Here is a 72,089-nt window from a genome sequence, read left to right on the forward strand (position 1 = left end):
AGTCTCATCAACCTCGTGCTGAGGGAGGCAAGTTGGACAGAAAACAAAACACTTGGGATGATTTCAGCCAAGATGAACCTATGATGAAAAAACCAGAACATTGGTTGCCTCGGGGGAAAGATAAAATTGCCTGGGAAGGAACAGGAAGGCGTTTTCTGGGGGTGATGGAACTATTTTATTCTTAAAGGGGTGAAGGTTATATGGACATGTTTATTTGCCAAAACTGTACAGTTGAGAGTTGTGCCTTTCAGTGTGCGTACATCTTACCCCCCCCCCCACACACACACAAAGGACTAAAAGAATAATAAAGTGAGGTGGGACTGGGATGGAATGTGGATGAAACAAAATTGGCAGACAATTAGTAGTTGTTGAAGCTGGGTGAGGGGCCTACTATGCTATTTTGTTTATTTTGTATATTGTTTAAATTGTTCTGTAATAAAACACTTATATAAGAAGACAAACTCGATATACAGTGTTTGCTGGTAAGATATCAGTTACCTTTTGGGAGGAAGGAGGGAGAAACGGATTGTTGGCGCCTGAGTGAAGCTGGTGCTAGTTCTTGGTCACACAAGTGTGTTCACTTTGTAATAATTCTTTGAGGTTTACATGGATGACTTCTGCATATATTTCTGTACTCATGTTATACATCAATAAACATTTTAAATCCTGCATATTTGCGCAAAGATCCTAACTCAATATCTCAGAACAACAGCAGTGTTTTGTTTTAAAGTGGAACACGTTCACTCATGACATCATCAGATGGATTTTAATACTTTCAAGTATCTATTAATGCCCTCATCCTTGCGTGTCCCCCTGGGTCTTTCCATTTTTGCCTCAATTTGGCAAGTGTCATGGCTTTGAGTTTTTATGATGGGTATGGGCCCTTAGGGTGTGCGAGGTCAAAGGGAAGGATCTCTGCAGCGACCTTGACCACGGGAACCAGAGGGAGGACCATGGCAACCTGGAGGGATGGAGGGGATGGTAGGACAGGTGGCCTTAAAAAGGCAAATTCCAGAATCCCAGGCACTCAGTATTTCCATTTTAGATATAGAATTTACGCTTCAAATACTGGCCAGGAAATTTCCACGAGGGCTGCAAGCATCTTCAGCAATAGCCAGGCTGGTGAGCCCCACCCCTACCTGAGTGCCGGCCTCAAGGGATGCAGCCCAACCACACTGCGCATACTCTGGGGGGTGGGCAGGGCATGGAGAGTGGTCATGGTATAGAGAAGAGGAGGGGTAGAGAGTGGGGTGGAGAAGCAGAGGGATGGAGACCAGGGGCGAGGGGACAAGGTGGGAGTTGGGGCCCCTAGCTGTGTATGCTGGGAGCTTTTGTCTCTTAACCGCTACCGGCTGGGAGCTTGCAGGACGGCCAGACTACAAATCCCAGAAGGCTGTGGGCATGGGGCGGTGCCTAACCCTGGGGGGAGGAGCAGGGTGGTGTGCGCTTGGCCGAGGGCCAAACTGCCCTTGACTCAGGACTCTGGTCCTGCACCCGCTGCATGTGGACTGAATCCCGGAGGGATGCCACGGGATGAGCGGGACCAGGGAGTTAGGAGGATGTGGCGGCTGCATGGGCAGCCGAGGTTCTGCAGCGTGCAACTGGTTTTGTCCAAAATAGAAGTTGGACTCGTGCCTCTTCCACACCGCCTCCCTCCGTTGCTTGATTCCTCCTCCCACCTGCATGTCTGTGGGTCTTTCCACAGCCTCCTACCAAGTCCAGGGCCAGGTGCTTCTCTAAAATGCTTATGGGAACTGGTTTGACATCCCAGAAACTTTCCACTTTGCCTGCTGCCCTCTGCCTTCTCTAGCCAAAGTGCCATCCTTTCATCAGCTTTTGAGAGAGATTCCCCCTTGTGGCCCCTCTTGCAAGTACAACTTAAGAGCTTGGCTGGGTGGTAACATTGGCTGTTGCTTGTCTTTTTCGCAGGTGTGGAAGTTAAGGTATCTGTGAGGTTAATCACTGGTTTCCCCAGGATCCGCTAAGAGCAGAGGAGAACAACCCAATTCCCAGGTAAGTATCTATTAGGCTATTTTCACCAACACATTCCAGTGCAGTGGCCTCCAAAACAGCAACCTTAAGATGAGAAAAGCTTAAGCATTTTGCCCTTTAGATTGATCACCTAATCTCAGCTCAGGCCTGAGTGGCCAGTCTCTCAGGGACAGGGGTGGTGACTCTGATCCCTCAGGAAGAGACCGGTGGTCCAGCTTTGGGAGAGGGATGTTCATGGTAGACAGCACCTGGGCAGCATTTGAAACCCGTCAGCTTTAACATCTCTGCTTTGGATTCAGGCAAGGTTCCCAGATAAACACGCCTAGGGATAGTCAGATGTACCGTATTCTTTAAAAATTGATTACAGCAGTGAAAGGAACAGAGCATAAAATATCCTGCTTATTTGCAAAAGATAAAATGCAAGCAAGACCTGCCTGTTAATTTTTTTCTGCTCATTCTCTTGCCTGTACTGTACGTTTGAATGCAGAAAAATAACCTTGAATTGCCAAATTCTCTTTTCCTGAGATTGGTAAATTAACTTAAAAGTCTTATTGAAACCTGTGGAGGAATGGTTAGCAGCTTTCATGATTTATGTCGTCCCTAAAAATCTGGGCGTTGATCTACACGAAAAAAAGTCCCAGTTATATTACACATCCCAATAGGTTACATTTCCGATGCCTGAATGTGGGATATTATCAAAACAACTGAAAAACCTGGTCATGGAAACTGGACCCTGTCACTTTGTCAAGAATTTGCCTCTGTATGAATTAATGACACATGAATTCTTTAACATTTTTGTAAAGAAAGAATGAGAAAGTGTGTAGTGTCTCTGAATGTGGCAAGATAGAGAAGTCTCGTTAGACCACATCCTCGGGTGCTTCTCTCGTGTTCAATAGGCCCAGGTGATAGTCCGTGTAGTCAGGTGCAGTGCCGCTCCCCCAGGCCCCAGTGTTCCATCCTACTCTGGCCTGTGCCCTCTTCAGGGGGTTCTGATGACACTGGTCCACAAGTGTTGGAAGGAGACATTGTAACATGAGGATATTCATCATCTTAAAACAAAGATTAATGGAGAGGAAAGTCTCAGGGTGTGTGTGCTCTGATGCACTGCTGTTGGGGTGTGGCCGCAGTGACAACTGTGCTCCCAGCAGTCCCCACAATGGCTGTCTCAGACGTTTGATCTCCTGGCACAACCACAGCAGCTGTTGACAGAGCTGGGCTTTCGTCGTGGTTCAATGTCTTCCATCAGATTTTGTCACTCTGACCCTCCTCTGCTTGCCCCATTCCCACTCTTATCTGCTGCATTGATTGCTTTGTAGTTGTTCCCTAGGAGCCACTGTGTGTAACTCTGTTTCACAGTGTCTTTAGGGATCCACCCTCACTACACGAGTCACTGTACAACAGCCCCTTATCCTGGTGTAGCCCGTGTTCATCGTCTCCAGTGGAGCTGTGAAGAGCCCTGCTTAGTCGGAGCTCCTCTCATTCTCATGCTGCTGGGGCTGCTTACGAAGCTGGGCATCTCGTCTTTGGTCATTAACATTATTCTTTTCATCGATTTTCTGAAGTCGGAGATGACTTTGTTAATAATGTGACACTGACTGTCACAGACACTTTTATGTATCTTCCCCAACAGCTCTGTGAAGTAGGCTTGTGATCCCCATTTTACAGGGGGGGACACTGAGGCTCAGAGAGGTTGAGTAGCTTCCTTCACTTCACACAATTTCTTGGTACATTTTGAGTCTCCACCTGGAACTCGGCCTCTCAGGTGTGTGCACTTAGCTGGTGTTCCACTTTGCGCCTCTCTGCCAGCCTCTCCAAAGGCACACGCCCCATCCTGAGTCCATTGTCTGCTTGATGGCAGTCACCCTGCACAAATCGGCCCCATGCGGGGAGTGGACTAGTCGGGCATGGTCCTCCAGCTTACCCTGGGCAGGTTCTAGGTTTATTGCGAGAGCTGGAGCAGTGGAAGATACTGACCATCACTCACCTGAAAGGTTTGTTATGGAGAAATACTCCACTGACTTTTTGCAGGTGTCATGTCTTCTTTGTCTTCATTGCTCCTCTGGGCTTTCTCCTACAGTCCGTGCTGTGCAGTAACATACAGTACAGAGACTGGTGAACATAATAGTATTGCCCTGCACCAAACGGTCACGTTACTCATTTTTCTAATTATGAAAGAAATACATACTGTAAAAAAAAGTCAAATTACCCAGATGTATGTAGAGTAAAGTGAAACCTACCCCATCCATCCCTTTCCCTGCTAACTCACTCCCCTACTCAGAAGGAACTATTGTTAAGAGGTTGCAGCTTATTCTTCTGGACATTTCCTATGAATTTATAAATACACATAAAGTTTTTTTTTAACATAAATGACATAACTACATCATTTTGCAATTTGCTGTTTCCCAAATCGTATATCATAGACGTCTCTCCTTATCAGTGCTCGCCACTCTAACTTAGCGTTTTAGAAGTTTTAGAGGTACTCCAAAGAACAGGAATACCATGATCTGTTTATTTCTTCTTTGATAGAGATGGGATTTACGTCCAGTTTCACTAATGAAATGATGCAGTAAGATCCTTGTATGGAGTTTATTACACTGCTATTCAACTTCTCAATTTGCCTTGTTTCCACTTGGTCAGAGACTATGATATATTTTTAACAATTTTATGGGAATTATTATTGTTATTATTATTATTTTTGTGTGTGTGTGAGGAAGATCAGCCCTGAGGTAACATCCATGCCAATCCTCCTCTTTTTGCCTAGGCAGACAGGCTCTGAGTTAACATCTGTTGCCAATCCTGCTCCTTTTTTTCCCCCAAGCCCCAGTAAATAGTTGTACGTCATAATTGCACATCCTTCTAGTTGCTGTATGTGGGATGTGGCCTCACCATGGCCGGAGAAGCGGGGTGTTAGTGCCAGATATGAACCCGGGCCACCAGTAGTGGAGCACTTAACCACTAAGCCACAGAGAATTATTTTATAGGGAATTTAATTTTATCACTGAATATAGACATTTATGGGGAAACTGGACTTTAAGGACATCCATCTCAGTATTCTGGAGAAAAATCATGAAACTTCGAAGGTATGAGGCTTGCTCCATCACAATCTAACAAGTCATGTTAACAATTTAAAGTTGAATGTTTGAATAGCCTCTACTCTCTTTGTTCAGAAGAAGAATGACTTTTGCTTGTCTAGAAAACTTCTTACTCCAGGGGCTCTCAGTTGTGCTTCAGAGAGGGTAAGATTTTGGTGTTGTATCTGTTTCTCTTCAGCTGTAGGCTGCATCTTCTAAAGATCATAGACTTGAACATGGTCCAATAAATGTATATGATTTGGGTCAAAAATTCAAAGTAATGAACCCAAGATAGGAATCCATAACTTTGGTTCTTAATAAAGAATTTCCTTTGATATTCTCAAGTCTCTGTGATTACTAGTAAAAACTCACCTATGGGTGAAGAGATGTGGTTCTCCTGGCAATGTCTGGCTTGAACATCCATAGTTAAGGCTGCCACATCCGTAGATAGATTAGACTTGACCTCTTGACGACCTCTTCCCTTGGTCTTTGACCTTGGAAAAATAAGAATTTAAAAAAGCTGCTGTGGGCCGGCCCTGTGGCCTAGCGATTAAGTGCGCGCGCTCCGCTGCTGGCGGCCCGGGTTCGCATCCCGGGCGCGCACCGACGCACCGCTTCTCCGGCCATGCTGAGGCTGCGTGCCACATACAGCAACTGGAAGGATGTGCAGCTATGACATACAACTACCTACTGGGGCTTTAAGGAGAAAAAAATAAATAAATAAAATCTAAAAAAAAAATAAAATAAAATAAAAAAGCTGCTGTTATTAACACTCAATGCTAGAAATGCCCATTAAAGAGTGAGTTTGATTTGGTAAACCAAAGGGAGTATAAGCAGAACAAAGTCTGTAATATCTGTAAAATTTCAAAAGATTCTAATTTTTTTAAATATAACTCTATTTTTGCCACAGTGCAAACTGTGTATATATGAATGAAATATCCCTCTGTCCATTTCTTAAGTTGTTCCATTGACTTGATGGATTTATCCTCTAATCCGGATTCTAAGTGTGAAAGAACATCTTGGTCCTTCAAAGAAAAGAAGCCATTGAAATTTCATTTTCTTTTAGCTCGCCATCCTACAGGTTTGAGGAATAAATTATCATTTAATGGTACAATGATTCCGAAATCTAATTGTTAATTAGAGGGGTGTAAGGGATGATTGAATGGTGGTTCATCCCCATGGTCAAGGGTATTGTACACGTGGACGTGTAAACACGATTCAGGAAGCTGCTTCAGCCCTGTGACATCCCTGAGAACCACAGTGCTGGAGGATCTAGGCACACAGCCATCTGCCTCGATCTCCTGGGTTACATGTAGATCCAGGGGTCTTGAGAGTGGTGTCAGAGCAGCTAGCTTTTATCTATTTCTCCCTTTCCTTCTCTCCAGCTTATCTCAAACAGTCCTATCATATTTTAAAGGCCAATTGTAGTTATTTACATGAGCTGCTTGTTCATTATTGCAGAGTAATAATCAGGCATACCATTAAATATCATTTAATCTACCTAATTAAATTTGTTGTACCTTTTGATTGATTAGAACACTAAAGTTAGTTCAGAGTTTGATATTCACCAAATGCGTTAATCTTCTTACAACTTCCATGTGCCCCAGTCCTCTGAGAAGTGTATCTTTGGCCCATCACAAGATTTTAATGATTCAAATCATCATAAATTAAGATAATGTATTGTCTTTTGGATGATCGGGAGGCATATGGGTCCATTTTGGAAATATGCCCATCTGTCTTTGCTCCCCATGGGAAGTTTCTGGTCACTAGGTCTCCAGGTGGCTTGCACAAGCCCTAGGTCTATAAAGCTTGGTGCCTCTCCTTCTAATTGAGGTAGAAATAAAAGAGGTCAGAGACACTTATTAAAGTTTTGGTTGCATGAAGTCTTCTATGAGGACCATCCATGCATATTGTTCTGGATAGCTCTCTGTTCCTAAGACTACTAGTTACTTTAAGGGCTTGTCAGGAACTGTGAATGGTCTGATATTTTACCTTACCTGCAAACGAATAAGTTAGCTACCATGGTCTTACAGATGCTGGCAAAAGACACGAGACCCATGGGTCAGAGACACAAGACTTAATGACACAGCAATGGCAGTGGCCAGAGTATCAACATTTGCACTGGTTCACTAAATCCCACTTCCTACAGGATGATACACAGTGGGCCAGGAAACATGCAGAGGGTTGCAAGAACTCAGAGCTTAAGGAACTCAAATCTTCAATAACAGGCAGGAAGTCTGCTGACCTTTGGCCTGGGGAGGGGTGTTATTTTTATTATACTGGGGAGTAAGCAAGCCTGCCCTTTGCTCCAGAGGAGGCCACTATTTCTATCTTCCAAGGTTGTCAGCTCTACACACATTCTTGAAAAGATAACCTGGTTTTACTGGCTTTCAAAGATAAGCTTGAATGAGACTTCATCATCATTCTGTTCTTCTGTTACCTTTATTGAGATTGTGCAAATATGCTCTTTTCTCTGTAAAGTTCACTAACTTTATTCATACATAAGGGATGCTTTTGGTTTTATTTATTAAGTTAAAATTTTCTTATTAGAGCAAATGAGGAAACTATTATGGGTTGGATCTGAAGGTATGCTTTTCCAGGAAAAATGTGAAAGATCGGTTCTCACAGAACTTTGCCACAAGGAGTTGATATCAACTTAAATGATTTTAATTTGAATACTGTTTTGTACAACTTTCTTCCATCTTACTTCATCCTCTCTGCTTCCTGTAACTCCCCTATGGGAATGGGGCAGTTTCAGGGATTCACTGAACTCATTTACAATATTAAAATGGTTTTTTCTGTTGTGTGTGTGTGTTTTTTTTTTTTATTGAGGTAAAGTTAACATACAACATTAAATTAGTTTCAGCGGTATAACATAATGATTCAATGTTTGTATAAATGTTGAAATGATCACCACAATAAGTCCAGTTAACATCTATCCCCATACATAGTTACAAATTTTTTTCTCTTGTGATGAGGACACGGCCTATTTCAAGGTGCAGAAGAATCAACGATGGTGTCATACTTTTCCATATACAGCTTGATGAATTTGGACATAAGTATACACCCTTGAGACTGTCACCATCATCAAGGTCACAAACATATCCATCACCTCCCAAAGTTTTCTCTCACCTCCTTTATTACTATTATTGTGTGGTAAGAACTCTTAATATCTACACTATTAGCAAATGTGATGTATGCAACACAGTCTTGTTAGCTGTAAGCACTATGCCATATCCTAGATCTCCAGAACTTATTTATCTTGATTACTGAAACTCTGTATCCTTTGACCATCAGCTCCCCATTTCTCCATCCCCTCAACCCCTGGCAACCACCATTCTAACCTCTGCTTGTATGAGTGTGACTATTTAAGATTCCACATATAAGTGAGTATTTGCCTTTCTCTGTCTGCCTTATTTCGCTTAGCATAATGTCTTCTAGGTCCATCAATGTTGTCAAAAGTGGTAGGATCTCCTTCTTTTTTCAAGGTTGACTAATATTCCATTTCTTTATCCATTCATCCATCAGTGACACTTAGATTACTTCCATATCTTAGCTATTGTGAATTAGCTACAATGAACATTAGAGTGCAGGTATTTCTTTGAGACCTTGAGTTCAATCCTGTGGGCATATACCAGAAGTGGGATTGCTGGATCATATGTTAGTTTTCATTTTTGGAGGAACCTCCATACTGTTTTCCATAATGGCTGTACTGGTTTACATTCCCACAAGGGTTCCTTTTCTCCACATCCTCACCAACATTTGCCATCTTTAGTTTTTTTGATAGTGGCCATCTTAACAGGTGTGAAGTGATAGCTCATTGTGGTTTTGATTTGCATTCCCTGATAATTAGTGATGCTGAACACCTTTTCATACACCTGTTGGCCACTTGTATGTCTTCATTAGAAAAAGTCTACTCGGGTCCCTTGCCCGTTTTTTAAATTGATTTGTCTTCTTGTTATTGAGCCAACACAAAAAAAGAGAACAAAATTTCCAGGCATTATGGATGTTTCCCAGTTGATGCAGATGGTTTTATATTTACAGTGGTACCAAAAGATCATGTTTCATGCTTTTTATTCAGCTTGTTATAACACCAGCAGTAGCTGCGGCATGGCAGATAATTGGGATCTTCTGGGTTTGGAGGTTTACAACATAAATGAGTGGTAATGAATTTTTTATTATTCCAAGGAAATTATTGAGATCATAGTCCATGGAATCCAAGATTGATAGGTGTAGGAGGAAATTAAGGTGAGGATCGGTGATCTAGCATTACTTCTGATCATGAGGCACAGGTATCTACTGTATGAGTGTTTGAATAAAAATATTAGAGATCAGGAATTTGTGGTGGGTGAATATGTTTTCTGAATTATTTACTTTTGAACGTAACCATTTGGATTATGTGAACATCTGGGATATGGGAGTAAGTCGCTAACAGGGGGTGGTTGATAATGTCACTATTGATTTAACTTCTATGAACACCAAGTGGTCAATGGATTAAGCAAATGAGTAGTCAGAAAACACAGAAATGGTAGGATTTGGGAACTAGTAAAGGACTGGGGACCGATTGTCCTGAGAGGGAGTGCCAGGACTTATGAGGTTGAGAGTGACAAGGACAAGAAGAGAATAGAAACACACTCAAACAGGGAGGGGGTATTAACAGGATGGAGGGGGAGAAATGATCTGGAGTAGCCTTGAGTTTTGACCTTGAGCTTTCTGTTCTTGATGCAAATCTGCCTGATGACATCCCAGGACACAGGTCAGATCTATCCCCAGGGGATCGAGGGAGGGTGGAAGTACAAAACAGCCAGGATAATTGTCCTAAAAAGGCAGGCTTCCTTTATCATTTGACCCAATTTCATGATTTATTTTTGTAGGGTAAGAGGAAAAGAAAGATGATAGCCAAGTCTTCACAGAGGAAGCAGCATAACTGTGGGAACCAGTCCAAACCAAAGCCTGGTTTAAACATCTCCATCCCTTTGAGGATGTCTAGTGACATATTCAAGAGGCCAGTTACTAGAATTCCATCCCATCCTGGCAATGAAGGGTCTCTGGGAGGACACCTTGGATGAGCCCCACCAGGTCTGCTGGCCCAAGAGACCACAAGGACTCAAGGCCTGCAGAAGTGCAGGACAACTAGTAAATCCTTTCAATCTTCCAAAGCGTTGGAAACACTTGCACCTAGTCATACAGGTGAATCCCTGCCAGGTGTGCTCGCAGGTGGTCTACACTCTAGGTCCCATGTCCACTCCTGCCGGTCTTCAGATTTGGCAGAGATGATTCCAGGAGCTGATCTGGGCATTCCACAGTTCCACTGCCAACAATTTCTGGCGACTGAGGAAGGTATCACGAAGGAGGAAAGGGCAGTGAAGAGAACAGGAGAGAGACTGGTGATAGCACTGATGGCGGACAGACTTGCTAGCGAGGGAGAGAAAGTGAGGGGCCAAGAAGGCCGTCTTGACAGCAGACAAAATGGAGCAGGCACCTCAGTGAGGTCTCTTGGCAGCGTCCCTAATGTTTCCTTGCTTTGAGCTCCTGAAACTTTGAAATATACCAATATGTTTCTTTTATTAAACTCTGCTGCGTGACAGAAAATATACACAGTGATTTCTTTCTGAGGTGAGAGGTTGAGTTTCAAGTGAGGAGAGAAAGATCTTCCTTTTTCATGCTGTTCTCTCATTTTCCTTTACTATGTATGTTATTTATTTGTACTTTCAAGTCAGCAGCGAGTTATCAACGTCACGGGATGATTCAGTTTTGCCCCATACAGTCACAGTAAAACCTACTTAAAGTGGATTATTCTTTTTGTGTAATATTCCAATAGATTCCAAAATATTATTTCAAAAGCACTTCGATGTCTATGTTCTCAAATTAGATATTTACTTTTGGTCTCCATTTTTGTGTTCCTTCTTGCATGCTACTTCAGAGTTGCATCTAAGGAAATACCAGATGTCCCTCAGTTTTTTAGATCCATATGTGTTGGAAATTTGATTCATGAAGATGGACATGGCAGTTGGGGGATCATGCTGTTATCAAAAGAGACCATTTCGACATCAGTAATCTGACAAGAACTCACTGCTTGTTGAGATTTAATTGACTAGTTGAGGGATCAAGCTTTCGCTATTGGCACTTCTCTTTCTCTTTGGAGGCGAAGTATTGCCTTCCCAGTCTTTCCATTACCAAACCACTTTCCTGGGTGGCTGTGCCATGTCAGGAAGGGCCTGGGATGCCGGGAACCAGGAGTCATCCTCAGTTTCTAGCTGTCCTAAGAAGGCTTCCCTGGCAGAGTCCAGCCTGTGTGTCTGGGTGACACTTGCAGCCATCAGACAGGAGGCGATAACTCACAAGTGCCAAGTGATTCATCTGGCCCTTGTCTTACATGGTGTTTCCAAGGGATGAGGTTCAAAATGCCACTTGGTAACCCTTTGAAAGCCCTTGTCGTGGGGTGGGTTCTCAGTGTGAGCTCAGAGCAGTATCTATTCACCACCAGATGGGAAGCATTTCAGTATTTTAATTGGTAAGGCTGTGTTCATACATGACCATGGATCATCAGTTCTGTGGCATTTCCTGCTGGACCACCCCACACCCTTGTCATGCCTCATTTTTCAAAGCTCCAAACAGGTTCACATCCCATCGGGTGGTTGTAATGTAACCACAGCACAAGACTGGGGAAAAAAACACAACCACCCAGGAGTGACACACTTTAATGGCTCGGGCCCAATTGCCCCATTTGGACAAGTTGGCAACATCAACACTGAGTGTGTAAACTGGAGGACTGTCCAAGACCGTGGACCTCAGAATGACACGGCCTCAAATCTCACCTTGGACAGCAAGGGACAGTGTGGGGTCACTCACTGGTCAGGATTATGGTCCCTTATCCTGGCATAGTAGAGCTCACCCGGGATCCATCAGGCCAAGCCAGGGAGGAGGCTGGGAGCCTTCTAGGGAATTTCTGCCCTAAAGTGAATTGCATACGGAAGACAGGTGTGCTGGAAATCCTGGTTCACAGAAAGCGGTCGTGTTTATGGAATGAGGCCCAGTGGTAGCCTTAAAGCTGCATCACAAATCTTTCCCATTGGATACAAAACAAGCAGGAAACAGAATTCAGAGTCCTGGACAAGGATCCCAGCAGGATTCAATTCTAGGTCAGTGGTGAACACGGAGGCACTAGAGGGGTCTCAGGAGGGAAAGTCCTGTCTGCCTTTAGTCCATTTGCAAATCACCTTTTCGGGCCTTGTCCTCTCCAAGTGCATGTTTTGATCTTTTTACATTGTTTTCCCAGCTTAGAGCTGATGCAATTCCAGAGATTGAACTAGAAAACTACAAGTTCCTAAAATTTGGTCAAAAGAAACCTCAACAAGAGAAGCAGAAAACATTCCCTCTTCCTCCAGAATGTAGAAAGGCACCCCCTGCCTATGGCACGACCTGGTCCTGGGTAGTGCTGTTTTCAAGACACCCACATTTCAGTGGTTGTTGCTTTGCCTTTGAAAGTACCATCAAACTTTAAATCCCAAGAGAACGGGCGGGGGGCCGTGTCTGCCCCTGGAGCAGCTGAATGATACTGAAATGAACTTGTCCTGGGAGTTAGGGGGAATTGGGAGTGATGTCACTAGCCAAAAAAGGGGCTGGCCCTTCTCCCTTCTCCCACATAAAATAAGCTGATGACCCAGAAGAGTTCTTGATTCAAGGAGAAATGTGAGATTCTGTGTCTCACTCACATGCCTACAGAAAGCGACAGAACCACACCACAACTCCCAAGCTATAAAGGGAACAGGACTTTAATATAATATTCAAATATGTCATTTATTATTTACAACAAATAACCACTGGCCCTCCCAAATGGGTGAGTAGGTGCTGAGGTAGAGATGTCAGGGAGCTGGGATGGGGTCGTCCCTTCTCTCTTGGGCTTCAGGGGACCCCAGGAATCAGCTTACAATGCTCCCCTTCCCATCAAGTGGGAGGAGCTGGCCTGGTGCATCGCAAGCATCCCAACTGTGTCCCTGCTGCTGAGGATGGGGCTGTGATCAGCCACTGGTACGGGGTTCGGGGTTGGGGCCTGGGGGCTGAGTAGAAGAGTCGGGTTATCTTCTGCGGCCTCCCTCTGAATCATGGCCCCCCACCCTGTCCCCACTGCACTGGGTGCTTCAGACCCTGTGCTCAGTGCTGTCAGCCACCAGTACCCCATTCGTCCCTGCCACGTGAGCGATCATTTAGTATCACCTATTTCACAGAGGGGGAAACGGAGTCTCAGGAAGCTGAAGAGAGTCACCCCAGTCGCAGGACTGGTCAATAGTGGAGCTGGGATCCCAGTGCCAGCTATCCAACTCCCCAAGGCCACGCTTAGCCCGAAGCCTTACTGAACCCCCAGGAGTCAGTCACCCCGGCCCAGACACTCACTCACCCCAGACCTTGATGATGGCCGGTTCTTCTTGGCCTTGCGTATTTTGCAGGCCAACTAGGTCTAGGGTTCTGGCTGGCAGGACAGGTTGTAGCTACAGGACAGAGAGGCATCTGTGAGCCTACCAGGAACCACACCTCAGGTGTCGCCCCACTGCCTGCCCAGCAGCTGGAGTCTGGGTGTCCCAGATGTCGCCATGTAATAAGGCCGGGGGATGAGTGGGGGACCATGGAGACAGGCTCTCTGGACTGGCCAACAGGGAGAGTCCACCCCTGCCCTCACCCAACTCCTGCCCAGCCTCACCTCTCATTCTCGTTGAGCAACTCCATGTCTTGGAACCAGGCCGCAAATCGCTCCCTCGGGTTCTAGGTTGTAATTCTTGGCAGCCTCCTGGAGCAGCAGGATCTTCCTCATGACTCGGTATTCCTGGGACCAGAGGGAAGGAGAGGATGCACACAGGGCCTGGGTGGGGGATGCTGCAGGGGCCTTGTTGGAGGTGAGGAGTGGGGCAGGGGACCAGTCCTGGAAACCATCCTTCCCTCCAGTTCCATCCAGGATCTACCAGTTCTCAGAATGGGAATAATCAGCCCCTCCTCCAGGAAGATATCCTTGATGCCATCCTCCCCTCAACCCACCCGCCAATTGGATGGGTCTCCCACTGCTCTGTTATCAAACTCTTCCACACAATGTAAGATACAGGAGGTGAAGCCAGGCACTGTTCTGCCCAGAAGGTCTCTGATTTCCACCTCCTTCTCCTCCCCTGCAGGGAGTGCCACAGCTGCTCCTCAGTCCTCTTCTCAAGGTTGATCTCATTCCCCTGGAAGGTAGACAGCCAGAGTCCATCAGACAAAGCCCCCTAGCCTGACTACCCCCTATGCCCACCCCTTCTCGTGTTGCACTATTGCCAGGTCCCCAGAGGGGGCCAGGCATGCAGAGAAAACAGGACTTGTACCTAGGCCGGGCTCTGGGCTCCAGATTAGGAGGACATGGGAGTGAGACTGAGGTACCTGGCAGCACAACTCTCTCTGATGACAGACTTGGAGGCTGAGGCCTCAGGCAGAGGGGACTGCTCAGCAACTTATGTGCTGCCTGAGTTGGGGGCGCCCGACTTCTCTGTCCCTCCATGGGCAGCATAGGAGTTAGAGGCTGAGTCCAGCTCAGATAAAACCTCACGCAGCTGTGCCATCAGGCAGCTCTGAGCTTCCCCAGCCTGGGGAACTGGAACGGGTGTCTCTGGCAGAGCCTCTTTACACTCATCCCTAAGATGGGCCTGATGCCCCAGCTCCCAGGAGCAGCTGCGAGGCTCTCATGAGAGTAGATGTGCCAAGTGCTGAGAACTCAGAGCTCAGTTTGGGGGCTCCCACATCCCAAGGCTCAGAATCCTGGTCCTTCCTGCCTAGTCCTCAGGTTCACCCACCTCGAGATAGTCACCCATCGTCAGGTGCAGCATCAGCAGGTCACTGAGCAGATTGCCAAGATAGGGGAAGACACCCTGTGACATCGGGGTGCAGGTGGGATGAGCCCTTGCTCTCAAGTAGACCCCATGTAGACCCTCTCCTGAAAAGTCCCCACCCTCAGCCTCCTGGCCCACCACAGGGTTCCCATGAGGAGCAGCCTAGGACCCTCAGCAGCCTCCCGTCAATTCCTACTCCCTTCACACCCCAAGAACACCACAGTCCTCCTCCTCACCTCCCAGGGCCGGCTTCTGGCAAATCACAGGGTGTGCCTTCCCTGGCCCTCCCCAAAACAACCCATCCTGCACAAGCTCTTCCAGGCCCTCCTCTTGGTCACTTCTACTAGGGGATTTGGGCACTGTGGCACCAAGAGAAAGGACCCTCCTCTCTTGATTTGAGGCCTCCAGCTGGGAGCGCAGAGCCCCTCCCCCACAGGCACACTCACCTGCTGCTGCTGCTGCTTCTCCTGCACTCTCTGGGGGTTGCTCTCTGGGGGGGCAAACGTGAAGGGCCCCTCCTGTCAGGGTCGAGGACAGTGTCAGCGAGGCGATACTCCCCTCACCCCATTTCTCTCCAGCACCACTGGCCTCCGACACTAGACATCTGACTTGAGTCAACTGGTACCAATGTCATTCCATCCTCCAAGGTCTTGTGATTCCAGAACAAGCCCAGCTCCAACTTTCATTCTGGGTGTGAGCTTGGGCTCGTGGCCTGGCCTCCTTGAGCCTGTTTCCTCATCTGGAAAGTGTGAGAACTCCAGCTACCACACAGGTTCTCATGAGGACTCAGTGTCACAAGACTGTCATCCTTGTTCTGGCCCTCACCCCTCCAGGTGGAGCAGGCAGAAAGCTCCCACATTTCTTTCCTCCCTCTTATCTCAACACCACCCTGTGAGGCCTGCACCACACAATCACCATCCCTCCATTTCCCTCAATAGGAGACAAAGGCCCAAACATGGGCAGAGAGTTGCTCAGGGGCCCACAGAGGAGAGGCCGCTTGCCCCTCTCAGCCAGAGGCCCTGTTCCAACATCCTCGCCTAACCCCCAGCCCCACCACTGAAAACAGTCCTGTCCCGTGACCTCTCAAAGCTTGGTCCTGGGCCGAGTCATGGATGGAGAGGATGTGGTGTCTTGGGAGTCTGGTAGAGTGGCTCCTGCCTGCCCCAGTCCCGTGGAGTGTCTGGCACCCAGGCTGGGCCAGAGGCCAAGCCAAAGCCTTCTCCTCCCCAAGGAACGCCTCAGGACATTCCCCTGCACTGAATCCTTTTTTTTTTTTTTTGTGAGGAGATCAGCCTTGTGCTAACATCTGCCAATCCTCCTCTTTTTTTGCTGAGGAAGACTGGCCCTGGGCTAACATCCATGCCCATCTTCCTCCACTTTATATGGGACGCTGCCACATCATAGGTCGACAAACGGTGCGTCGGTGCGCGCATGGGACCCGAACCGGTGAACCCTCAGCCGCTGCAGCGGAGTGCGCGCAATTAACCACTTGCGCCACTGGGCAGGCCCCTGAACTCTTTCTTTATCCACTCAGGAACTGGACCCCCAAGGTGCCACCTCTGATCAACAGGGAAGGGGATGACAGGACATTTTGATTCCCTGTTTACATGAGACTCCTAACTTCCTTTCAGCAGGATCCACTAAGAATCCATCAGTTGCCTAGACGCTTCTCATAAGCCACCGGGGGCATATGTCATTGCCAACCAGGCACTCAGGTTAGACTCCTGTGGTTCACTCAAGTGACTGCTCTAGGGGTCCAGGGGGGAGTCCCAGAATGCACACACATCTCTCACCTAAGGATGAGCAGCCTGTTTGTCCACCTGGGCCATGGGAATCCTCTGCCATGCGCATCCCTGGGGCAGGCAGGCTGCAGCCCCTTGGAGATGTGGTGAAGATAGAAGGAGCAGCGGGGTCCTGGCTTCCTGAGGATAGTTTTAGGCTGAGGGCTAAACCCACACCAATCACCCAACAGCATGGAAGAAGCTACATCCTGCAGGATGGACATACATGGAAGCCAGAGACCTGTTGATGGCGCCAGCTCGGCAACTCCTCCTGGAACAGCCCAGCCAACACCATTGTGTCTCATGACCAGGGCCTCCTGCCCACAAACGGCACCCCACCTGCCCATGAGCAGAACAGATCCCTCTGCTTGTTAACCTGGATGAAATAAACGGGAATGTTTCAGAGAAAGTTCAAGTGAGAAACTATCAAAACCACAGCCTGCCTATTGCCCCTCCTCCGCACCCCTCCTCTCTTTCCAGACCCCCAGCCTCCACTCTACCTTGATCATCAGTTCTCTGCTCAAGGACTTGTCTTGACTATTGAGTTCCTGAAGATTTTCAGGGCTCTCTCTCAGGGGAGGGGAAAGAACGAGGGATAAATTTAGGAATAATGTGAGGGGTCTAAATGCAAATCCCTTTTCTTTGCAAACCCGAGATTCAAATGGCCTGGAGAAGTGTTCTCACTGGGCTCCTCTGAGCGCTAAGGTCTCATGGTACTGGGAGGGGGCTCTCCTGTTGGTCACTGGGGTCTCCACTCCCCAGATCTACTGAGCAGCTCTGTTTTGACTGCTTTGAGTTTCAAATGGGCATAGAGTTTTGTTGCTATAAACACCTGAAAATCCCCAATTTGGCTCAACTTAGTACCTGACACTTAGGGAAACCGAGTCCTGAAGCAGAACTGGTGCACTAAGGACCCCGGGAGGTTTAGAGACCCCCTGCCGAGGCCCAGGCCCGGTCCCCAGCATTTGCTACCTCCCAGGAGTTCCCAGCTGACTGAGGGGCCAATGGCAGACATACAGGAGATCCCCCATCCACCCTGGTCCTCCTATGGAGAGAGGCCTACCCACCGGGAAACTTCCCCCGTGTGTTCTTCAGGTGGCTTGTGGAGGTTTTCTGCAGAGCAGAGATGACAGTGCAGGGCGAGGAGAAGTTCTTCAGGTTCTCGCACTCCTGGGGAAGGGAAGAGAATGAGCTGTGAGGTGGGGCACTGTAGCCCCACTTGCTCTAGCTTCAGTCCCCTTCTATTTAAATCTCCCCTCCTGGATGAGACAGATGCTCAGGGAGTCCCAGAAGGGCACATTTAGGACCCAAAGAGTAACACTCACAGGGAACAGGATTTTAGCTCAACCCAGGGAAGGAGCCAGGTAGGAAGTGAGCATCCTCTCACTGGGACCTGGAGTCAAAGTCAGCGGGCCCCTAGCAGGAAGGGCCTAGGGACTGTGCAAGGGCTTAGACCACACACTGCAATCCTGGGAGCTGATAAAGGTGGAGAGGCAGTTCCCAAGGCTTCAGAGAGGGACTCCACTGGGCCTCCCACAGCACACCTGGGCCACCTGGATCCAGCGCTCCACCACCCTCGCCCTGTCCTGGGCTGTCATGCTCGGGTCCCTGAGGCAGGGGGTGATGACGAAGCTGGCCACCCTTCTGACGTGGTCGATGGTGGCCTGGACGGTAGGTGTCTGGTGTTCATTTCGGGCTTGCTCCTCTTGCCCCAGGTGGAGCCCAGGCACGGAGAGGGCACCACCTTCCGGAAGAGGTCCTGGAGAACAGGGGGAGTGTCACCCAGCCCTGCCACACCCCAGGTCTGTGTCCACAGCCCCCAAAGTCCCACACAGGAGTCACAGTTTAGAGCTGGAGCTCAGAAAGCTCAGGATGTGGCCTGAGCCTTGTGACAGTCCCTGGCTTTTCTTCTCTGTCCCCCGAGGACACCCAGCACAGGATGACCCAGGACCCAATACTGGCAGGGAAGGGAGAGGGGCTTTTGACCCAGCCCATCCTGGCTAACTCCAAGCTCCAGACGGTGGCTCAACTCGGCTCATCCCAAGGGGGCATCTTCCAATACCCTGATCCCCTCTCTGGTCCCACTCCACATTCTGATGCACATCCCCCTGTGGCAGCTACAACCACAGGCCTTGTCTGTCTCCCTTGTAGTGAAATACACATCAGATGTCTAATAAGTCCTGAGGCTGTTGAGCCTCCTGAGCAGCCGGTTGGGCCACCAGGGACCGGGCTGTACACAGTGAGCCTCTCCCTGCACAGATGAGCCAGGGCCCACCCAGCTTTCCATCTCTTCTACCTCATGGAGTTGGCACAGTCACTCTGTGCAGCAGGTCCTCTTAATGTCCACCTCCACGGTCTGCAGGTGGACAGCAAAGGCTTGGGTGTTCAGAAAGTTGCCCAGGTCTTATGGTTGGTAAAGTGTGGAGCCTGGATTTGGGCCCAGATCATAGCAGTCTGGATCAGGTCTGGGGCAACGATGGCAGAGGGAAGGCCTGCCCCATCCCGCCCTGAAAGCCCAGCTGCTCACTGGATCCATCACGGTCAACAGCTCCATCACCAGCTTAAGAGGGAAGGCCGTGAGATTAAGCTTCTCACCCTCCTTAAGAGCCACAGGTGGAGATGGACTTCTCACTAGAAATGATGGTCCAGGTGACTCCAGCTCAGCAGCTCCCACTCCTGCTGGAGCCCATGTTGGCCCTTGCTCCAGCTCCAACACTGCTGATGGAGGGGACGCTGACTCCAGCGCTAGAGGAGGAGGTGTCAACGGAGCTGGAGCCAGCTCTACCTCCACCACTGCCCACTGCTCTGCTTCTGCCGCTGGCTGGAGCTCTGCAGCTGACGCTGGAGCGGGATAAAGAGAAAGGTTCACCCACATAGCTGACTTTCCATGTGTCCTTCTAAACACAGGAAAGATCCCCCTCCCTTCCAGGAATACCCAGCCTGCAGTCCCCCTTACCCTCTGGCTCTGCCTCAGTGGCCTCCAGAAGCTCACACTGGACAAGGGTAAGAGGGTCACGGCAGCTCCTCTCCTAACCAGGCAAGGTGACATTCATGTACATCCGCTTTAGCTTGAAAAAGGGACAGCCCCAGTCTGGTTCCGCCCTAGTTCTAGTCCAACCCCGTCATCTCAAGCTTCTGAGTGTGGAGACCCTCTGCTCCTGCTCTCATCTCAGAGCAACACTGGAAAGTGTGGGTGGCCTCATGTACCTGCCCCTTGTCTAGTGAGTAGGTGGAGTTGAAACCACTGGGCAACTACTCGACAACCTCTTTAGTGGAGTTCTGCAAAGACTGCCTGGGAGCTGGGCCAGAAGGAATCAGGGGCTGCATGCACACTGCCACTGGGGCCGACCCCCAAGAGAAAGTCTGCTGCTCAGTTCACGCACAGAGGGGCATCCCTGCAAAGAACTGTGGTCAGGGAGGGAAGGAGATGAATCCTCTAATGCTCGGTATCATGATTAGAGGAGCTCACCTTCTCATGCTGCCAGGCATGGCCTGGGGTATGAACATGACAGACTCACCAGGTTTCCGACACCTAACAACCAGCTCCTGCTCAGGAATGACCCGACCCTTATGTCCTGACTTCTCCCCTCCTCACAGACACATGCAGACACACACACACACACAAAGAGGGGCAAGGGGTGTGGGGCTGATCAGGTGGGATCACAGCTGTGTCCTGGCCTGCACTAGCCTTTCCTGGGCTGTCGCGTGTTACCTTTCACTGCCTCCTGCCAGACACCCAGAGGCGTCAAGAATGAGGGCTGAGCCAACATTGCCAACTACCAAAAAGATTCTCTTTCTGGGATTTTTTGAGCCCAGATCCTCCAAAAGTTGGGAAACAACAACAAAACATCTTTGCCTGCTGACTGTCTCCAATCAAGTGAGCTGGATGGGGGGCTGTGGGTGCGTGGTTACCTGAGTTCTAAGATCTGTTGAGGTCTATGACCCCACGTCATCTCCTGAACTGTACACAATGAGCCTACACAGCCCTACCCACAGCTCCCTGGAAACCTAACTAGGGACCTAGCTTTAAGGAGACAGAGATGAATGCAGACCTCCTTTTCCTTACTAGTTCTTCATCCTGGGATAGTCCCTGTGCCTCTCAGGTCCTCCCCAGTCTCTAAACCTGCACCATGGGGATCAGCCTAGAATCTACTTCCTAGGGACATCACCCGGTGTATATGAGATAATATCTATTACCCCTGTGGGCTGGTGTCACATGTACCTAAGGCACAAACTTAGAGATGGAAGAATAACAAGGAGGGGTGGGATGTAGTACAGAACACCACTCAAAACAGGCCTGGGCTCCAAGAATGTGATATTGGGACAGTCATTTCCAACTTGGCCTCATTTTCAGGTCAGCACCATGAGGGGGTTGCAACTAATGGAAATTCAGATATTGCCATCGTGTGACATAAAACCATTCGATTGTTTCCTGTTTTATGGAGAATGAGACCCAAGTGTCTCATCTTGGTCTATGAGGTGGGCAGCCTCCACAGTGGTACTCAGTAAGCCCCACCCATATTATACACATCCCCGTGGAACCACAAAGTGGTTAGTAACTGGCTTCTGAACATAATAAGAGCCAAAGTGATGGGATGTCTTGTCTAAATTTTAACTAAAAATGTCTCTCACTTCCTCTTGCTCCCTCTCTCATGTGCCATCTCTCTCTCTCTCATTCTGTCAAATCCCTGGAAGTGAGGAATCAAATACCGGTGTATTGGGGCTGCCCAATGTGTGAGGCACATTGAGGAGAGAAGCAAGGGAGTGCCTGGGCCAACAGACAGAAAGGAACTCAGGCTCTCAATCCAAAATGAATCCTGAAGGCTGAGAGTGACCTTGTGGGCCAGTCCTCCCCCAGTCGAGCCTCAGTTGAGGCCACAGCCCCAATCTGTTCAACTCACTGAGACAGAGGCACCCAGCTAAAACATGCCTGATTGCTGATCCACAAAAATTGTGAGATTGTCAACATTTGATGTTTTGAAATGCAAGGTTAGGGGCAATGAAGTCAGAGAGGGAAAAGTAACGAACACAGCCTACCAGGCCCTGGCCCTACCTTCCACCCCAGCTCCTGTTCTCTCCTCCCAGCCTCCCTCCAGCTGCACTGGCCACCTTTCTAACCTCCTCTGGCCAAACTCACTTCTGCCTGTGAGCTCAGGTGCCATTTCCCTGACACACTGCTCCCAGACTTGTGCAGGGCAGGCTCCTTCTTTTCATTCTGGTACCAGAAATAGTCACCCTAGTGAGGTCTTTCAGACCCTCCTACCCAGTGATGCCCAGCCCTCCCTCACAGCCCCCTGATGTGTTTCTCTACAGCATTTGCTCTTTTCTTTCTCATGTCTTTGCTTTTGTCCATTTCCCATCTAGACTGTGAGCTCCCAGCAGGCAGGGACCACTTGGTCATTTTCATCCTTCACTTCAGCCCACCAGGGCACCTGGCACAGGATGAGCGCTCAGGGCACAGCTGCTGAATGAGTACATGGGTAGATCTTGCACCTCGCCCCCTGCTTTTGACCAACTTTCATTTTGGAGATGAACACTATTAATAGGAGGTACAAGTTGTTTCTGAGGCAGGGGGACAGCCAGAAAGACCTCTGGTTGACTCTTCGCTGCTCCAGGAGCTCAAGAAAAGTTCAGTGGACACCGAGTAAATTCCAGGTTTACAGCAGAATGACTTGATATATATATATTATGTAATGGTTACCAAAATAAGTTTAGTTAACATCAATCACCAAACAGAAATAAAAGATTGTTTCCTGATGATGAGAAGTTTTAGGATCTATCTCTTAGCAAGTTTCAAATATACCACACAGCAATGTTAACTTAGTGTTGTATATCAAGTATATCTCAATACAACTGAAAAAAAATAAAAACAAAAACTCACTGGCCACCACTGACACAAGAGGCTGCCCGCCCCCTCGTGGCCAGCACTAGCACTGTTGCCCAGGCAGGAACTCCAAACAGAAAGCAACCTTTCTTCAGGTGTCCTCAAGGCAGAGGCTCTCCAGGATCCCAGGGGTAAAGCAGCAGGACCTGTCAGCTTCGAGGGAGTGGGAGGAGTCTTGGGAGCCTACCGTGCCCCCCTCTTGCTGTTCCCCACCAGGTGTCCTCTTCACTCCTAACGCATCCTAACTGCTGCCATGACAATGGTTCCCCTTACCTCCAGAGGAGGACCGCAAGGGTCCAACAAGGATTAGTCTTCTCCCTGGACTCTAGACTTGGTGTCCAGTGCTCTGGCATCTTCTTCCTTATCCTCAGTTCTCATCCACCCAAGCCCCCTAGCCTCTTCAGTTCTAAAGGATCTCCAGGGGCTGGAAATCATTTTCTCAGGGTTTCAGAGCACAGTAGGTCATCAACAGAGAACCTAGTCCAACAGACATGTTGTGAGTGCATGGAACACTTGGAGTCACTCGCTGGATGCACTCCACTTTATACAGGAGGACCCTCACTGAAGTATTCTCTCCTGTTCCCAATGCCTACACAAGGGGAGGATGGGCTCATGACAGTTCTGAGTGCCCACAGAGGTGGACTGCAGGACCCCAGTCCTGTGATCCCCAGGCTGGGCCAGGGATGGATCTGGAATAGGTAGACACCTAGGAACCTTAGGGATTCCTCTTCCCATCTCTGGGCCCCTGCGCACGAATCGAGGAGAATGGATGCTACTGCCCCGTGGGAGAGCTGCCTCCAACCTCTCTCCCTCATGCCTCTTGTCACTTGCCCAGTGTTGGCTCTTTTTTGACTGCACCTCCGAGTTCTCCATATGAGAATTCAAGTGTGAGTGAGTGTGCCTGTGCACATGTGATGATGAGGAGAGGAAAATGACCCCATATGGAAAGGGGTGGGCAGCAATCCTCTAGGATCTTAACGCCTCTCATTACCAAAGGAAACCTGAGGGAAGGGGTGGAGCCTCGGCCAAGTAAGCTGGAGCTCTCTCTAGTCTTCAGGACTCTGACGACCTCCTGTGGTCTGGGACGGTATCTGCTTCTTTCTAGGCCAGTTTCCCAAATGTACAGTGAGGGGTAAGATGTGCAACAGCACAAGCATGTGCTCAGCCAGGACAAGTCATCAGGCCCCATAGATACATTAAGTATGTTTTAAGTGTATTGAAGACATTAATATTGCTGTGCAATCATCACCACGATCCATCTTCACAACACTTCTCATCTTGCAAAACTGAAACTCTATACCCATTCATGAATTACTCCCCATTCCCCCTCCTCCCAGCCACTGGCAAACACCATTCTACTTTCTGTCTCTCTGAATCTGGTGATTTCAGGAACCTCATAGAAGGGAAATCACACAGGGTTGTATTTTTGTGACTAGCTTATTTCATTTAGAGTAATATCTTGAAGGTTCATCCATGGTGTGCCGTATCTTAGACTTTCCTTCATTTTTCAAGGATGAATAATATGCCATTGTATGTATATAGCACATTTTGCTCATCCATACATCCCTGGACAGATACCATAGCAAGGCCCACAACCAAGCCCAAAATAAAATGGGGCTCCAGCCAGATTTTTCTCAACAGTACCTTGCAGACTACTTTCTTAAGCCATATCCCATATGATATTTACTAAGGATCTAATCTTGGGCCGTGAGTTGCTTTTCAGAAACTCCATTTCTCTTCCTTAAGCAAGTTTCAACTACTTTGAGCCAATGAGACAACAAGATGGCTTGCAAGACTCAAACTGCAACTGCATAAGTGACTGGAGGATGAACTGGGGGACCAAGAACTCCCCAGCCAATCATGTTAAGGACACTGCCTTTTGAACGTGGGATGTGTGACAGAACATGAAAATCTGTGCTTGCACAAAATACCTAGGACTGCTCCCAAACTTACTGCACCCACTCCTTTGCCCTTGAAAAGCCCTTTTCAACAGCCCATTGGGGAGAAAGATTTAACCTTTGTCTCCTTGCTGGCCAACCTCATAATAAAGCTTTTTTCCCTTCTACAAGAGTGGGTATCCCGTTTGGCTAAGGGGTGCATTGGGCTGTGAGCCCTTCCTCGATTACAATACTTGGGTGGCTTCCATGTTTTAGCTATTATGAATAATGATGCCATGAACATGGGTGTTGCAATGTGTCTTTGAGAACATGCTTTCAACTCCTTGGTGGGGTATACACCCAGAAGAGGAATTGCTGGGTCCTATATAATTATATTTTTATTTTTTTTTAGGAATTGTTATACTGGTTTCTACAGCAACTATATATTCCCACCACAGTACACAAGGGTTCCAACTTCTCCACATCTTGGCCAACAGTGATTCTATTCTTTTTCTTCTTCTTTTTTTTTTTTTTTTTTGATAGATGCCATCCTAATGAATGTGAGGTGGTCTCTCACTGTGTTTCTGATTTGCATTTCCCTAATGATTACTGATGATGAGCATCTTTTCATATGCTTATTGGTTATTTGCAGATCTTCTTTGAGCAAATGTCTACTCATATACTTTGTTCAATTTTGATTTGAGTTGTTTGTTTTTTGTTGTCGAATTTAGGAGTTCTCTATCTATTCTGGATATTAAGCCTTTGTCAGATACATGGTTTGCAAATATGGTCGCCCATCCTGTGGGCTGTGCTTTTACTCTGTTGATAATGACTTTTGAGGCACAAAACTTTTTAATATCCATGAAGTCCAGCATATGTATTTTCCTATTTTATTGGCTGCTCTTGGGTGTCAGAACCATGAAATCATTACCAAATCCTATCTTGTCAAGTTTTGCCTTATGTTTTCTTCTAAGGGTATTATAGCATTAGCTCTTACACTTAGGTATTTGATTCACTGGGAATCAAGTTTTGCGTACAGTGTTAGGTAAATGTCCAAGTTGATTCTTTTGCATGTAGATATCCACTTTTTCCAGCACAACTTGTTGAAAAGACTTTTCCCCATTGAATAATCTTGGCACCCTTGTCAAACATCATTTGATCACATGGGTGAGGGTTAATTTCTGGGCTCTCAATTCTGTTTCCATTGGTCAATATGTCTGTCTTTATGCCATGACAATGCTGTTTTGATACTGTAGATTTATAGTAAGTTTTCAATCAGGAAGAATCAGTCCTCCAACTTAGTATCTCCTTTCAAGATTATTTTTGGTATCTGGGCTTATTTGAGACTCCATAAGAATCTTAGGTTAGGTTTTTTTCTATTTCAGCACAAAACGCCCTTGGAATTTTGATAAGGACTACACTGCATTTGTTGATCTCTTTGGATAATGTTGACACCGGCACAATAAGGAGTCTTCCTATCCACGGTGATGGGCTGTCTTTCATTTCTACTAGTGCCAGGTGGCTGTTCAGGTTGAGGGGGCGGCACTCCTCGAGGTAGTCTTGCAGAAACCCACAGTTCCTCCTCACTGTGCCTTCACCATTTCCTTAGAACGCATCTACAGTCAACAGAGGGCAAAATGCATGTAAAATGCACGTGGGAAGTTTTCAAAGACTGGGTGTGCATGGAGCACACATTTCTTCCACTCCTCTCCATTAGCAAGAACCACAGACTGAAGCAGCAGACCCTAACACATGGAGACTGCAGACTCAACCAGCAGACCCCAACAAATGGGGACTGTGGACTAATTAAGGGCCAGGGACTCGGGTTCCTGGCAGAACCATCTGGCAGCTCAAGCTGAACCGCTAAGCCTTTGCCTGGCACTGCTGACTAACCAAATGCTAAGACTGATGCTCTCTTAGAGCATCCTGTCAGTCTAGACTGACCCACTCACCCTGGACTGGAAAGCCAGTTAGATCAGGAGCTCACGGCAAACAGAGTGGATCTCATATCCAAGAGGAACTTACCCACAGCCCTCAGAAACAGTGAAAAAGATGGAGAACTCAAAGGTTTTGAGGGTACCAATGACTGTGTTTCTCATCCTCGAAGCCATCAGGTGTCTCCTTTGGATCCCACTGCTGCCACCAAACTGGTACAAAACAAAATAAAATTGAGCAAATTTTAAACATCTTATTGGCTTTATTCAACAGTTCATGAATCAGGCAGCATCCAGTCTAGCAGAGAGAAAGGCACTCCAAGGAGTTCTACAAAATGAAGGATTTTATAGGCAGAAGGGAGCAAGAACAAGGAAGTTACACTAGATAAAAAAGCGGGTTGGTTACTGCAAGGTTACCTTCCTTAGAGGATGGCAGGGCTCTATCAGGAAGATGAGCTACCTGCTGCGCATCAGGTGATTCCTGATTGACTGCTTTAAGATTCTATTCCTGGGAGGGCCAAAAGTCTAATTAAGTCTCGACTTGTTTATGTGAGGCATAGCCTAAGCGGCTCCATTTGGGCCTGGTGTCTTGTTTTAAACACATGACTTCTGCTGGTCCCTGCTTTCCCCAGTTACCCCCCGGCTGTCCCTTCACTGACCATTGTTGGTCACACACCCACTGCACCTGCTTCCAGTCCTTTCCCTTCAACACCGTAATCTCACATACAGCTCCTCCCGACACTATCATGACGTCTCCCACCACATGTCCCCTATACTTTCCACACTGCCATCAAGATGCTTCACAACACCACCACCATTTATGTCCAATGGGCTGAGAGGCCTGCCCGTGCACTGGGAATCAGGAGTCACAGGGTCTGTCATTTGGCCTCCAATCATCTATTGTACCCCAGCTGAAGGGCTTACCCTGCGGAGACACTCAGTTGTACCCAACTCAATCGCACAACATCTTTGCCCCAGGCTTCCTTCAAAATGCTCCCCCCACTTTCTGCCCCAACTGCTCCTGGAGGGGTCATTTTGGGGTAGCCTTCGAGGCCACCTTGGTGATTTTGTGCCCAGGCCCAAACAGCTCTTGGCCAACAAACACTTTAACCATACCCCCTGAAATCATATAGCATAGGTAACTAGTGAATGGGTGCAAATTACTGGTTTTACTTCCAAGGGCCCTAATGAATATTTCACACCAGGAGCATCCACTTTTGGGTTTTACTGTAGGCTGATATCACAAGGCTCTCACCCAGTGAGGCTCTCTCTTCCCCAGCCCTCTGAGCAGATTTCTCCAGGCTATATTCTGCAATGCATCATTGTGTCTATCTCAGCCTGCTTCCCTCAGGTTGCGGGTCCCCCGAGGTTCCTGCCCTGACTGGCTACCACCAACCCATAGAGACACTGTCAGTCCTATAGGACTGGGTGTTGATTTCTACTAGGACTGACTGACTGGACTGGGCACAGGTGCGGTGGCCCTACCCACACAAAATCAGGTAACTGAGGCAACCAAGAAGTATCGAAAACCTTAACCCAACATCGACAACAACTCCATAAGACCCTATCCTAGCCCTTGTGGAACAGTCTCATGAGTCTCTTGCCTAAATGGTTTTAGAGAATGGCCTGTCCCTAGACTGTCTATACCAACCAACGAAGGAGGGGTTTTTGCCTTTCTTAGAACCACTTGCTGAATGTACATCAACTCACAAGTTCAAACCTACCTCCACCAGATGGCCCAAGAGGTTAAAATATTTCGTAATGTTACCTAAATCTTTTAAAAGATACCCAAGGCCCACGAGATCACTGACATATTTTCATGGCTGGTCTCTCCAAGTTGGGGACAATGGAAACAGACTGGATTTTAGACTGTTGCTTGTACAATTATAGGATCTGTTACTATAGCCATCATCGGATATTTACTCTCTTGGCTACAATGTGCCCTACCCCTAATAACTCTATTAATTACCCTTATTAACTATCCCAACCAACTTTAAATTAACTAAATTAAAATTAATCATTACCCTGATTAATTTAAAAAATTCAAAAATTTTATGGAGAATCTGCTTAACACAGAATACACTGTTGTAAGCATTTAAAGTATACAGTTCAGTGCCATTTAGTACAATGATTATGTCGTGTGGTTATCACCACTATCTAATTCCAGAACATTTTCAACACCCCCAAACAAACCCATACTCATTCACACTATTTTCTCCTAACCCAAGCCCATGAAAACAACTCATCTCTTTTCTCTCCCTATTGGTTTGCCTATTCTGGACAGTTCATTCAAATGGCATCATGCTATCTGTGGCCTTTGTGGGCGACTTCAGTGAGCACACATGTTTCAAGGTTCATCCATGGCCGAGCATGTAGCAGTAGCTTATTCCTTTTTATGGCTCTATAATGTCCTATATTATGAATAGAGCACATTTGGTTTATGCAGTCATAACTGGATAGAAATTTGGGTTTGTTCCACTTTTGGACCATTGTGAATAATGTTGCTTTGAATATCCATGGAAAAGTTTTTCTTTGAACATATGTTTCCAATGGTCTTTTGGACATACCTACCTTGTGACTCTCCTGGTCCATGGGAATTCTAGGTTTAAGATTTTTAAAAATGGCAAACTGTTTTCTGCAGTGGCTGCATCATTTTACTTTCCCACCAGTAATGTATGTGGGTTTCCCATTCTCCATATCTTTACTAACACTTGTTACTTTCCATTATGTTGAGTATAGCCTTCATTTTGAGTGTGAAATAGTATTACACTATGCTTTGAATTTACATTTTCCTAATAATTTATGATACTGAACATCTATCTAGTGCTTATTGGCCATCTATGTTTCTCCTGGAGACATGTCCATTGCAGCTAGTTACCCATTTTCATTGGGTAACCAATGAAAATGGTTTCATTTCAAACTTCTTTGAATGAAGTTTCATTTCAAACTTCTTTGTTTTTTATAATTGAGTTCTAAGAGATCTTTATATAGTCTCAATATTAGAGCATTCTCAGTTATATAACTTGCAAATAGTAGGGGACTTCTGTACCCCACTTTTAACAATGGATAGAATATCCAGATAGAAAATTAGGAAACAGCAGACATGAAAACATTAATGGACTTATCAGACATACACAGAACATTTTACTGAACAGCAACAAAATGCAGTCTTTTCTCAAGGGCACACATTATTTTCCAGAACAGATCACGTGTTAGGTCACAAAACAAGTCTTAAGTAAATTAAGAAGACTGAAATCATACCAAGTATCTTTTCCAAAGACAATGGCATGAAACCAAAAGTCAATAACAGATGGAAAACTGGGATATTCATAATACATGGAAGTTCAACAACAAACTCTTAAACAGCCACTAGATCAAAGAAGAAATCAAAAGGGAAATTAGAAAATAGCTCAAGACATACAAAAAGAAAAAATAAAAACACCAAATCTTATAGGATGCAGCAAAAGTAGTACTAAGAGGAAACTTTGTAGTGATAAACTTGTACATTATAAGAGAAGAAGGATGTCAAAGAAACAACCTGATTTACAACACACAGCATTAGAAAAAGAAAAAATGAAACCCAAAGTTAGCAGAAGGATGGAAGTCACCAAGAGGAGAGTGGGAAAAAATGAAAGACAGTATGAAATATCAATAAAAGTAAGAGTTGATTTTTTGAAAAAATAAAATTGACAAACCCTTAGATACAATATCTAGGGGAAAAAAGAGAGATGACTCAAATAAAGTAAATCAGAAATGAAAGAGGAGGCATTACAACTGATGCTTCAGAAAGAAAAAGACCAGAAGAGACTATTCTGAACTACTGTACATTCACAAATTGGGTAACCTAGACAAAATAGATAAATTCCTGGAAACAACCTATGAAGGCTGAATCATGAAGAAACAGAAATCTTGAACAGACCAGTAACAAACAAGCAGACTGAATCAGTAATCAAAAACCTCCCAACGAAAGGAGAGTAAAGTGAATGCTCGACTTCACCACAGATCCCTGAGCCAGCCTGCCCCAGCCCCAGGCTGACTCCTGTGGACCTAGCTGGCTCCCTGCAGGCTTCTGCAAATCCGGGCCCCTGGCTCACCCTGGAGCATGCCAGCTCTGGCGGCCCCAAGCAGCATCCTTGACACCAGGTTCCCATCAGGCTCCTGGAAACCCAGGCCCCCATATCAGCCTAGGGGCTGCGATCTTCAGCAGCCCAAGGTGGCTCCTGTGACCACAAGTGGTGTCATTGGCACCAGGCTCCTGGTGGACTCTGATGAATTCAGACCCTGGCTTCCCCAAGTTTCTGCCTACTCCAGGCAGCCACAGGCAGCACCCACAGCCACAGGCTGCTTCCATAACAGGGCACCCATTGGGCTCTCACAAACCCAGGACCCCAGGTCACTCTAGCATTTACTGGCTCCAACAACCCCAGGTAGATTCCATGGCTCCATGCTCCCCGGGGGCTACTAGGAACACAGGCCCATGGCTCACCACACCACCTGCCAGTTCCAGCAGCCGTAGACAGCTCTCATGGAACCAGGCTTCCGACAGGCTTCTACAGAACCAAACCCCCAGCCCACCCAGGTGCTTGCTGACTCAGGCGGCCCCAGGCAGCTCCCATGGCACCAGGCACCGGCAGGTTCCCATGAACCCAGGCTTCCATCTTGACCCAGCGCCTGCTGGCTCCTGCAATCTCAGGTAGCTCCTGTGGCCCCAGGTTCCCAGGAATCTAGACTTCTGGCCTACACCAGCACAAACTGTCTTTCATGGCACAGGCTCCTGGCAGGCTCCCGTGAGCCAAGACTCTCAGATCATCCCAGCACTGGCCAACTCTCATGGCCCTGGATGACTACTGTGGTCACAGGATCTCAATGAGGACCTGCCAAAACAGGCTCCAGTGGGGCTACTCATGATCTCAGGGTCCCAGTTTTGCCCAGGGCCAGACACAATACTGTGGACGCAAGCTTTCCACTCACCCCAGTACCAGGTTGCTCAAGGGCTCCAGCAGCAAGCCTGCCCCTGGACACCACCAGATGGCCCACCCAGGACCCCTAGATGGGCTGAATGTGAAGGCTTTGGTTTACTAAAGCCAGTCTGTAATGAGTGGAAGAGGTGTCTACTTCCTCAAATTTGCAGACACCAACGGAAGGCCACAAGGATCATGAATAATCAAAGATCCATGACACCACCAAAGAAAAAGAATAAAACTCCAATGACCGACCAAGAAATGGAGATATAGGAACTATGTGACAAAGACTTCAGAACAATGCTCTTTGAGAAATTCATAAAACTCTAAGGAAACACAGACAGACTACTAAATGAAATAAGGAAATAGTGCATGAACAAGTGAGAAGTTCAACATAGAAACAGAAAGCATTAAGGAAAAACAAACAGAAATCCTAGAGTTGAAGAACACAATGACTGAACTGAAGAATTCAATAGAGACCTTCTAAATCAGATTCAACCATGTACAAGAAATAATTAGTGCACTAGAAGATGTGTCATTTGAAATCATCCAGTCAAAGGAGCAAAAAGAAAAAAAGGAACGGATAGGATTGGGGAAAGGTAGTGTGAATTATGGGATACCTTGAAAAGAAATAGATAAGCATTATTAAAGTACCAGAGGAGAAGACAGGGAGAAAGGAAAAGAAAGTTGACTTAAAAAAGTAGCAGCTGACACCTTCCCAAATCTGGGGAGAGATGTAGACATCCAAGGTCCTGATGCCGATTGGTCACCCTAAAATTTCAAACTAAAACTTTCTTCTCCAAGACACATTAGAACAAAACTATCTAAACTCAAAAAAAAGGATCAAACAACATGATCAAGTTCAACATGATGCAAATCAATGAATGTGATACACCGCATTGATAGAATGAAAGATAAAAATCCTAAAATAATCTTTCAATGCAGAAAAAGCAGTTTGACAAAATTCAATGCCACCTCATGATAAAAACTCTCAAGAAAGGGTTACAGAAGGAACATACCTGAACATAATAAAAGGTTTACATAACAAACCCACAGCTAACATCATATTGAACAGTGAAAGGTTGAAAGCTTTCTTGCTAAGACAAAGAACAAGACAAGGGTGCCCAGTCTCAACACCACTCTTCAACACACTGCTGTAAGTCTCACCCAGAGACATTTGGCCAGAGAAAGAAATATAAAGCATCTAAATTGGAAATGAAGGAACAAAGTGGTCTCTGTTTGCAGATATGATTTTATGTAGAGAAATACCTAAAGACTCCTCCCCAAACTGTTAGGACTAATAAACAAATTCACTCAAGCTGCAGGAGACAAAATCAACATATAGACATCGGTTGCCTTTCTCTACACTAACAATGAACTATCTAAAAATGATATAAAGAAAAAAATCCTAGTTACAATACCATCAAAAACAGTAAAATACTCATGAATAAATTTAACCAAGAAGGTGAAAGATCTAGAAACTGACAACTATAAGACACAGATGAAAGAACTTAAAGACACAAAGAAATGAAAAGATATCTTATGATCATGGATCAGAAGAATTAATATTTTGAAAATGTTCATGCTACTCAATGCCATCTCAAGATTCAATGCAATTCCTATTAAAATTCCCATGGCATTTTTCAGAGAAATAGGACAAATAATCCTAATATTCATGTGGATCCACAAAAGACCTCCAATAACCAAAGGAACCCCGAGAAAGAAAAAGCTGAAGGCATCACAATTTCTGATTTCAAACTTTATTACAAATCTATAGTAATAAAAACAGTATGATACAGGTATAAAATGAGACACCTATACCAATGGAACAGAATCAAGGATCCAGAAATAAAACCACACACATACAGTTTGCTAACAGTTGACAAGTCAGCTAAGAAGACTCCATGGGGAATGGATAGTTTCTACAACAAATGGTGCTGGGAAAACTGGATAACCACATGCAGAAAACTGAAATTGGACTCCTATTTTACACCACTCTATAAATGATCCCAAATTGAATTAAAGACTTAAATGTAAGACACCAAATATAAAACAACTAGAAGAAAATATAGAGAAAAAAGCCCCATGAAACTGGTCTTGACAAAGATTTTTTTGGATATAATATCAAAAGTGCAAGCAACAAATGCAAAACTTAACAAGTGTGATGACTTCAATCTAAAAAGCTTCTGCATAGCAAATGAAACAATTGGCAAACTAAAGGGGCTAATATCCACAGTATATAAGAAACTGTTACAACTCAACAGCAAAGAAACCAACAAAACAATATGAAAATGGTCAAAGGACCTGAATAGATACTTTTTCAAAGAAGACATAAAAATGGTCAACAGGTACCTGAGAAGATGCTCGTAATCACTCACCATCAGGGAAATGAAATCAAAACTACAATGAGATATCACCTCACACCTGCTAGAATGGTTATTCTCAAAGAGACAACAGACAACAAGTGTTGGCGAGGCTGTGTAGAAAAGAGAACCCTGTGCACCGATGGTATGAATGTAAATTGCTACAGTCACTATGGAAAAAATATGGAATTTTCTCAAAAAAATAAAAATAGAAATATATATAAATGAGCAATTCCACTTCTGGCTGTATACCCAAAGGAATTGAAGTCACTATTCTGAAGAGATATCTGCACCCCCATGTTCATTTCAACATTATTCACAGAGAACATGGACACAATCCAGGTGTCCATCAATGGATAAATAGATAAAGAAAATGTGAGATATATGTATACATGTAATATATAATGGAATATTATTCAGCCATGCAGGAGAATGAAATCCTGCATTTTGCGACAACATGGATGGACCTTGAGGCATTGCGCTAAATGATATAAGTCAGACGGAGAAAGACAAATACTATATATTCTCACTCATATGTGAAATCTAAAAAAGCCCAACTCAAAGGAATAGAGACAAAAATGGGTTTCCCAGGGTCGCGGGGTTGGGGGAAATGGGGAGATGTGAGTCAAATTGCACAAATTTCTAGCTGTAAAATGAACAAGTTTTGGGGATCTAATGTACAGCATGGTGACCATAATTAACAATACTATATTCTTATAGACTTGAAAGTTGTTAAGAGAGTAGATCTTGAAAGTGATCACTAGAAAAACCAAGTTAATTATGTGAGGGAATGGAGGTGTTAACTCACCGTATTGTGGTAATCCTTTCACAAATCATCATCTTGAACACCTAAAACTTACCTATGTTATATGTCACCAATATTTAAAGAAATCTAAAAAAAAAAATCTCTCAACAAAGTAAAACCCAGGACCAGATGACTGCACTGGTGAATTCTACCAAACATATAAATAAGTATTAAAAACAAGACTTCTTACACTCTGTCAAATATTGAAAAAGAGGGAACACTTCCAAGCTCACTTTACGAGGCCAGCATTACCCTGATACCAACACTAGACAAGGACACTAAAAGAAAATAAAATTACAGACCATTATCCCTGATGAACATGGATGCAAAAATCCTCAACAAAATACTAGCAAACTGAATTCAACAGCATGTTAAAAGAATTATACTCTACCACCAAGTGAAATTTATTCCTGGTATACAAGGGGAGTTCGATATACAAAAATTGATCAATGTAATAAGCCACATCAAGAAAATGAAGGGGAAAAAATGACCAACTCAATTGATGCAGAAAACCATTTGACAAAATTCAATGCCCTTTCATGATAAAAAACTCAACAAACTAGGAATAGAAGGAGAGTGCCTCAACATAACAAAATCCATATATGAAAAACACACAGCAAACATAATACTCAATGATGGAAGACTGAAAGCTTTTCCTCTAAGACCAGGAACAAGGCAAGGATGCCCACTTTCACCACTTCTATTCAACACAGTATTGAAAGTTCAAGCCAGACCCATGAGGCAATAAAAATAAATAAATAAAAGGCATCTAAATTGGAAAGAAATAAGTAAAATGGTCTCTGTTTGAAGATGATATCATGTCGTATGTAGAAAATCCAAAAGACTCCACAAAAAAGCCGTTTGATCTAACAAATGAATTCAGAAAAGTAGCAGGATACAAAATCAACACACAAAAATCAGCAGCATTTCTAGACACGAACCATGAGTTCTCTGGAAAGGAAATTACAAAAACAATTCATTTATAATAGTATCAGAAAGAATAACAGGCTTAGGAATTAACTTAACCAAGGAGATGAAAGGCTTACACCATAAAAACTACAAAACATTTCAGAAAGAAATTAAAGAAGACATTCATAAATGGACACACATCCCATGTTCATGGATTGGAAGGCTTACTATTGTTAAAGAGTCAGTATTACCCAAAACAATCTATAGATTCAATGTATTCCCTAGTCAAATCCTAAGGATGTTTTTTGCAGAAATAGAAAAACCCGTCCTAAAATTCACATGGAATCTCAAGGGACTCAGAATAGCCAAAAGAATCTTGCAAAAGAAGAACAAAACTGGAGGACTCACACTTTCTGATTTCAAAACTTACTACAAAGCCACAGTAATCAATAGTATGGTATTGTCATAAAGACAGACATAGAGACCAATGGCATAGAATAGCGAGCCCAGAAACAAACCCTCACATATATGGTCAAGTAATTTTTGACAAGGGTGCCAAGACCATGGAATGGAGAAAGGTTTCTTTTCAACAAATGGTGCTGGGAAAACTGGATATCCCCATGCAAAAGCTTGAAGCTGGACCCCATCCAACGCTATATACAAAAATTAACTCAAAATGGATCAAGGACATAAATGTAAGACCTCAAACAAGAAAACTCTTAGAAGAAAACATAAGATCAAATATTCATGACACCAGACTTGGCAATGATTTCTTGGATATGACACCAAAGGCGCAGGTAACAAAAGAAAAACAATGGAAAAATTGGACTCCACGAAAATTTTATAAGTTGATACATCAAGAGGCACCCACAGAATGGGACAAAATATTCGCAAATCGTATTTCTGACAAGAGACTGGTATCCAGAATATACAGAGAAGTCCTAAATTAAGCAACTAAAAACAAGCCAATTCAAAAATGGGCAGGGACTTGAAGACTCCTTTGCGAAAGAGGACTTAGAAATGGCACATAAGCACATGAAAAGATGCTCAACACCACTAATCATTAGGGAAATGCACATCAAAACCACAATGAGACACCACCTCACACCCAGTAAGATGAGTGTTATTGAAAAGACAGAAAACAGCAAGTGTTGGCCAAGATGCAGCGAAATGGGAACCCTTGTACACTGTTGATAGGAATGTAAAATGATGCAGCTGCTATGGAAAACAGTATTGATGTTCCTCCAAAAAATTGAACATAGAATTATCATGTGATCCAGCAATTCCTCTTCTGCATATACACCCAAAAGATCTGAAAACAGAGCCTTGAAGAGATATTTGTACATCCATGTTCATAGCGGTATTATTTACAACAGCTAAAACGTGGAAGCAACCCAAGTGTCCATTGACACATGAGTGGATACACAAAATGTAGTATATCCATACAATGGAATATTATTCAGCCTTAAAAATTAAGCATATTCTCCAATACGCTATACATGGATTAACCTTGGAGACATTATGCTAACTGAAATAAGCCAGTCACAAATAGACGAATACTGTATGAACTGAGAGTAGTCAAATCATAGAGACAGTAAGTAGAATGGTGGCTGCCAAGGGCTGGGGGGAGGGGAGAAGGGAGGGTTATTGTTTGATAGGTATAGAGTTTCAGATTTATAAGAGTTATGGGGATGAATGGTGGTGATGACTGTACAACTGTGGAAATGTATTGAACGCCATTGAAGTGTACACTTAAAAATGGTTAAGATGAAACATTTTTTGCTATGTATATTATGACTCAATATACAAAAAGAAAAAAAAAAGAAATGAGCTATCAAGTCACAAAAAGACATAGTGGACACTTAAACACATATTGCTAAGTGAAGGAAGCCAACTGGAAAAGGCTATATACACTGTTCCATAGTTTTCATATATTCCAATTACACGACATTCCAGAAAAGGCAAAACTATAGAAACAGTATAAAGATCAGTGTTGCCAGGAGTTGGGGGGCAAGGGACGAAGAGGTAAAGCACAGGGATTTTAGGGCAATCCAACTCTTCCGTAGGATACTGTCGTGGTGGATACATGAGATTATGCATTTGTCAAAATCCAAGTACATGACAGCAAGACAATGAACCTTAATGTAAACTACGGACTTGCTTACGAACACTATAGCAGCATCAGCTCCTCACTTGTAAGGAATGAAGCGCACTAACACGGGTGGTCACGCAAGATGTTAACCATAGGGGAAACTGTGGGGGAAGAGGGAGAAATGCTCTGCTCTCTCTGCTGAATTTCTCTGTTCATCTAAAACTTTCCTAAAAAAAATCTATTAATTAAAAAATAATCAATGGAAAGTAGGGAGTGGGTAGAAATATGGACGAAACAGGAATATCAGAATATTAATAAATGTTGAAGCTGGGTAATAGAGACATGGGGGGCTATCGCACTTCTCTGTTTAATTTGTGTATGTTCAAGGTTTTCCACAATAAAACATTTTTAAAGCTCCAGATTAAATCTAGATTATATGTACAAGGAATCAAAGAATGCAAAGAAAACAGATATTCTTGAAGCAAGTACTCAAGGGGCACACTGAGGGAACGTGCAATCACACTGGATAAAGAGTGAACGTCCTGGTTCCACCAGGAAGGTTCAGAGCTCAGTGAGCAAGGCAGGCAACAAAACAGTCAGGGAAGTGACAGATAATGATCACAGAAAAATGTTTGCCCTCACTGATCACAGAAATGCCAACGATGGGCCCTGACAGAACTGCCCCAGGATTTACAATGTCATGACACCCAGAATTAGAGCGGGCTCTGGGACAGAGCACCACGTCCTGTGAGAATGCCAATCAGCACCGGCTTTCTGGAGGGCAAATCTCCCAAACCCTGGAACCTGCAGGCCACTGGCCCGGCTGCTCTGTTGTATGGAACCTGTCCAAAAACAAAGAGATTGGGTAAAGATGATGGACTGAATAAACACATGTAGAGCCCCTTTGACATAGAATCCCTTAAACATGACCCAAAGTTTCCTTCATTGATGAACAAATTCATAATAGCCTTGGGAACCATCAAGAGAGCCGACATTTTGATGAAAACATCAAAGAGAGTCAAGAGCTGGTGATCGGAGATCCCAGTGGGGAACTCCGTGTGAGCCATGAAGACCAAGCCAGGGTGTCCTCTCTCCCTCTCCCTCCTCCCCCTGTCGTTCACCTAACACCTTCTGCATCGTCCCTCCACTCCCAGCCACTGCCAACCTCACGCTCCAGGAATACAGGAGCAGAGGCACAGGGCGCCCTTTCCACGAGCACAGCTCGTCCTCTTTCTCTCTGCACGGCGCCAGGCAGCAGAGCTGTCGTGACATGAGTACAGCCATGTTTGGCTGCTCCATTGACCTACAGCCACCAGCACAAAAAGAAATATAAAAGCTGCTTTCTGCGTGGTGGGAACCGGCCCTTCTCCCATGGAGATAGTTGCAATGTGTAAAAAATTCAAGGCCCTTCGGGCACTGCAGCCTGGGGCAGACTAGCCATCTGAGCTGGGCTGGGAGGATAAGCAGGGTAAACAATGCACGTACACAACTACTGGGCTGAGACGATAGCCAGAGTGTGGGGCTCAGTGCATGTACGCCACTGATAACCATTTGTGCATGGGAACACTGAATGCTTTCTCTGTAAACTCTGTAACTGCTTATATAAATTGCTGGAGACTGAGACCGGGTGAGAGTTCCACCTGTGGAAGGGACGCCTTGCCCAGGACGTGTGATTTCCGCCCAGCCGAAACAATTGACAGGACTCTCCCGGCAGTGGGACGTGGATGTTGTGAGTAATTGATTTATTGTGAAGTAATTGATCTGATGTGTTCTCTTTTCAGTTAACCTGGCGTTTCTCTTTCTGGTTGATTTGTGTCATTTCCCTTCAGTCGATCTGGTGTTTCCCTATCCGATAGAACTGATGTTTTTCCCTCTTATTATATGACCTATTCAAATGTGCCGCTATCTCAGCTGATGTGGATGTTTTCCCATTCCAGTCGAGCTGGTGTTTTTTCCCTCTTATTATTTGACCTATTCAGATCTGTTTGCGGACTATCACCTTTACCATCCTCTCTATAATAAAATATACCTTCAACCCATTTGTTTGGAGTGGAAAGTTTCTTTTACATCTACAATTGAATCCCCAAACCTCTCATAACAGGAGCCCAGCCCGGCACCTCCTCAGGGCCCAGCACACTCTTCCTCTCCATCTGGTCCTACCTGCAGCACAGACACCTGCTAGCTCATCTCCACCTTACAAACAAAACTCTCCCTTGGACCCAGGCTCTCTTTTGGCTACTGTCCACTTTCCCAACTCCCCTTCATGGCTAAACCTCTTAAATAAAGTGCCTTATACATACTGCCCTCCCATGGACCCCCTACACTCACTCTAGACCCAGCTTCATTCCCACCCTCTCAAGGAGACTGAGGTCACCAGTGATGCCACATGGCCGAGTCCAGCCATCTTTTCTCCATTCTGATCAGAGCTGTATCCCACCCAGCTGAGCACCCCTCCTTTCTGCAATACCCTTTCCCCTCATGGGTCCTGCAACTTCATGCTCCACGATTTCAGTCCCCTTTCCTGGACCTTCTTCAGCTGCACCTCTGCAAACACTGCCTGCTCCTAGGCTGGGCCCTGGTCCCTTCTACAGCTACAGTGTCTCCAGGAAACCTCATTCAATTCCACGGTTTTAAACATCTCTGACCTCATCCCGACTCTGCTGACACACCAATGCAACTTTAAGAGTTTAGGTGCTAGGTCCCCAGCATCAGCACCTAAGGAGTATCTCAGACTCGATTCATCTCAAAATTTCACTGTCATATGAGTTCCAAAATAACATCAAATCTTTCCAAAAGGAGGAAAAATTTGGATACAATAAACTGTTGTGTACAAAATAACCAATAAAACTTATACTTACATCCAATCATGGTTGCTTGATGGGGAAAATAAGAACACAGAACTAAGATCCGATATTCTCAAGCTGGGGACCAGAAGGTGATGAGTTGGGAGTGTAGAACACAGGAACTGATCAACTCTAAGCATTTACAGAAAGAGAGGCAGAAATGGTTGTTCCTAAAAACTGAAAGACACCCACTAAAAGAAGAGAAAAATCATGAGAAAACCTAACAAATTAAAAATTAAATTAAATGGTAGACTCACATTCCAATTTATCAATAATCACAATTGTAAATGGATCAAATTGCTCTAGAAAAACATGAAGGCTCTCGAGTTGAGTTAAAATATTGTTATAAAATAAAGGGATATAATATGGTTGAAAATAAGGAGATAAAGAAATAAGACTTTAAATGGGACAAAAAGGGGTTCTCTGTGTTGATAACTGTCAGGAACACTTATGCACCTAACAATATGGTCTTGAAGCATAAAGCAAAACTGGACAAACAAGAAGACACAGGCACCCCAAGGGAGGTGCCTTCCCTTTCCACAGGGAAACCTACCTTACCTTTCTTAAAAAGACACAGGTCAAGTGATACAGTAAGTTAGGAAACAGATCTGCTGACGAACACAAAAAAGCTAGATCTAGCCTCAGCCCCAGGGACAACAATGTAAGCAGCTAGTGGAGAGCGAACATTCTCCTCAAACCACAATGAAACAGTCACCACAATGGACTGTGTGCTAAGCCACAATGAAATCTCTAAAGAGTCCAAAAAGCAGAAATCTATAAGTGACCATATTACTGGAACTTAAAGCAATAAAAGTAACAAGTAATCACAAAATATTGGCACCCCTCCCCCAACCTATCCACTTGAAAATCTGTCCACACCCTTCTAAATCTCTCAGGTTAAAGAGGGAATCCAGACAGACAGGAGAAACTCTTTAGAAATGAACAGCAATGAGAGCAGCATGAGACAAATCCATGGCGTGGGGACAAGGGGACAGAGGAAGTGCACAGCCTCCACTGCAGGTATCAGGGAATATCACCTGTACATGAAGAAGCTGAGCCCTTCCCTCCAAGAGCAAGAACACCACCACAATAAAACCAAAGACAGCAGAATGAAGTGAGAATTCACCAGGCAGGAACAACAACATAGACCTGAGCAATGGAGTCGAGGGCTGGCTGTCTGGAAAGACCTGTAACAGTGAGAAACCTTGGGCAGTCTGACCAAGAAGAACAGACAAAGGCACCAAGAGGAACAGACAAAGGCACCAAATTGTACCATCAGGTACGAGAAACTACAGAAACAGCTTTAACGTGATAGGAGAACATAGTGGATAACTCTGACCAGGACATCAGTGGTCCTCAACTGGAGCTGTCCTTCCCCTAGGATGCATCTGGAAACACGAGGGATGGGTTTTGTTTCTTGTTTTGGGTTGTCCTACTGGTTGTTGCCCTGGGGGTCCCGGAGATCCTGAATAGCCTGTCACATAGACCCGTTTCTCTCCTGAAGAGTTACTGGCATCTGGGAAGACAAGCACTGATCCAGATTAAATGAACAATGTGGTAGGAAAATGTTTTCCATGGATGTATAACAAGCAAAAGGTGGTACCCTCAATACATAAGGAATATCGAGAAACCAATGTTTACAACTACTAAACTGTAAGAGAGCAGGATTATCAGAAACATAGCCAAGAAACACACCAAAAATATATCCAACCAATTTGTACAGGTGGAGAAATATGTATGTAAAGCACAGGGAACAGTAGAGGAGATTACACACCAAATTTTACTACCAACAAGGAATAAAAGTTGGGAGGTAGGTGAGAAATAGGAGTTTTTACCACTTCTTACCTTATATATTTCTCTGGTGTTTTAATTTTTACAAAAGAGAATGTATTCTACTCAAAAAGATGTTTCAGGGGCCGGCCCGGTGGCGCAAGCGGTTAAGTGCGCGCGCTCCGCTGCGGCGGCCCGGGGTTCGCTGGTTCAGATCCCGGGCGCGCACCGACGCACTGCTTGGTAAGCCATGCTGTGGCGGCGTCCCATATAAAGTGGAGGAAGATGGGCACAGATGTTAGCCCAGGGCCGTCTTCCTCAGCAAAAAAAGAGGAGGATTGGCGGATGTTAGCTCAGGGCTGATCTCCTCACAAAAAAAAAAAAAAAAAAAAAAAAAAAAAAAAGATGTTTCAAATTTTAAAGAAATTATTAAAATTTTCAAAATGACTTCAGTTCAAGGATATTCATTAAAACACAAATGAAAAGAACCTCCCCATGACTTTAAGAGTCTCCTATAACTTTTCCAATAGTTTACTATGTCGATTTTATTTCACATTTAGATCCTAACTCATTGGAATTTACATTTGTGTGAGGGATGCAATAGAAGCTGATTTTCTCCTGTTCAAGTGGTAAACCAACGATCCAGGTACAATTCATTGGGTAGGCGTGGCTTTCTCAGCTGACCTGCAATGCCTCCTTTCCCACCTGCTAAACCCTGACAAATAATGCTGCCTCTCGAGCGCCCTAGAGCGAGCGGGGTGAGCTCTGCAGCCTGGGCTCCCTGTCTGCGAGGGGCGGCTACCAGCAGAGCCTTCTCCCAAGACAGCAGCAGGCATGCTGCACACAGAAGTGCTCAGGGGCCGTCTGCTGCGGAGCAGGAAACCCCTCATGAGGAGCAGGCAGTGGGGGAGCCCCGAGCACCGGGACTGACCTCGGTGGGGGGCAGCATGCTCCTCAGTTAGGGAGCCCCCTTCATTCAGCTCGTCCATATCCTCCTGCAGCGTGTGCACCTGGCTGTCGGCAGCTGCCCCTCTTCAGCTCGCTATCCTTCTCCACCTGCTCCCGCAGGCGGCACCCGTGCTCCGGTTCCCCCGGGAGCAGAAGCAGTAGGAGACAGCGAGTCGAGGAGTTCTTGGGCCCCCAGTGCTGACAGGATGACCCTGCTGAGGGACGTGGGGCCGGTGTCGCTGTGTTCGCCCTGCACATCTTCTGCGGCTGGCTCGGGGGTGACATCTGTTGGAGGGTGGAGGGGCTCTGGGAGGGTTTCTGAGGCATCATTGTGAATGATGAATGTGGGGGCTCTGGGCCAAGCTCTCATCAGGCCCAGGGCTGGTCCCGCTGTAGCTGGGCTCCACATCTCTCTTCAGCCTCTTTGGGTCAACAGCCTCTCAAGGGACAGATGGCCTCTCTTGAGTGTGTGCTGAGCAGAAACTGTAAGAAGGAAGCCAGCCAATAAATGTGCATGCCTCAGATCCTGAGGGATAAAGTCACCCATGGAAATGCCACTCTTACTCAGCAGGCCCTGGCTGGGCAGAGGGGGTCTCATCGCCAGCATCTACAGCAGACGTGTTTGCATCTCCCAGGCTGCCACACACTGTGGAGGCCACACTGTCTCCTGGAGTTCCTTCCAGAGACTCTGTGCTCGCGCCTGACTGGTGGCTTCCTGGGTGGCACTGGGTGCGGGTTCGCTCTGCAGAGAGGCTCGCTTCAACTTGCGGGACCCTGGCTGGGCCCTCAGGTTTTCCCTCAAGGATGAGGATGAACCTGAAGCTCCTTTCCCATCTGCTTCACTCGCATGTTCCTCAGGACCCCGGCAGCTATCTTGGTGTCATTTCTCCTGCGTGGCCACGGCCTTCAGCTCCTCCTTCTCAGTCAGGTGGAAGTTGGAGGGCAAGGCCATGGGCTTGAGCATGTAGTACTGATCCTCCAGCCTGTCCAAGAGTTTTTTTTGGTAAAATGTTCACTACAGATGAAAGAATGCTTAGTAGGGGCCAATCATCCCTGTGAACAGCTTTTAGCCACTGGACCAGAAGTTTTGAGCCCTTTATGTAGAGCCTGCAAGGATACATGAAAAAGTAATTAAAAAGAAAGAATTAAATGTCTCCCTCTAAAATAATCAACTATAAAAGCAAAACAAGTGTTTTTGGGAACACCCATACTTAGGATCTTTGCCCATTTAAACCTTTAGTAAAGATGTAAGGAACACCTCTGCTTGCAAGTTATTACTGGAATAGAAAGATGAAAGACCCACTGTCTACCTTAAGGAGCTGACCATCTGTAGGGCAGAGAAGGAAGGAAGGTGAAGACCTCCTCCCAGGCTGTGGTAAGTGCCCTGTAGGGCCACAGATGCTCAGGCAGAGAGCACAGGATGACACCAAGGCAACAGGAAAGGCTTCAGGAAGCCTCAGAAATAGTTCCTAGAAGCTCATGGTTGTCGAACCCTCCTGCTGTCCCTGGGATGCAGGACTTTGGGTGCTAAAATGGGGAGGGTTGGTCCCCCTATTTCAAAGCCAGGCCAGATGTCGGCCAGCAGAGCCTCCCGGGCACTCAGCAGGGAGCCTGGCCCCAGCTCTACTCAAGCAGCTGAGGATATGGGACTGCCGCCAAGAGGAGGTCAGCCCCAAGAGCTGTGGTTCGTTGTTCCTCCTGTCCTTCCACTACCAGGAGGAAAGCTGCTCCCTGTACCAAGCAACTAGCCCCTGAAATGTACTGACCAAGACACTTCATAATCTTTTCTCCTCATTAAGGTAAAATCTCTATTTAGAGAAAACTACGCACATGGGAACGTAGGGGGTCTCTCTCGAGGCTTTCTTCTCCTCCTGAGTTCATCTAACCCCCATGAGGCCACTGTGGACCAGACCAGGTGGATACTAGGTCCTCAGGGAGTTCCAAGCAACCTGACCTTCTAACATTTCTCAATGCTTTGTGACGAGTTACCAAAGGACCCCCACCTCCTTTGCCCCCAGACCATGTTAAACAATGACACATGCCAAGAGCAACCTTCTCTGCAGTGCTTTGCATCATTCTCAAAAACAGTAACAAATCTTTTGGGACACAGACTCTGAAGGAAACTGTCAAGAAAGCATGTTGTCTGACCTTTGAAACAAGCTCACATTACTAGTTCTTTGGATAGATTGTAACAACTTCCGACTTAAAAAAACCACTGTGAACTTTGAATAAGACTAAAGACAACAAGTGGCATTCAGGTCTTTAAAAATTCAATAACAACCTGCAACATGAAACAAAAGGATCTGCCAGGAGGTTTTCAAAGTAGAATATCTTCAGTGCACTGTTCTGAGACCTCCATTGCAGAGTCCGCAGGAAAGGACTCACTCAACTGGCTGAATTCCAGAAGCCCTCATGAAGGGAGCCAGGCCAAGGGGAAGGCAAACCCCTCATCCCGCTGTGGGATCCCAAGGAAGAAGTGAAGAGAGGAGCCCCTTCCCTGAGTCCCCAGGGTAAGCCTCCCAGTGAGGAGTGGGTTGCAACCTCCTCCACCCAGGATGCTGTCACATGCAGAGTCTGCAGAGTCAGACGCCTCTCCAGGACTCACCTCCAGTGCAGAGCCACCTTTCCCTGCACTGCCAGGACCCTTCTAGCAACAGAGCATCTGAGAGGCGTGTCCATTTGGAGGTAGAAGCTGCATCTGCTCAGCCACATTCCTGATCGCAGAGATCAAGGCAGGCTCCTTGCCATCAAAAGAGCAGAAAAGTCACGGCAAATGAAAGAAGATAGTGACCTAAGAAAGAGTGTTTCCAGAATACCCTCTTTCTTGACATTGTTGGCCCCAGCCTGAATCAGTGGAGAGCAGAGTGGCCAGGGGGTGGGGGTGACAGTGTGGTGGAGGCCATAAGGTGGACGCCAGTAGCCATAGGATGGCCACGGTGGCCCGAGGTGCCTGGAGCAGAGACAGTGGCACAGACCAAGGCCACATAGCGCCTGGCGCTCACTCACCTTCTGGACCGGACCCAAGGCCCCAAGCACAGAGTGCTGCCTGCCTTGGGCTGGAACACCAGGGGGGCTGACTGGGCGGCAGCATCTGGTTACCTGTGGAAGGAGATGGCTGTTTCTCCTCGTTGCCCAGTGGTGGGAGCAGTTCGTGGCAGTGCAGTGATCACCATCCCGGGCCTCAGGCTGTCATGCTGCCAGGCTCCGGCCCCCTCCTCTCTGTCCCACAGTGGGACTGCCACAAGAGTAGGGCTCAAAGCGACACTGTGCAGCAAGTGGGAGCTGGTCCCCAGGCCCCAAAGGATGGCAAGATGGCGGCGTGTGCCCATCTGTCCTCCGTAAAGCAAGATGGCCACGTCTGTGGGCCTAGGCAAACTGCTGCCTGATGCACCCACCCTGGGGGAGCACTGCCAAAACGCGTCTGTTCCGCTGCCCTGATGGGTCACTGCTGCGGTATTCATAGCAAATGACCCAGACCGAGGGGGTGGGAGAATGTGGCCGGCCCTCCGAGAGGGGCCCCGCCGGACGCCAAGATGGCGACTGACACACTTTCATCCGCACTTCTGGCCCCACCCACGTTGCTCACCTGGATTGGCCTCAGCGGCTGAGCATCACATTGTCCTCATTCTCCTGGGCAGCGGGGAGAGGGACGCGGGTAACTGCACCTGCACCGGTCAGCATGGAAGACTGTGCTCGCCTGGGCCCTTAGCAGCTGGGACTGGCTGGTGCAGTTTGGGGCGGGGCCGTTGTGGGGAGTGGGTCTTCAGGCAGAGCAGTTGGGGAGAGCTCCCATAGTGAGACCGGTGCATCTGACAACCAGGTCCCTGTGGGTCTGGACGCTCTTTCCATCCAGCCTTGGTGCTCCGGTGCTGGCCTGACAAGCCCATGGCTGCTGGGACGGGAAGGGCAGCAGGGAGTGAGGGAGGGGAGGGGGGGCACTGAGTGGGTTTGGGGCAATGGTTCTTGGGAGGCTTTTTCCTTCCCCGCCAGGACTTAAGAAGTGGAAGGTCGCTAACTCCTCTGTAGTTATGATGTAGGCTGGAGGTGAGGGACATATTCCAGTGCTCACAACACATGCATGTTTTTGTTGACTGATAGATCATTCCAACTTCTTTTTCTGTGATGAGAAAGAGAAACAATCCATCTCGTTGGGCCTTAACTTCTTGGGGTCCTAATACAATGTGTTGGAGGAGCAGGGGTGAGGTATTGGTGCTTTGGTCAATGCTAATGTTGGGCAGGAGGGAGAATCCTCCTCTGCCCTTTCCCTTAAAGATCTTATGGCTGCCCAAATGATTAAAAGACAGGTTAGCAGGAGAAAATAATACCAAGTTTAATAACATGTATACATTTGAGAAACTCGGAAATGAGCAGCTCGTCATTCTGTCTAAGCTGCTTGCTTAAGTATTGTACTGTAGCTAAAGGCATGGAAGGTGTTGGAGGGGTAGTGGTTTGGGATTTCACAGGGAAGAAGACAATTCACATGGAAATGGAAATACAAATGTTTGTCTGACAACTCTTTTGAGGGCAAGCTATAGAGAATGTGGCCAGGAAGAGACAGAAATTTTGATAAAATGGGCTTGTTGGTGCCAATCCTATTGTAACATCTATTTTACATTATATTACAGCCATCATATGATATTGGCTCCTTCTTGAAACAGGTCTTCTATGTTAAATTCTTTAGGCAGTTTTGGAGGGGAAAAGCAAATGTTCTTCCTGAGTCTCCTGACTCTTTATTGTCTTCAGCTCAAAATAATCCGCATACCAGAGTGGTGCATCTTGGAGTGGCCTGCCCTGACCACCATCGCCAGCACGCTTCTGCTCCAGAGGAGACAGTTCATTAATCTTTGCTGGCATGATAATTTGGAATTTTGCAAGTTGCCTTGAAAGCATTTGTACACGGGCTCTCTTTTTCTTCCCACAGCAATTTTAGTTCCCTCACTACTTGTGAGGAGTGATTTGCTTTCAAGTATCCCTGCATCTGTAAAGGAAAACTTTCACTTGGTTTAATTCCACTTGTCATCGTGGATGGCATTGTTTTTGCTTCCTTTTTCTTTTCCTGGCAGCTGCAACGTAAGTTTACTGAAATCTCAGTTTGGGAATTATACGGTAGACACGTGAGCAATATTTCAATAGTTTGTGGCATCTGGACACTTAAATGCGTTAGGTGTCTGAAGGAAACAGTAGCCCTGACTTCCAAAGGAGCATGTTCAGCAGATGTATTTCTGGTGAAGTTTGTTTAAAAAAAACAAAGAATCAGACAGTGTTGTACTGTTTGCTGGGGGCACAGGGTGGGGGAAGGAATAGAATTATTTACTTCTCCATCTGTTCTCAGGTTATTACTGCTTACATACCTACAATCATTCCCAAGAGAGACTTGGGTAAGGTAGAAAACACAGTTTAATGTCAGTCATATTACATTAGATCTGAAAGTTATCATGTTAAAGTTAGCGGTAGGCATATGATGAGCGGTAATGGGACACAGAAGGCTGCTTCAAAGTAGAAAAGGTGTTTACATTTGAAGGGCTCTGTTGATGCTGCTAAAAAGATGTATGGTATTTGTAGGATGTGGTGGGGAGTTTTCTTTCTAACATGATGCTGTGCGTCCTTTTAGGGCTGATTAATGGACCAGCCTCCCCTGGCCCCTGGTGTTCTTACAGATTTGGCCTTCCTTACCCAAGTGTTAGGCAGTTCCTTGTTGTTTTTACAGTCATCCATTCGTTAAGCTACATTTCTTATTGAGTGCAAGGTTTGTGTCACGCATTGTTCTAGACCCTGGGGCCAGAGAAGTGAACAAAACACAAAAAGCATGCCCTGGGTGACGGTCTAGATGTGACACCAATGGTGTGACTCCTGTGGGAGAGTGATGTGTGCCAGGCTGGAGAGAGATGGTGTTGTAGCCAGGAGGGCCAGGAAACGTCTCACTGCAGAGGTAGGTTTTGAACAAGGCCCAAAAGCAGTGTAGGAGAAAGGGCAAGTGGCCTGCTCTGGGAGCAGTAAGGAGGCCAGTGAGGCCAGGGCACAGCCGGTGAAGGCAGCAGGAGCTGAAGGCAGAGTGGTGGCTTGGTCCCAATCATGGGGTCTTGTTGGTCATAGTGAGGACTTGGGCGTTTATTCTGAATGAGATGGTGACCATTTGGAAGGTTTTGAGAGAAGGAGTAACATGGTTGGACAAAAGGTTAGCAGACTTGATCTGGCTGTTCTGTTGAGAATATACTACAGAGGGGCCAGGGCAGAGACAAGGAGACCAGTTAGGAGGCTGTTCCAAGAAGCCAGGCAAGAGGCCTTGGAGGCTTAGGTCAGGGTGGAGAGAGGAGGTTGAATTCTGGGTGTGTTTGGAGATCGAGACGGTAGTACTGTGTACAGATGGGAAATGGTGAGGGCTGGGGAGGGGGGAGTTGAAGTCAGTGCTGAGTTTATGGCCTGAGCTAAGAAATAAGAAACTCAGCTGGGGAGACTCGGGGCTGTCCTGCTTGGTGGGGAGCTGTTGGGAGTTTCCTTTTGGTTGAGTTGACTGTGAGATTTATAGTTTGTCTGTGGCTCTTTTCCACGAGAGGAGAGCAGAGAATGGCCACCTGGAATCTGTCGTATGAAGTCCCTGTGCCCCTCCCAGGCTCTCTCCTGGCACAGACATACTACAGGAAGGTCTTGGAGTGGAGGTTCCTCTGTGCAAACTTTCTTGGGTGTTCTGGCCTGTCAGCACTGCTCCTCCCTGGGTTTGTCACCTTGAAAAGATTTACTCACTTAGTTGAGCCTCAGGTTGTCAAAAGTTAAAGTTTATGTAATCAGTGGGCTTGAAAAGCAGTATAAAATATTTCCAAAGAGGCAAGAAATAGGTAAACTTCAGAAAAAATTAAAGATTTTAATATTACATTGAATGTGTTAAAAATTTTTGTTTCCCTTTCTGCATCCCCTGAGCGTGGGTAGTCATATTCTGAGGTCTGTTCTTTTCTTTGGGATGCAGTGTTTTCAACTGGAATTCCAGGGCTTACACTTGATCAGCAAGTGTTAAGTATGATTTAACTGTTTATAAAACAGTGTCTTGCCATGGAAACAACAGTTAATTTACATTATGTTCTGAAAGTAATAAATACATGTGGCTTTTCTTTTTGAACTAGAAAAATGCTTTACAACTTTCTTCCCTCCTTTCCATTAAAGTGTAGGTTTGTGTGAATTTGCTGGATTCTTCAAGCACTGGGTTGTGCCATTTACAAGATCACTGTAGCCAAAAGCAGCGTGACTGGGAGCAGAGGCCTGGGGTCAGGGTCTCTAAGCTAAGCCCCCCTTGAACCTGCACAGGGAAGTACTTGAGGCCCACACGTTCTTCCTGCATGTCCTCTCTGCTCATATCTACCACAGAAGGTGCTTTTCTGCTGAGAGAAGCTACAGAGCCCTAGAAAGCTGGGAAGGCACCTGCACAGGGGGAAGGAGTTGCTGCCCTTCCTGAGGTTGTCCCTGTGCTCCCCTTGGGCCTATGTCTACACACAGGGTGGAGTTTTGCACCCACAGAGTAGGTGCCTGCATAGGGTAATTTGTGCACATTGAGAAAGTCTGTGAATGTCAGGAGTTCTGTGTCTGGATTAGGGTTTATGAATTTAGGGTTCATTTGAGTCACAACCTTAAACTGCATCCTGTCGAGAGTCTCCTCACTTGTGAGAGTGGAAGCTGAGAGAAGGAGCCCTTCTCTTCCTCCCCAGGCAGAGGAGGGTGTGTGAGCTCCCAGAGTGCATTCCTGTGGCTGCTCATGTGTCCCCACCCTCCTGCACCATGAACTGACCCACTCCAGGGCTTCTGTCTCCACCAGGAGATTTTAGAATGTGTTTAACTTTCTGCATGTGGCTTTCCTTCTGTCCTGTGGGAAGCAGGCTGCTTATCTGTGCTGATCCCAATATTTGTGTTTCTTTGCTTTGGATTCCTGTATCGATTGAACAGTGCAGCCCTATATTTCTGGTTTCCCTTAGCTCTTTGTAATTTTATTTCCTGTATGAGAAATAACATTTTGAGTTTCTTGGGCTGAAAAATGTGAATTGATGGAGAGATATAATGTCAATAAGGCAAGAAAATTGTGGAACTAAAGAGAATTTTTGTTCTTTTTATGCAAGAGAATCTCAAGGTGTGAAATGAATGTGTTGAAGTTTTCAGGTGTGTTTTTCTTTTTTACATCATCGTTTGCGTGTGCATGTCCCTAGAATACATTGAGATTTAAAAAGCTAAAGTAGTGGAATTTCTATTTTAATTGATGTGGAGAAAACTAATCAAACTAATCCTACTATGTTTAAGGAGCTAAACCCAAACCCCTCTTGCATTATAATATGCCACTGACTCCTGAAAATCCTGCCTGTGTGAGACACAGTGGAGGACAAACTAGGATGCAGCTTGTCCTTGTAGTTAGCGAGAGATATGAAAATTTCATTTCCTATGGTTACTCTTTTGTAACCGTTAGTGTGCTAAAGGAATTAAATCTTAGAATGGTTTCCTATGTACAGAAGTTAAAATTAAAGAAAGACTGTGGAAAGGGAAAACATGGTATGTGTAAATTTCTGTTTATATTAGATAAATCTGTAAAATAGAAAAGTCTAACTTCAGAGGAGTCACTACCAACATTTCTGGGTCCCCTCCAGCGCTGTTACTCCAACCACCCCCAGTACATAGTTTTGATCATTCTTGAGTTTCCTGTTGGTGTTTCTTTCTATAAAAACAAGCCATTGTGAATGCATATTTTTGTACGCGTGTTTGTTCTCCACACTTTTCGATGTGTGCTGACAGCTTACGCCTCTCCTCTCCCTCTTCCCCTCGTTTCCACACCTGGACAAGCTGAGGAACAAGTTCAGAGTCTCCCTTATCTGGCATTCGCTTCGGATCCAACCACACAATCCCTGTCTGTACGCAGAACTCTTACCCTGGTCTCAGCCCTGGCAAAAATTTCTTGCTTTGACCAAACTTTAGTCAGGCTCCTGAACCTTCTTGTAGGCCTGTCTGTGCACTTCCTTGTAAAATCCAGTTTTAGCAAGAACCTTCCTAAGTCAGTTTAACCAGAACCCCCACCCGTATGTCTGATCACCATCGAGATCTGCTCAGGCTCCTCCTACCCCTCCACCATCCCTCAGGTGGTGTCTGATCACTCTGGCCTCTCTTTGGCAAGAATCCTGTTAGGTCAGGTTAGCCAGAAACCCCAACACTTGTTTTTTCTCTTACTAATTTTCCATCCCCTGACCCCCACCATGCTGCCTGGCCATGAATTCCCACTTGACCATGCTGCATTCAGAGTCGAGCCCAATCTCATTTCTCCCCCGCTGTGAATCCCATCACGGTGGTCTCTGCGTATCACAGTGGTTCTGAATAAAATATGCCTTACCGACTTTGACAAGTGTCATTAAATAATTTTTCTTTAAAACCTCCAACCACAATAAAAGACCAGGCCAGGCTCCTTTCCTTGCTCTCTCAAGCCATTTCAGAGCTGCTTGAGATTCTGGCCCTGCTCTCCTCGGAGACCTCTATTATGTGAGTCATAAGACTTTTCCTAACTTCAGTGCGTGTGTGGAGGGGGGCACACACCAGCATCAGTCTCTCCATGGGAACAACAGCACTTGCCAGTGAGCAGTCATATTTTGAAAGGAATCTCTTTCTCTGAGTGGTAGGTCTCAACTGTGGACTCAAAATATTCAGTGAACCATGTTATAAACAGATGTGCTGTCATCCAGGCTTTGTTGTTCAATTTGAGCATTGACTTTAACTTAAAGTCACCGGATGCATTACCCTTAACAAGAGAGTGAGCCTGTACAAAGGCCCAGGGGGTGGATTGGAGGGGGAGGGGAGAGAACAGGATCAGTTAGAGGAACCAGAGGTCAGAGTGTGAGACAGGAGTTGGAGAAGGGGCCAGAGCAGTCGGTAACAGCACTGCAGCCAGGTCAAGGCCCTGTTCACCATGTCTGGGAGTCAGGATCTTCTAATTGCAGTCAGTGGGGGAGCCCTATTTCTGCTTGGATCTCTGGGGGACAAGAAGACAGTGTCTTGCCACTTATGTCTGTCCACAGCTACCAGACCCTGGCCAGGGAGCGTGAAACGCTGATGCAGAAGTACCTGCACCTGCTGCTGATCGTGGAGACAAGAAGACAGTGGCCAAGAAGCTACGGCAGCAGATCGAGGATGGGGAGATCAATATCGAGTGACTGAAGGCAGAGGTGACTGCTGGCTAGGGGTGCAGAGGAGGCTGGCCAGGGTGCCCAAGGCACAGGGCCAACACCTCACACTCTGGGCTCCTGCAGGGAGCACCAGGGGGCACATGACGGGCAGGGGGACCAGCTTCCAGTCACAGCTAGGCCAGCCTCCAAACTTAAAGTTAGTGATGCTGGCAGAGTGGGAAGTGCCTTAGTCAGATCTGAGTTCAGATCCTACCTCTGCCACTTGACAGTTGCAACCTAGAGTACATCCCCCCATCCTCTGTGCCTCCATTCCTTCATCTATAAAGCAGCCTTTTTATACTTGCCTGACAAGGTTGTGAGGATTGAGTGAGGTTATTTATGGGTGAGTTTTTAGTTACTCTGCTGATGACCACATTGACTAAGCATTCCCACATTATCAGCTGAAGTGTCCGGGGACACAGAGTTCCTGGTAAGTCATCATAGTGTGGGCTGCTGGCTCAGTTCTAAGCAGTCGTTCCCTCTGCCTGTCATAAGAGCTCCTACAGGGGCTCGCCGGGCATCGGTCTGGAGGCCACGCTGTTCCTAGGTTAAGCCTTCTAGAACTTCACTACTCAAATTGTTTTCCATGAAGAAAGAGCATGTTAGAGATGCAGAATCTCAGGCCCTGCCCAGACCTCCGGAATCAGAATTTGCACTTTCACAACATCCCAGTCGATTGCCATTTACATTAAAGCTTGGGAGGTGCTGGTTCTCTGTCCCTTAGACGCCCCTCACCAGCTGTCTACCCCAGCGCCGAATGATCTGATTGCCTCTCCCCGCTCATCTCACCAGTGCGCACCAGATGCTCAGAGCAATTTGGCCACATCACATAAGGACCGTGGACTCTGAGCTGAGGATGGGAAAATGGAAACAGATTCTAACCAGGGTTGGCTGCATGATTTGTAGGGCCTGACGCAAGGGAAAAATGCAAGGCCCTGGGTGGAGTCGGGGAAGTCGATCTCCCCTTCTCACAGACCATCAACCCACCCATGGCAGACAGGAGACCCCCCCAATATCAACCTCCAACCTCCTCACAACTCTGTGCCATGATACACTTGGTACCTAGATGAGGGTTGGGCAAGATGTCCCTGCTGAGTCACCCACCTAGTGACCAGGCATTGTCTCCTTGCCCCGCTCTGAGACACCATCGGGTGTGCACTGCACCCGTCCTGTCTACACCTGCCCCAAGGTCCCTTCAGAGGGTGGAGGGTGACTCACTGTGGAATGTGAGACTTCCTGGCTGACTCCACCCATTTGCTCCCAGACAGAGGATAGAGGAGGTCATGGGTTCTGGGGTGCCGGCGTGTGGGGAGCGAGCAGCTGAGAAACCATCCCAGGGAGGCAGCAGGAGGCAGCAACACATGAGGGCTGAGGTTCCAAGCCCCTGGGGTGTGCTCCATTGTTCCATCAGATGTTTCCCATGAAAACAAATTCAAAGAGAAATAATAACTTCAAGGTTGCAACTGCAGAACTTGAAGCCCCAAGCATGGGGCCTTCTGAGCACAGGACTCCATCACACACCCTTGAAGCCAGCTCTGCCTGGAATGTTCAACGATCTGAAATTTCCAATTCCACCTTATGGTGCCACTGCCAAGCCCTAAACTAATGGTCACATCAGCTTGAAACTTGAGCTTGAACAAAAGTTTCAGATTCCACACACCTCCTCTACACTGCAGCAGGCACTGTCAGAGATGCTTTATTTGTCAGTCGCCATAACCACCCTCATAGGATGGAATGAGGAAGCAGGCTCAGAGAACTCAAGGCACCTGCCCAAGCTCACACAGCTGGGAGGTGGCAGAGCCAGGACTAGAATCCAGGTCTGCATGTCTACTTGCCAGTCTTGCCACACTACTAGTGGGTCCTGGGATGGGGGCTTGTCCTGTGTCTAAACCATCTGGTTCATTCTGAGATCTATCCTAGCCCTACACATATCCCTGAAATCAAGCTGAGTCCTTGCTAGGGACAAAGAAATAGGTCTAGGGACCAGTACCAGGTTAGTGGCTTCATGATCAAGGGTGTCATTCACTCACTCACTCGTTCACTAACTGCTTAAGATCAGCTGACCACTTCCTCATCCTCTTCCCCAAGCTCCTCTTCCCTCATCACTTGGGGCTCCAGCCAGTGCTCTCTGGTCATGAGCTGTGCACATCTTGGCCTTTGCATATGCTGGGGCTTCTGTTTGGAGTGGCCCTGCCACTCCCACGCTTCTCTGCCTGGTGGAATCCTACCAAGCTCGACTGCCACCTCCTGGGGACTCTCATCCCAGAATGTGCTCCATGACCCCTGCTGCCACAGCTTTCCCACCCTCAGCATGCCATGGCAGAGCCGGCTCCACAGGTGTCTGTCCCTCACCTGGTCTGGTGGGCAGGGGTGTCCTTTATCACTCTGTCCCTTCTGCCTCGCACATAGTAGGTACTCTGTAAGGACTTGATGAATGAATGGACATCAGGTTCTGTGGGAGACAGTAAAGAGATGGAAGCTTCTAGCCTTAAAGTCTGATTGTGGTAGAGTGTGACTGGCACCATAATAGAGCTTGCAGTGTGAACCCAGGTAGAAAATGAGTCATTTTATGGCCAAAGAAGGTATGGGTTCAAGTCGCATATGGCCTTGAAAGTTTTCGGGGTTTGGTAGGCAAGAGAAGGGGTGGATGCAAAGGGCAGGGCCCTCTCTGGTGCCGGGGGCACAAAACTGGTCAGTTTTGGTGAAAGTGTGTGTGTGTCAGCGTGGCAGCAGAGGCCTTTGTAATGGGAATTTGGAGCAACGTTTCCAACTGAGTACATTACTCTCCAGGGAAAACAATTTTTTAAGTGAGACTTTTTCTGTGTGTGTGTGAGGAAGATCAGCCCTGAGCTAACATTCATGCCAATCTTCCTCTTTTTGCTGAGGAAGACCAGCCCTGAGCTAACATATATTGCCAGTCCTCCTTTTTCTCCCTAAATCCCCAGTAAATAAGTGTATATCACAGTTGCACATCCTTCTAGTTGTCGTATGTGGGACGCCGCCTCAGCATGGCCGGACGAACAGTGCGTCAGTGCGCGCCCGGGATCCGAACTCAGGCCGCCAGTAGCGGAGCGGGTGCACTTAACCTCTAAGCCATGGGGCCGGCCCCTAAGTAAGACTTTGCAAGATCAGCTTGGTAAACCTTTCTGGCTGTAGTCTTTCTCTCTCTCTCACTCCCTCACTCTCTCTCACTCTCACACACACACACACGCAGACACACACACCTTGCAGAGCAAGGGCACCTGTGTGCTCTGGAGGGGCTCCAGGAAGGTGAAACAGAGCCCATTTCCCAGGAAGTAGGCCATCAGGTAGGCAGGAGGTGCTGAGGAGCCAAGTAAGTGATGAGTGATGCCCGTGACAAAGACAGAGGGTCATAGAACATCAGAGCTGGGAGGGAACTGAGAACTGGGAGGTCCACAGAAGAGGAAAGGACTTATCCAAGGTCACTCCAAGGTCACTTCCAGCGCTGGAACCCAGGCTCAACCTTGGGTCTCCTGGCTGTAGATCCTTGACCTGTGCCTGCCACACACGTTATTCCTTCCTTGCTGGGGAGACGGGCCATATAAAAGGTGCATATTCAGGAAACACTGTGTCACCTGATAGCCAGAAAACTTCCTCAAGCCCCATCCCACGTATTCCTGAGGATTCTCAGGGTCTTCCATTTTCCTGGCCACATCTGGCTTCCAATTCTGCTCTCCTGGCTTCTTGTATCACTTCCCACAGTGCCAGTCTCCACTCAGTCTTGACTGCTCCTTGCCCCCTTGTGGTCGCTCCATGTGTCCGTCAGGTGGAGCTAGATTCTGCTGCAATTACAAACAGCCCCCAAGTCTCAGAGGCTTAAAACAACAAAGAATGCTTTCTCTCTCACACTGTGTGTCCATTGTGTGTTCTGCTCCACAACATTCACACTCAGAGTCAGGGACACAGGCTGACAGGGGTCCCACCATCAGGAAATTCACCAGTCCCAGGGCAGGGGAAGCAACGTGGCAAATGATGCCTGACAACTCTGCTCACGTTTTATTGGACAAAGCGAGTCACATGACCACACCCGACTTCAGGGCCCTGGGCAGTACAGTCCTGCCCTGACCCAGGAGGAGAACCAGAGTATCCAGGAAAGCCCTAATGACACCCAACTGGCTCCTCCTTCACTCCCAAAGCCCCCAACACCAGCCAAGTATGGACCAGAATTTCTGAAAGGCTTAGATACAGTCGAGGGGGTTTCCAGTACTGAAACAGAAAATAGCTGAAGGCTAAATAGAAGACATCCTTGCCCTCCTGTCACTCAGCCTTTCCTGCTACAGGGATTTCTTGCTGACCTCCTCTCCGCACGCTGGCCTCTCTCCATACTCTCCCAACTGTCATTTTGGTGGTGGTGGGGGTGTTCATAATCCCTTTATCTGCCAAGACCCTCGCCTTACATCCAGTGATGTGCTGGAGCTGGCTCACACCAACTTGCAAGTCGGTTGTGAAATTTTCAAGAATCTTGCAAGCTTGTTATTCACTCTTTGGTAGCTTAAAATGGGCCAAGGTAGGAATGTTTACAGCATGGAAATTGGCCAGTGCTACCAGTCAGAGTTTTTCTTTCAGAGAGCTGGTAGTTAATCCTTTACCAATATACCCTTGTCTACATATTTTTTCAGGATCAGCTAAACACTTTGCTGGGCCCAGTGCAAATTGAAAATGCAGGGCTCTTAAGAATTTCAAGGCAACAACAGCAGAGCCTTAAACCAGGCATTAGGCCCTTCTAAGCAGGCTGTGCACAGGTCAGACATCGAGGACACTGCCCTGTCTCTAGTCCCTCTATACCCTCTACACCCAGAGCCCCCACCAGCAGCCAACTCTCCCTAGAGGTAACGGGAGATCACACCCAAACAAAAGCAAAGTTATTAAGCAAAACTATCCAGCTCTGCTCAGTCTCTTCTCTCCCATCTAAACAGCCATCTTGGGCTTCATCTTTTGTAACCAAAAAGCTCCAAGGACCATCTAAAACAAAGGGAGCATCCTCTTCTGCAAAGAATCCTCCTCTCCTCTAGAATCCTCAGTTTGGCACCATTTCATTGTTTTAATAGCTATTTTTCTCCCATTTATGATTGGAAGTAAGTTGGAATGGCTTAGGCAGCCCTAAAGGGCAGGGTAGGAGTTTAGAGATGGTCGTGGTCTTTTCCTGGCTTGGGAGCACTCAGAATCCTGGAAGGCTGACTCTGCAAGAAACTGCAGAGATCTTTAGTTCAGAGTTTAACGTAAAACTGTAGCCTTGGGATCAGGTTTACAAACCAACTTTGACATAGAGAGGGCCACTTTGACCCCTCCCCAGGCAGCCCCTCTGCAGGGCCCACTCTATGCCTTGAGTCTTGTTTCCCATGTTCCTCCTGCCATCCCCACCCCTGCTGCCCTGCACTCAACACCCTGTTGTACTCTGCATCTTTGTTCACATCAGCCCCTCTGCTCCAATTCCTTCTATACTCTAGCACACATGTTGAGTTCCTTTTTTTTATTTTTTGTGAGGAAGATCAGCCCTGAGCTAACATCCATGCCAGTCCTCCACTTTTTGCTGAGGAAGACTGGCCCTGGGCTAATATCTGTGCCCATTTTCCTCCACTTTTATATGGGACACAACCACAGCATGGCCTGACAAGCGGTGCATCAGTTTGGATCCTGGGCCGCTAGCAGCGGAGCTCATGCACTTAACTGCCACACCACGGGGCCAGACCAATTGGGCTCCTGTTTTGTCCTTCAAAACCTCTGGGTAGCGCTTGTGGATTCCATGGTGAGACCCTCCCACTGCAGTAGGGGCACCCCTCTGTTCTGGCCTCACCTTGTTGGAGTATAAGTTACCTCTGTGGGTTTCTGACCCCTTTCTTAGGCTGGAAGCTCCTCCAGTGAAGGGATCTGACTTATCCACCTCTGGCTGTGTCTCACCCATGCCCAGCATGGTGCCCACCACACGAACTCCATCAGGACATGCTGACAGCATTGGCACAAAGGGAGACAGAGATGGGCATCTCTTAGGCTTGGAAGAGGCCAGAGGGAATGGAGAAGGAAGGAGAGAGAACTGAGTTGTGTGGCAGCTGTTTGAAAAACAAGAAGTACAGAGATCTTTAGCAAAACCTTGACTGCTAACAAAAGAGAGAAAACATAGACTAATTCCTCCATCAATGACTGCACTGACTAAATGCATTCTGGATTAAAGACACTGTCTCCAGAGAGGGCACTGTAGTGGGGCAGGAGCCAATGAGTAGTGCAGCCAAGGGATGTGGCAAATGAGGGTTTACCTCTGATGGGCAAAGAAGGCCAGACTGTGGGGTGGCAAGTGGGCAGGGCTCAGCTGAGACGCCAGACATTGAGCCAGGTTGGGTAGCCAGAGCTAGACTCTAGCTGGCAGGTTGGGATAATAAGCCAAATTCCCAACTGTCCATTGTCATCGTTGACAAGGGTCAACTGAGCAGGTCTTGGATGTCAGCCAAGCCAACCTGGATCCAAAGCAAATGCATCCTCAGAAGGGACCAGCAGGATAAGGGAAAGGTTGGCTCTGTGAGCTCAGAGGTTCCTGCTACCATCCCGACATTGGCTCCTAGTAGGGGTGGGCCGTAGCCCAAGGCTTCTGCAGGGTCCCCAGGCTCACAGCTCTCCAGAGCTTTGCCCACCCAGCACAATCCTTAAATCAGACTCCCAGACCGCCGGTCTTGCCTGTGCAGGGAGCAGAGCATCTCACCTGACTGCGTCTGGTTTTTGCTCTGGTCCCTGGGGAGTAGGTGTCCTGTAGATGCCTCTGAGAAGAGCGCCATCAGTTTTACATACAAACTACATTTACCCACACACACACTCCCACACACATACCCCACAATCCTAAAGAGAAAAGGATACCACGTGCAAATCCCAGAACTGGCAAAGAGAGCAGACTGGCATGGGGGTGATGACATCAGGGCAGTGAGGGTGCTAACTGGGCATCCACATGTTTCTGAGCTCTCCATGAGCCTGTGTGTGAGTCCCTTAGCTCTTTAGAATTCAGATCCAAGAACAGCCATTATTTCATGTGCCAAGGTTTTCAGAGAATGGAAAAAATAGAAAAGCCTGCATTGGCACTGAATATTTCTCCATTAGATATTTTCAGCCACTCTTCAAGCACAGGCCGGGGTAGTTTTAGCAACCCGGAAGTGGAGAGTGGGTAACTGTCCCATTTTGCTTTCAAAGTGCTCCATTTGTTCAATTGTCAGAGCCCATTCATCCTGTGGTTCAGCAAGTGGCCTTGAGGGGACAAAGCCACATGCCCTGAAAAGGGAGCAGAGCTGGCTCTGTGGCATGTTTGTGATTTCCTGAGCTACTATCTTTGGACGTGTGCCACACAGCTCAAGGGTGTCTCTGTGTCCACTCAGCACGTTCCGCCCCTGCTCTTGTTGTACTGAGAGAGTGAGACCCCAGGGTGGGGGTTTGCCCTCAGGGCACAAACTCCTAGGAGAGGAGACAGCCCCCTGTGACAGCTCACAGAAGAGGAAAGCACCAGGCACCTCCAACAGCCAAAGTGCTGGGTCATCACAGAGGGAGGGAGCAGAGAGCACACGTGGAGAATGGCAGTAGGGAGGGGCATCTGATGTGGCAGAGAAAGACAGATACCACTGCAGGGATGTGAGGACAGGCTCCTAGGCTGGGGCTGCCATGACTCCCAGGGGGGTTAACTCTTTCTCTCTGGGCCTGTTTTCCTGTCCACAAATGGGGTGCATGACAGAGTCCCTTTGGCTTCCCCTCTGTCGTTCAGCTCAAACCCCAGACACATTGGGGTGGTTTCCAAGTCTCCAGGGTGGTAGGAGCTGAGGGTGATGAACAAGGACAGAGGAGGTACAGCTGGGAGGGGAGGGGGCTGCAGGAAGTAGCTGAAGTCTCTCTGGTATCCTTACAGCTCATCCTGGGAAAGCAGACTCGGGCTGTGTTCTGGAGCTGGCTGGCTGGGGACCATGGGCGGGGAAGAGGATGCTGGGAGGGGAGCCACAGCAAATGTGGCTGCCAGGGGCGCTCAGAGGCCCATTACTCAACCTGGTGCTAAGCTGCCAGTCAGAAGGCATGATCCCCAGGCCTCTTTAGGTGGTGACAGGGCACGTGCATGGAAGAATCTGGGTGTTTTTGCTTTTCTAAGTTGTCCCCCCAAAAGGGGGTGGTGGAGAGCTAGCATTTACTGAGCAACTTCTCTGTACCAGGCCCTCAAATTGTCCCATTACTTACAGGGGTGACATCATTTCACCTTCATATTTTACAGGGAAGACCTGAGGTTCAGAGATGTTAGGCATCTTGCTGGAGGTCCCACAGCTGAGAAGCAGGATAAGGTGGATTTGAGCCTGCTCTGCGTGGGTCTCAAGCCCTAGCTCTTTTCACATCATCAGTGGCATTTCCTCTGATTTCTCCAGAGCCCTGAGTTCCTCTAAGATCCCTTGGGGTCACCGCAGCAGGTGGACACTGAGGGTGCCAGGAAGGCTGGCAGCAAGAGCAGCTGCCATCCTCTGCCAGCTTCTGGGGCGTGTGATCCATGCTTAGAAAAATCAATGTTTGATTTAGTGTTCTGTTGTCACCATCTTGAAATTTTGTCATTTTTTAAGGAGTCTTGCATATTTTCTCTGCACTGGGCCACAAGTTACATAGTCTATCCCGCTGATGGGGTTTTCACATAAGGTGTCACTTGAGAAAGGTTGCTAGAGTCCCACCGGTGGTGGCAGCCACTGCCCTCTTCCTAGTTCCCTCAGCTCTGCTGGACTTGGGCGAGGCCTTGGAGGGGCAGGAACTCCATGGCCGGAGCTTACCCTGTGGCTCCTCTGTCAGTGAGGCCATCTGGTGTTTGCACCAGATCTTTACCAAGGCCTGAAGGCCTGCATCTCCAGCTGGCCCACTGGGGCCTGGGTGAGCAGGCAGCCCTGGCAGAGGTCTCCAGACCCACCTGCACTGAAATCCATCTGAGAAGTCCCTCTCCAGGGCCCACTCCTCCAGGCTGGCGGCACTTCCATCCTCCTGGGGTGTAACAGCGGCCCCTTAAAAACACACAGAATCCCTCAGAGGGAGCAGAAGAGAAAAGACAAGTCGGCAAAAGCTGTTTTTCTAGGAGGAAGCAATATATTTTTAGTTCCTTATCTATTTTTCCCTTTTAAAAATTATATATATGAACCCATTTGAGAAAATTTGACAATCTAGAAAAGCAGAAAATGTTAAAAGCTATATCAACCATAGCTCTCCTTTCCAAAGATAACCACTGTAAACACTTTGTTGTGTTTTCTTCAAATTTTTTTCTATGCACAGACCTTAGGGTTTTTCCCCCCGCTTTATTTACATAACGTCACATATATGAATGCTGAATTTGAATCTTGATGTGTTTGTTTTTTTACTTAACATTATAGCACAAGTGTTTTCTCATGCTGAAAGTATGCTTTTCGATGGCTGTATGATGCTCCAGTACCTGTGAGCATGCCATCATCCATGCAGCCATCTCCCATCATTGGCTCTTAAAGTTGTTGCAAATTTTTGTTACTAGAAACACTCATCTCTGCATCTGAAATGTTCATATGAGAAAGCGTCTCCTTGGGACAGATTTCCAAAAGTAGAATGACTGAAACAAAAGGTAGAAGCACGGTCAAGGCTCCCACTCCTTCCATCCTGCATCACTGCTCTCCGAGCTGGCTGCACTGCCCTGACGGCCCCGAGGGCTGCACAGCAGGACCCCTGCATCGTGCCTCTCCCACACTGAGTGTGACATTTTGCTGTTCACTTCCCTAAGTCAGAGAGCCCTGCTTTTTCCCAAGGTCACAATGGGAAGCGGCCCTAGAAAGACGAAGTCTGCACTTCCTGTAGTTGCGTGGTTGAAGGTGCCATCCCTTGGGTAGTCGAATGCCCTGTGTAAGCTCCCACTTAGAGTTTATCGCAAAGGAGGCATGTTTTTCTTTAATGGAGTTTACAAGCAGAGGTTTCAGTGGTCCCATCCCTGCCAATCAAGTACTGAAGGGCAGGTTTGGGGAGATTGGCTGGGCTTTCGGGGGCTGGAAGGCAGGGTATTGTGTTTCCAAGTGGTTGGGACAGAGCGGGCCAGCAGCAGACCCAAGTTGCTGAACCTGGGGAGGCATGGAAGGACAGGGACAAGTGGATAAATGGACAGACAGCTGAAGGGACGTGACTCGGGAGGGCATGTCTTGTGGAGGGAAGCCCTGGAATGGAGGACTCAGGAGACCTGGTTCCAGGCCAGCTACTGACTCACCTTATGACCTTGGATGGGTCACTTCTGTCACTGGTGGGGCACTCTGGGTGGGAGGTCTCTTGGGGGAGCCAGGGCTGAGGGGGATGTGGAGCTGCAATTCAGTGACCACAGAGGCCTCAGCTGAACCCCCAAAACTCCGGAGCTGGGTGGCTTTCAGACCCTTCAGGCGGCGAGGCACACCAGAGCACCCGCAACAGCCCTCTCCGACCTTCCAATACACAGGTGTCAGACAAGATGGGGCCCCATCTCTATAAAGATCTGTGACTCTGATGTGGTCCTGATGCCTGGGGCCACCTATCTGGCCCTGGATAGGGCAGTGGTGCCAGAGTCATCCCCAAAGGCAAGGGTGTCTCTGGGTGGGAGCTCTGAACTTGGTCTTGACCTCTGTGGGTGGGGCTGGGTGACCAAGGGCTTGTGGAGCCACTCCTCGTGCAGACTCATTAGACATCCTGCTGCCCATGGTCAATTTCTATCAGGAGTTGGTCTCCAGCCACCAGTACAGCCTGCAGATCCTGGCCCATTGCAAGCAGAACAGTGACTTTGACAAGCTACTGAAGCACTATGAGGCCAAACTGACTGCAAGGAGAGAGTTCTGGAGATCTTCCTCACTGACCCCATGTTCCAGCTGGCACCTAGCCCTGTCCTTGAGGGCACATACCTTGGGAGCCTTCTGGGGGTCCATGGCAGTGAGGGCCCCAGCTGGGAGCAAGCCACAGCTCCGGGCACCATGCGGCCATGGCCGGGAGAGCCCAAGCCCTAACAGGCCCCAGCTCTGGGCTGCCTGGAGAATGGGGTTAGAGCCAGCCCCCGACCCAGCGGATGGCAGGCCTGTCCAGCTCCACAGAGCAGGCAGTGTGGGAAGGTGAGGGGGAGCTCCTGGTCCTGAGCCCATCACCAGGCCCTTTCTCCTGCTGGCTTAGAGCCTTAAGATCTGGGCTCTTGCCCCAGACAAGACCCTGGAAGAGCCTCCACATTAGAGTCTGAGATCAGAAGTGTTGTTGGTGTCCGTCCTCAGCCCTGCTCATGGGAGAGTTGGGAGCTGAGAGAACCATTCTCCGTCCACTTGGTCACTCTCTCTCCCTCTCTACATTGCTGTTTTCTCTCAGACTTACTTCATCACTGTCTCTCTTCTTGCCTCTGTCTCCCTGTCCCTCTGACCTTCCCCATCCTTGCCTCTGTCCCTGTCTCCCTGCCTCTCCCTGCCGCAGATTCCAGGCACATTCTGACACTGCACAAACTCCTGGCCCACTTTTCACTAGCACATAGAGCCAACAGACTGGAGGACGCCAGGGCTAAACTGGGGGAGCTGTCTGAGTGAGCCCGGCTCCCGGGTGCCCCCACCAGTGGACAGGCCAGGGCTAAGGATGCTCCCCAGCGGGAGTTTCCTGAGCCCCAGATGCTAAAATCTCATGTTCAGGTTAGGATCCGAAGAGGTGGGTGTTGGGGCACCCCCAGCCTGTTCCACCTGGAAGCAGGGTCCCCGGAGCAATCTGAGGAGTTCACAGCTCAAGCCTAGGGGGCAGTTGGTGGGATGGTGTGGGTGGTGTGCTGTCCCTGACACAGATGGGGTTCGAGGAAGGGCCCTGGCACTCACGTGGGTCCACCTGCCAGGTGGGGATCCGCCCAGGGACTCGCAGGCACTCTGCCAACTTCCTCTGTTCTCCAGTGTCAGTGTCTCACAACCTGTGGTATAGGAGCCCCAGAGGGGGTCCTGGGTGACGGGCCTTCATGTGCCCAAGGCTGCATCACAGCAGGGAGTGTCACGGGTGGACAAGCCCATGACTTGTCCAGTGTCAGAGGCCCCAGCCCTCTTGTCAAGGCCCCTCTGCTGCCCCTCATTCAGTCTCCAAAGCCCAGGGGAAACCTTCCTCTGCCGGGGCAGAAGCAGAGGGACCAGGGAGGAGGGGCCTACAACAGCCCAGGCAGCAGTTGACGGTGGCCTGCACCAGGTGGTGGCAGTGGAGGTGAGGAGGAGGTTCAGATTCGGGGTGTGTTTTGAAGATGGAACCAACAGGAGCTTCTGATGCATTAGATGTGGGGAGAGAGAAGATGGGAGGCAAGAGTGATTCAAGAGTTTTTGGCTGAGCAAGCAGAAGGTTGGAGTTGCTGCTAACTGAAATGGAAAAACTGGCAGGCTGGGCAGGTGTGGAGGGGAAATCTTTCTTGCTTCACTGGAGCTTGACTGGGGGCTTGTTGAGCTTGAGATGGACAACAGTGGTGGAGGGGACAAGATGGAGGAGGGCGTTTGAGTCTGAAGTGTAAGGGAGTGAGCGATTCAGGTGCCATCAACTCAGAGATGATATTTAAAGTCACAAGACTGGTGAGATCACCAAAGGAGTAGGTTTAGGCAGGAACGAGGTGCGTACCAAGAGCTAAGCCCTGGGGTCTGCACCTTATGGAGTCTAAGAGATGATGAGCAGCCTCATACTCAATGATGGGCTGCCAGAAGCTGCAAAGGAGGGTCGGTCTGCAGCGTATGAGGTCCAGTCCCCAGCTCTGCCAACCACTCAGTGCCCTAAATGGCTTCCCGAGTCCAGCAAAAGGCAGCCAGTAGGGCCACGTCTCCCAGCTGGGCAGAGGGAGGACCAGGCTGGACTAGGGCAGGGCACAGCCCATGGAGTGAAGGTTCATTCAGGGAGCAGATGTAATCAGAGTGTGTTTGCAGACTAACAAAAAGCATTGTGGGCTGGAGACCCCAGTCCTCTCGTGCCCCAAGGAGCCAAATCCTGCACCCTTCCTCAAGCAGACTTGGGACTCCAACGAGACTCCTCATCCCTGTGGGATGCCCTGTCCCAGTGCGTGCCGTTGCAAGGAAGGCACATGGGTGCCAAGGACTTTATCCTAAGATCCTGATCCCCTTTCCCGAAGCCTACTCATCTGATCACCTGATCATCTGCATCTGGCCCGAACACAGCCCTAGAGGCACAGAAGAGGGTTTTCCTATCGGCCTGACAACAGCCCTTTCATCCTCCTCTCTCCCTCCCTTGGGGGACTGAGGAAAGCTCCCAGCCAGGCAGGAAGCCATCAGATAATAAACCCTCCCTGGCTGTGCTCAGAAACACTCCTCCCCTGGGGCTGACTCTCTCCTACCTCTGGCCTTTGTCCCGCTTTTTCTCCTGAACCTCATCTCTTGGGCTCACTGTAACCCAGGTCGTCAATTCCAGCTCCCCCGGCAGACTGCGGCCCTGGGAACTCCTCCCCAGCTGCGTGGACGGTGTGGCTCTCAGCACAAACCCCAGCCAGGGCTGGCAGGAGTCCTGAGCATCTGCAGCTGGCACTTGTCTAACAGTGAAACTAGTGTTGCTACTGTGGGATCGCCCCCTTGTTTGTAGCAAATACAGCCCTCCTCAACAAAACCCCCACCCTTGTCAAAAGAAATGGTTCTGCTTACCTTTGCTAACTTCCAAAAACGAATCCCTATCCAGGGAACTAGCAGCATATCCTTGAAAGGTGCTTCCCTGTGCCCCGTCCCTTCCAGAAGACGGCTAGGGCCTGGGCTGCTGAGAAGAGCATTGCTGGGAGGGAAGGACTGAGGCTCCTAAGGAAGAGACTCCTTTCCATGCCCCAGTCTGATAACCAGAAAACAACGGGTAATAATAGTTGAATAATAACACCTTTGCAACCAGTAATACTAGCAACAGTGATCACGGCCCTTTACTCAAGCACCTGCTGTGTGCTGGGCCAGAGGTCAGCACGTGAAATGCGTTCTCTTCCATCCTCACTCCGACCGAGCAAACTGAGGGTCAGAGAGGCCCAGTAATTTGCTCATCACGCTGAGGTCGTTAATCACCAATCCAGCTTGACCAGTGTCATCTCTCATTGCTGGGAGGGTTAAACTGGACAGTGTCTACTAGAGAACTTTGGAAGCCATGCATATTAAGCAGCCCTCTTGGTGATCTGGTCATGGTTGTAGAATTTGAGACATCAGCAGACAAATAAGAAGTTTGTGCTTTTCTTGGAGTAAGTGGGGTACTTTCTCCAGATGCTTCTCCCCACAAAATTACTATCTTCCTAAGACTCCTGAAAACCCACCAAGGCTCTTAGCAAAGTTGGCAACTCACAGGCCTCTTTTCCCACCAATGCTATTTTTGTGTGTGTGTGTGTGAGGAAGATCAGCCCTGAGCTAACATCTATTGCCAATCCTCCTCCTTTTTCCCCTCAAAGCCCCAGTAGATAGTTGTATGTCATAGTTGCACATCCTTCTAGCTGTTGTATGTGGGACGTGGCCTCAGTATGGCCAGAGAAGCGGCGTGTCGGTGCGCGCCCGGGATCCGAACCTGGGCCGCCAGTAGCAGAGCGTGCATACTTAACCGCTAAGCCACGGGGCCGGCCCCACCACCAATGCTATTTTTAAAAAGCAGTTAAATGGTGCCACCTCCTGGAGGAGGGGTGTTGCGACAGTCATAACAGGACAAATAGGAGAGTTGCCCTTATTCTCACATTAAGGGGCAAGGTGTGTCTTGCTCCCCCCAGACATGCTGGAGCCTACTGGAGTCAGACTTTCCGTGAGCCAGCTGGATTGCCAGGTGCTCCAAAACTAAGCCATTCCAGGGCCTGAACATTAAGAAAGCAACTGTATAACGTGCATTGGGGGAGAGGTGGAGACAGTAAGTGCAAAGACCCTGAGGAAGGATGGGTGGGTGGAGTTCTATGGATGGAGATAAGGCCAGTAGTGGTGTGGGGGGCAGAGTAATGAAGAAAGGTTTCCTATACTCCTGTCCTCCCAGTTTTGCCATCTCTGTTCCACGTGGTTCAGACTTTTAAATCAGACCTGCTTTCTAGCTATTAATCTCCATTTCCATTTCCAACACCTGTCTCCTTGGGCTATCAGAAGGATGATGTGAGATCATGCCCATAGAGTGCCTGGCAGAGCGGGCGTTCAATATGCATGCTCTGTCCCCCTTTGTGACCACAGGCTCCACCTGAGAATCCTGGATGCCAGGCCTTCTTCCTAGGTCTGGCCAGAGGCCCGGCATTCTCTTCTCCCTGAGAGACGGGGGCAGCCTGTCTCTGACATTTTCTGTCCCGACAGGATAACGTACAATGAAGTAAACGAGACAGAGAGCATCCAGGAAAACATAGCCATGGAAGGCATGATTGTCGAAGGCTGTGAGACCCTCCTGGACACCAGCCAGACTTTCGTGAGATGGGGCATGGCACCCTGCCTCCCCCGAATCTCAAGGTAGACCCCAGCAGTGGTGGCACATAGGGACACCACCAATTGGTTTGGCTACTCTGTGCCAAAACCTGCCAGCATGATTGTGGAGTATTCCAGGGATGCTGGAGGAATGGGACAGCCGTATGCAGATGTCGGTATCTGCAAACACGGATGCAGATATTACTGGTTTTCACATTTCCTGACTCTCCAGATGTACACATCTTCCCAGATGTCCTTGATGTGTCTGTGGATGTCATAGTAAACACTGACATATCCTTTTGGGGAGAGAGGAGTGGAGGAGGAGGACAGATACTGATTCGCCCTGTGAATCACAAGCATGTTCAGCATCCAAGGGGAAGTCGTGTGGGTCAGTCCCTCTGTCCCTTGCTCATCATCCTTAGCCACTCGTGGGAGGCTGTGATCACAGCGGTTCTCACAGATAGGAGGTTGCCTTCACCCTCAGCCTCCTCTCGCCTTGGGAGCAGTGTTTGAGAGGCACAGCCCTGTGAGGGGGCAGCTAGAGGCTGTGACTGAGGGGACTGACTTCCAACTCGGAGATGTTAGAGTCGCAAGGAGTTTCAGGGTCACCTCTTCAGATTCCACTTGCTGTGGGACCCGCAGCTTCTGCTTGCGTGCCCCCGAGGTGACCTCCACCTCAGATGGGCCTCCTGAGTTCCTTCTATCCAGCCCTGGGATTCTCTGAGCAGATGAAAAGCTCGCCAGCACTTCCTGTGGCCTGTGCAGCTGCCTTTGGCCCCTGCTGCCCTTAGCGAGGGTATCGTTGACTTGGAGTTTTGTCCCGAGCCCCTCTGTGTAGCCCCTGTGCCTTTTCCCTAGGCCGACCTTGTGATCTACTGAGCCCAGAGCCAGCCTCCCTGTGTCCTGGCTCCAGCTGAGCTGCAATGGGCCACAGCTGGAAGAGGCCCAAAGAATGACCTCTCCTGAGGTTGGCAGTGTCACCACAGTCCAGGAATCTGCTCCATTGCCCTGAGCCTAAGAGTTTCCTTCCCACCTGAGGGGCTGGGGTACAGGTGAAGACCAGAGAACGGGGCCCAGCAGGGTTCCAGGCAGTGATGGACGTGGATAGAAGGCAGAGTGGTGGCCCAGAGCAGGCCTGGGGAGATGGAGCGTCAGGGACGGCTTCCTGAGGCGGCATCACTGGAGTCGAGTCTTGAACGGTAAGTAGGAGTGCACAGGGTGGATGAGGTGAAGGAAGGCCCTTCCAGGCCAAGGAGCAGCACTCAGGAGCCACAGGTAACTTGCCCTGGAACTAGAGTGGGAGCAGAGAGGGGAGGCGGTGGTAAGGAAGGAGAAGTGCTGGAGCAGCCTACTGGCAGGCCTTGAAGGCCTGAGTCCCGAGGACAGTGAGGAGCTGGCGGAGTAAGTGGGGAGAGGAGGCCTGGAGCACGTCTTAGGGGAGCTGGGATGGCAAATGGGTTCATCACAGCCCCCTGCTCTGCCCGGGAGTGGCTTCCATGTGCAACTTGTTGAGGACTGGGGGGCTCTCTGGGCTCTGCAGCCCAGCGTGTCGTGACTGATTGGTGATGTCTGCTGCGGCTGTGTGTGGCAGGAGGTGCCCTGTGTCTCTTGCTCATCCCTCTGGGCCAGAGCCAGCTCCACACTTGTCCAGCCTCCTGCCTTCCCCAGACCCAGCGCTAAAGAGGTACAGCCTTTTAGATACAGGATACAAACTTCCTTAGAGAGGGAGTACAAACAATACCCTAGTTGGCCTAAATTCAGCCACCAATTAAGAAAGCCTTCAGGTTCAACAATATACTTATCTTAATTTCAATCACAGAAACTAACTCCTAATCTAATACTGCATTAATCTATTAATTCATAAAAGTACTACTGTTACTATGAGGAACAAGAATTATTTCTCCTTGCATAATCTTAGAACAGATCATCACCGAAAGTTAACAATAAAATAAATTCAACCCAACAATTATTTATTACATTAACTGTTAACCCAACACAAGTAGGCATTCAAGGAAAGATTTAAAAAAGTAAAAGAAACTCGGCAAACACAGGCCCCACCTGTTTACCAAAAGCATCTCCTCTGGCATTTCTGGTGTTACAGGCACTGCTTGCCCAGTGACATGGTGTAAAGGCCACAGTGACTGGACCCTGCAAAGGCAGCATCATCATTTGTTGTCTAAATGAGGAATTGTATGAACGGCCACTCGAGGATTTTACTCTCTCTTACTTTTAATCAGTGAAATTGACCTTTCCCTGAAGAGGCGGGAATGACAAAGTAAGACGAGAAGACTCTATGGAGCTTCAATGAATTAAAAAAAAAACAAAGGTAAGCCAAATCAAGGGATAACAAAACTTAAATGGACTAACAATTTTGGTTGGGGTGACTTCAGAGAATAAAATAACCTCTGAGTGATTAAAATCTAGACCAGCTAGTCAAAATATTTTATCACTTATTGATCCAAAATATTGATCAACAGAACAAATTACCCTCGGGAAAACAGCACAGTCCTATTCTACACTCCATATCCACAATAGGGTGTATGACCGCGATGTTTGATCAGGAGATCCCAGCGGTGTAGCCGCCATTAATCGCTCATTTGTTAAACGATTCAAGCCCTACGTGATCTGAGTTCAGACCAGAGTAATCCAGTCAGTTTCTAGCTATTCCATATTTCTCCCAGTACGAAAGGGCAAGAGAAACAAGGCATACTTTACAAAGGCACATTCAAACAAATAGATGATATAATCTTAATCTAATATATATATATATATATATATATATATATATATATATATATATATAGACCTGCCTATAAACGGGGTTTGTTAGGGTGGCTGATTAATTGCATAAAAAGTAAAACTTTATACCCAGAGGTTCAATTTTTCTCCCTAACAGCATGTTCATAATCAATCATCTTTTGTTAATTGTCACCAATCTGCCTTCCATAGCATTCCTTACACTAATAGGATGAAAAGTATTAGGTTATATATGACTATGTAAAGGACCACACATCATTGGCCCCATGATCTGTGGAGACACCAGTATTTATATCAGTGTCACAAGGCCATCAGCTGGAGTTCACATTGGAAAACATACCCGGGAAGACACCCTACGGAGGACCCATTAGCACACAACTGAACAAGTCATGTGGACTTTTGTCAATGACCTAGTATTTAAAATGGTAGGATAGGGCTGGCCCCGTGGCTGAGTGGTTAAGTGTGCGAGCTACGCTGCTGGCGGCCCGGGTTCGGATCCTAGGCGCACACCAACACACCGCTTCTCCAGCCATGCTGAGGCCAAGTCCCACATACAGCAACTAGAAGGATGTGCAGCTATGACATACAACTATATACTGGGGCTTTGGGGGAAAAAATAAATAAATAAAAATTATAACAAAAAAAATAAAATGGTAGGATAAAGATGCAGGATTCTAATGGGTTCATGGAAATGCTGAATGCACAATTCGGAAA

General features: G+C 47.6%; 1 long non-coding RNA gene across 1 annotated transcript; it reads right to left on the reverse strand.

Moving 5' to 3' along the window:
• Positions 1–19,252: 19,252 nt before the first annotated feature.
• LOC131418969 (uncharacterized) lies at positions 19,253–26,878 on the reverse strand. The gene is made up of 3 exons (XR_009223112.1): positions 26,848–26,878; positions 26,479–26,600; positions 19,253–19,533 (listed from the first exon to the last, which is right to left on the reverse strand). It is a non-coding gene; the product is annotated as an uncharacterized LOC131418969 (long non-coding RNA).
• Positions 26,879–72,089: the final 45,211 nt, after the last annotated feature.

The sequence above is a fragment of the Diceros bicornis genome, chromosome 20 (genome assembly GCF_020826845.1).
Source record: "Diceros bicornis minor isolate mBicDic1 chromosome 20, mDicBic1.mat.cur, whole genome shotgun sequence".
NCBI classification, from domain to species: Eukaryota; Metazoa; Chordata; class Mammalia; order Perissodactyla; family Rhinocerotidae; genus Diceros; species Diceros bicornis.